Source organism: Rhinoderma darwinii, chromosome 2 (assembly GCF_050947455.1).
Source record: "Rhinoderma darwinii isolate aRhiDar2 chromosome 2, aRhiDar2.hap1, whole genome shotgun sequence".
Taxonomy (NCBI): Eukaryota; Metazoa; Chordata; class Amphibia; order Anura; family Rhinodermatidae; genus Rhinoderma; species Rhinoderma darwinii.
In genome coordinates, this window is record NC_134688.1 from 38,406,355 (window position 1) to 38,478,443 (window position 72,089).

At 44.9% G+C, this 72,089-nt stretch overlaps 1 long non-coding RNA gene across 3 annotated transcripts; it reads left to right on the forward strand.

Moving 5' to 3' along the window:
• The first annotated feature begins 1,789 nt into the window (after positions 1-1,789).
• LOC142742108 (uncharacterized) lies at positions 1,790-21,641 on the forward strand. Of its 3 annotated transcripts, none has more exons than XR_012881308.1 (16): positions 1,790-1,876; positions 4,597-4,655; positions 4,929-5,003; positions 6,480-6,738; positions 7,495-7,561; positions 7,760-8,546; positions 9,583-9,719; positions 10,749-10,815; positions 11,014-12,681; positions 13,718-13,854; positions 14,894-14,960; positions 15,159-16,826; positions 17,866-17,999; positions 19,040-19,106; positions 19,305-19,369; positions 20,999-21,641. It is a non-coding gene; the product is annotated as an uncharacterized LOC142742108 (long non-coding RNA). The 3 variants fall into 3 exon arrangements; XR_012881307.1 differs by having other exon boundaries at positions 9,586-9,719; XR_012881309.1 differs by having other exon boundaries at positions 9,586-9,719; positions 13,721-13,854.
• Positions 21,642-72,089: the final 50,448 nt, after the last annotated feature.

Consider the following 72,089-nt stretch of genomic DNA (forward strand, 5'->3'; position numbering starts at 1 on the left):
AGCCAATCCAACTTGTGGGAGTGGCTTCTGGAAGCATGGGGTGAAATTTCTCCCGATTACCTCAGCAAATTAACAGCTAGAATGCCAAAGGTCTGCAATGCTGTAATTGCTGCAAATGGAGCATTCTTTGACAAAAGCAAAGTTTGAAGGAGAAAATTATTATTTGAAATAAAAATCATTATTTCTAACCTTGTCAATGTCTTGACTATATTTTCTAGTCATTTTGCAACTCATTTGATAAATATAAGTGTGAGTTTTCATGGAAAACACAAAATTGTCTGGGTGACCCCAAACTTTTGAACGGTAGTGTATATATATATATATATATATATATATATCAAAGGGGAGAGAATAGACATGGACCGCACATCCACTGTATACTATGATCAATGCGGCTAGGCAAAAATATTTAAATATGAACGAGAGGTTCTTTGTAACATTTTGATCAAATTGTATGCAAGCCCACTTGCCACTTCACGGCGACCTCTAAAAGTGGGGGTCCCTACTCTAGCGGTTGCAGCACCGCATGGCGGCTACCGCTACCGCAGCACCGCTCCTGCAGAGGGAGCAACCCAGGGGCCCAAAAGCACCCATGCCTTCAGACCGTGCCAAGCCTCCTTGGCTCTGGGCCACGTCCCCCCACAAGTGCAGCACTACAGCAACAGACACCACCACACAGCACCACAACATGTGAACAGATGGAATGAGCTCACCTTGCTATGCGCCCCCAGTGGCCGACTGACTGAGAGTACAAGCAGGAGCAGGAACACTTATGAGGTTATTCCTAAATTAAAATCAGCTGGGCCAAAAGTGTGGAGTGCTGGTACAAAGTAAAACAAAACAACAGAGGGGATAGACTCTATCATATCAAAGGGGAGAGAATAGACATGGACCGCACATCCACTGTATACTATGATCAATGCGGCTAGGCAAAATATTTAAATATGAACGAGAGGTTCTTCGTAACATTTTGATCAAATCGTATGCAAGCCCACTTGCCACTCCACGGCGACCTCTAAAAGTGGGACCCTACTCTAGCGGTTGCAGCACCGCATGGCGGCTACCGCTACCGCAGCACCGCTCCTGCAGAGGGAGCAACCCAGGGGCCCAAAAGCACCCATCACATTGCATCTGCAGATTGTCATAGTCTTCTAATGTTGGTACATGCTGATTTACCAGGCATGAACCCACACTGGTCTTCTTAAAACAGTGCGTAGATTACCCCGGTAAACCTTATTGCAAGAATCTTAGCCAAAATCTTAGCATATGAGTTTAATAAAGAAATTGGATGATAAGATTTCTGGGTCGACTTCTCCTTTCCCGCCTTCTAAACTTAAATTATGGTTGTTTCATACATGGACTAGGGAAGGGACTTTGTCTATAGGGCCTCAAATACCTGTAACAAAAATGGTGCCACTGTATCTCCATATTTTTGATAAAATTCAAATGGAATTCCATTTATCCTGATGCTTTTGCCCTTGGGGCCTCCTTAATGGTCCTACTGATCTCCTCTACCGTAATATCCTAATCTAAATTCATACTTTATATAAGTGACACTATTGATTGTGCCACAATATGTCTGCTTCCATTTACTTGTTAATAAAACAGCTTCCCCGTGTAACATACCTATATCCAGTGTATACACAGACAATCTATCCAGGCAGTAGCAGATAATTGATGATGTAACAGATACTGCAGCCGCTTATGATGTCACTGATGATGTCATAGACAGTACTAGTCGTTAGGTTCTATGTGCAGCTGGATTACACTCACTTTGCACTTGATATTCGTTCACTGTGTATCCTACAGATCACAATTTTTTTCCTTTTTTTATAATTTATGGCAATAACATCTGGACCAGGACTGTGATTCACAGGTAAGATGCAGCATTTTATCATGTATCAGTGTTATTCAGTGTTTATCAATGTCAGTGTTATTAATGAGTCATGTCACTACTTGAGATTGGTCTTTCACCGAAAAGTCGCATATGGAATAAAAGTCCATTTTATTTGCTTCACCTAAATTGGCAGTGCAGCCTTTTTGTTGGATTTAACTACAAGAGGAACTTAGCCTAATTCCTGTTACTTGCACACCACAACCTGCCTTACTAAACGCTGCTTCTCTGGACTTTCTTGTGCATCTATCTATCTCTAACTATCTTAGACTTCTCAAAGTTTTACCTCAAATATTATAGCTTACATGGTGGCCTAGTGATGAGATAAACTCAATGCATCTGTACTGATCTGATTTCTTGCAGTACCTAGAGGAAAAACCAACCAGACAGCATCATTTCATATATCGCACTCCCCCACACATACCCTTTTCCCCTGACATTGGTTAGGGTCGAGGTTGTCGGCTGGCCCCAGGACTTAGGTGCCTCTAGCTAGTCTGATGGTTAATTTCCTGAATAACATTTAGCAGGTGGGGGAAACAGCCTAAATTAACGTAATAGGATATACAGTTTTGTATTGACAAATGTAAACGTCCCTATAAAATAACAGGAAGCTATACATGTTTTAAATATGGTCCTTTCATTCTGATTGGCTCATAAACATAATCTAGCAGTTTTCCAATAAACAATATTAATATTTGATAAATATCTGATCGGTGGGGGTTCGACTGCTGGAACCCCTACCAATCACGAGAATGGGCTTACCTTGCTGTTCCTGGGAGCCCCACTGGAATGGAGTAGTAGTGCACATGCTCCGCCACTGCTCCATTAATTTATATGAGGCCTCCAAACATAGCGCTCAGAAGCCCCATAGAAATGAATGAAGCGGTTATCGAGTATGCACACTACCGCTACATTCCTATGGGGCTCCCAGGAATGGCAAAGTAAGTCTGTTCTCGGGATCAGTTGGGATCCCCACCAATCAGATATTTATCACCTATCCTGTGGATAGGTGATAAATAATGATTATGGGAAAACCCATATAAGCATCTTTTAGGGGACCAGGTACTCTGTAAGTCCATGTATCAAAATAAATAAATTAATAAACTCTGAGTGAATATGTGATAACAAAAGTAGCCACTCCCCATAATCCCAAAATTTCTCACTTTTACATATGGCTGATTCCATTCCTTCATGTGATTTAGACATATAGGTAACTTCTAATACTAAGAGACAGTCATAATTATCATGAATATTCTTAGTCTTTTGGGGAAACCAACTATCTCACCTTTGAGGACTAAGGAAGGATGATATAGTCCTCCTATAGTCCATTCAGGTGGTTCTGTGACTGCCTGTACAAGGTAGAGAAATGCTTTAACCCTTTCACGCCGCAGCCCTTTTTCAGATTTTCATTTTCGTTTTTCCCTCCCCACCTTCCAAAGGCCATAACGCCTTTATTTTTCCGTCGATATAGTACTATGAGGGCTTGATTTTTGCGAGACAAGTTGTAGTTTTTCGTAGCACCATTTATTTTGCCGTATAATGTACTAGGAAACGGGAAAAAATTATTTGTGGGGTAGAAAATGAAAAAAACAGCGATTCCTCCATGGTTTTATGCACGCCATTTTTACGGAATTCAATGTACAATTAAAACAACATATTCATTTTATTCTATGGGTCAATATGATTACAGCGATACCAAATATGTGTAGGTTTTTCTATATTTTACTACTTTTACAAGTAAAAACCTAAGTGTAAAAAAGAAAATTAATTTTGTTTCGCCAAATTCCGAGAGCCGTAACGTCTTTATTTTTCCGTCGATTAAGTTGTGTGAGGGCTTATTTTTTGCGGGATAAGCTGTAGTTTTTAATAATACCATTTTGGTGTAAATGTGACGGTTTGATCACTTTTTATTTCATTTTTTGTGGGAGATTAGGTGAACAAAAAATAGAGATTCTGGCGTTTACAATTTTTTTTTTTACGGCGTTCACCGTGCGGGTTAAATAATGATATATTGTGATAGTTCAGACTTTTACGGACGCGGCGATACCAATTATGTTTATTTATTTAATTTTTTACTATGCTCTAGGTGGAAAATGGGAAAAGGGGGGTTTTTTGAACTTTTAATATTTAAATTTTTTTTTACACAAAAAAAAAACTTTATTTAACTCACTCTTACATTTTTCATTAGTCCCCCTAGGGGACTTCAACCAGCGATCGTTAGATCGCTTGCACGATATACTGCAATACTAATGTATTGCAGTATATCGTGATTCTGACAGTCTCCTATGAAGCCCTGCCGGAGGCAGAGCTTCATAGGAGTACCAAGATGGCGGACCTGGGGGATCTCGCCGCGGGGGGGCCGTTGAGACGTTACAGGGGGTCGCCCCCCTGTTTTTAGTAATTTAAATGCCGTGATCTCTATTGAACGCAGCATTTAACAGGCTAAAGCGCGATCCCGCTCGTAACCCGGAAGTGTCGGCTGTAACACACAGCCGACACACTCGCTCTATGGAGCGGACTCAGCCCGTGAGCCCATATTCCCCCACCCGGCGTGCGCTGTATATATACGGCAGATGTCGGGAAGGGGTTAATAAATAAATTACATTTCCACTTTGGTGTAACTTCTTGTAACGTGACAACTATTCTTGTATCTCCCCTGTGATTAGAGGTTTTATATTTTATCTTGGATTTTGTCTGAACAGATGCCTCGATTTATACCAGAACTGCTTCTGCCGGGGAAGCCTCCCGAATACAGACTCAGGTTTGATCTATCTTTACATTCATTTATATTTCTTGTATACAGATGTGTCTTTCCTTAACTTGTCTCTAAACCCAACATATCCTGAGATGTATGGCACGAGATGTTAAAGTATACCTCCGACAGATGCCACACATCAGCCTCCGTCACACATATACTCCCATGTTAAAAAAATTGTATACTTTTAATGTATACGTTTATAAGTGTAACTTCTTGTAACATGACAACTAATCTTGTATCTATCCTGTGATCAGAGGTTTTGTATTTTATTCTTAGATTTAATCTGAACAGATCCCTCGATTTATCCCAGAACTGCTGCTGCCGGGGCAGTGACCTGAATACAGTGCTCAGGTATTGATTTATCTTTTTTTTAATTTACCTTAAGTTTCACTGGTTGAATCAGTGTTAGGGTATGTTCACACGATGAGTGGCATTTACGTGTGAAAAGACAGACTGTTTACAGCTGCCTCGTTTCACACGTAAATGCTCCTCCTCGTAATTTACGAGGCGTCTGAGACGCTCTGAGACGCTCGTAAATCTTGAGCTGTGCTTCATTGAGTTCAATGAAGAACAGCTCAAATTACGTGGCAAAGAAGTGCCCTGCACTTCTATGCCGAGGCAGTCCATTTACGCGTCGTCGTTTGACAGCTGTCAACAGGTTGTCTGCACAGTACGTCGGCAAACCCATTCAAATGAATGGGTAGATGTTTGCCGACGTATTGCAGCCCTATTTTCAGACGTAAAACGAGGCATAATACGCCTCGTTTACGTCTGAAAATAGGTTGTGTGAACCCAGCCTTACTTGTTCATGAGCAGATTTCGTCACACTACACCCGGGTGCTGTACTGCGCATGTGCCAATTCAGAAGCTGAGATGCGTGCGTTCTCAGGAGAATATGGGGCCAGGCTTGATCATGTCTCCTACACTGCCTGGCCCTGTCAATCAAAGAAAGAAGGGAAAGAGGGACGGGCTGGGGAGAGAAGGTAGAGGTGTTTGGAGCAATGGTGACGCCCTCGTTGCTCCAAAAAGCTCATTTGCATATGAAGTATAAAGTTAGTATCGCTGCAACGAAGCCACGAATCTGAAGAAATTAAAACAGCCTTATATTCAGGTGAGGCTACACTCTTACTGTGCTGCTTCTTTTATAGGCGAATTTCTGGTGACAGACTCCCTCTAAGGAAATGGTAGCAGTAGTTGTCAATTTATTCACACATTTTCCGGAGGAAAGCTGTATAGGAAAAACTATACAAAATTCGTAATAAAAATCTGTTTCATTTTTTTTTCCTGGCACCACTTCTGTCTTCTTTGATTTCCTATACACAGTGCTTACTTAACAAACGCTGTTTACTCTGTAGAGGCTGCGACGCATGATCAGTAACCCGAACAGTACCGAGAGGTAACTGCTGGGTCTAACTAGATCCTGCACAACCCCAGCAGCGCCTGATAGACTCTATTGAATTATATTGGGTTCTATTAGGGTTCTGACTAAGATTCCGTCATTTTGACAGGAGGAATAGTTCTGCAAACCGCCCTATTCTTGCTTTCAAAAGTGATGTAAACCTTGACGGTACACCCAAACGGAAAGTCAAACGCAAATATAAATGTAGCAAGCGCCATGTTAAAAAATTAATTGCATCATGCATTCAAATGAAATCTATGTATTATCTATAGAAATCTTTCCCTATCTACTATATATGCCCTTTCCCCATCCTCCTCTGGGCCCCTGTGGAAGGAAGAAATTAATAAATGTATATCCAGTCCAACCTAAAACTAGATATATTGCATATCAAACATAATACTAATATATAACCACTTTATTTATTGCAGGTTATGACACAGCATCTGGAAGAAGTTAATAGTAATGTTCTTGTCAGATATAACCATCATAATCCTATATCAGAGCCATCACAGACAGCACCACATGACGAGGCCATAATCGTAGACCTGACCTGGAGATTCAGATGTATTGTCAACCAACCCACTCAGACATCTGTATCATGATCTCAGGTGCAGGTGTAGGAGGGCGACTCAAAGAATAAGGAGAGCGCTCAACTAATGCCCAGCATATAAAGTAGGAGAGTCCAAGGTAAGTGCCAAATATTTCTTGTATCTCTTCACACACGTTATATCACATATTTACTGGCTGGATGGTTTATAACAATAATGGATATTTTCTCTGGTACTGAAATCCAAGAACCCAGTTTCAGTTTTCTCACATTGTCCCTCAGAAAACAAGGTTGTTCTTACTAATATTCTCCACTTCAATGCTGGGGGTGGTAGATGGAAGAATAGAAAATGTCCCTCACAAAATGTAGTGACTGCTTATTACTGACAAGCTATAGAATGAGAAACTTGATATTTCTCCATGGTTTCCCTTTAAGGTTCGGTTCATATAGAGACATAACTTGAAGCTCCTGGTTCTTGATACTAAATCTATACCAGGGACTGCCAACTATCATATACCACATATAATCTCGACCTTCACAGACGCAATAGGCTGGTTTTATAGAAAATGGAGTTCTGGGCTACAACCACAGTAGGCTCACATCCACCCCATCCCACCACGATATCTTTTTAGACAGTTTTTTTTAATTTATCTGTGGTCTAGGGCTGTGAAAGGGTTCATTGTAAATTCACTGGTGGTCTAGGACAGTCAAGGGGGTAAATGGAAAAATCAGGATTCCTCTAGAAAATGGGGGCATAAAGAATCCACGAACATCAGGGCCTCTGTGTGACTCCAACCTTATAGTTGTGTTCCCTGGGTTTAGACGAACATTACAAAATGTGTTCAATGTCTGACTTGCCTTTATTTCATTTCATTAAACTCATTATGTATTTACAGACATTTATAACATCTGAATATGTGGCACCAGTGACAGCCGACATGCTAGGAGATCTACTGTATATATGTAAGTATTATAGCAAATAACAACCTATAGAAATTCTAGAATCTGATGTCATCAAGAATGTTCCTATAGAGACACATGACAAGACTGTGGGAATAAATTCCCCGATATTGTCAATGGGCTGAACATATATTTGTTGATATGATGAACCATACTAAGCCCATGTCATAATATCTTCACAATTTATACTTTTTGTTCCAGAAATACTTAAGATCGGCTGCCTGCTGCCAGGGGGACTCTCTGAAGTAACATTTCATCTATATACGGTATGTCCATCATTAGTTATTATATACTGTACCCACTAGTGGCTCTCTATACTGAAAAAGTGATGAGCGGGCAAAATGCCTGTAAGGAACCTTGTGGAGGGCTATGTGGCCCCCAGGAAGAGAGGGGCAGTAGTGGGGAGCCTTAGGTAGTTTGATATGAATAAAAATAGGGTAAGTAATGGGTTTGTCAAAAATGGAGCTGGCTACTTGGCTGGCGGTGCCGAGTAGTCTAGGGGGACAGGTAAGGGAACAATAGGGGGACAGTTTTGGCCTGTAGATAGATGTAAGGTAATTCAGTTAAGGGGATTAGAGGTGGAGTAGTGTAGGGGATATAAGGCAGCATTGCCCTGCCAAGAAAATTTGCAATGCATCAAGGCCTGGTAAAAGCATTTGCAAGGGCTTGGGGGAGCTAGCGTGGGAACCAGGGTGCCGGCAGCTACCTCAGATCCTGGCGGTGGATCCATTAGTGCCCTCAGTTTGAAGTTCAGTAGGTCTCATTTAGGCCCACTCTTTTAGTGCCATGCTAGTAGCGGCCGTACCACTACAATGCAATAGAAAATCAGCTGAGTCAGTTGCATTACCCAGTCATGGTCTGCAGACATGGGTGACAATGGATACTGGCAGAATGTTTTTATATTTACAGGACTCAAGCAGAAAGCAGTGGAAGGGGTCAGGATATCACCACATGTAGAGCGTCCACAAGTCATGCAGCACATGATGAGGTACGTCTATCATTAGTTACTATATGCAGCACCCGCCGGTCACTCTCTACACGGAATATCGTTTCAGATGTGTCTTCTAGTTTTCTGTTTTGGAAGCCTATGTAGGATAGGAGGTCAACCTACCTGTGACATATCTGGATGAAGATATTACTCCAAACAGGGGCGAATATAGACACCAGAGGGACTTTGTATAAGAACAGTATATGGGCCCCTAGCTCTCCAACCATATATAATCTTCCTAATCATAGAGTATCCCCCTTATGTCTCCCCTACAATCCTCCATTAATTGTGAGATATGAAATTCATTAGCTCAATCCTTTACTTGCAATCTAATAGACAGTAGGATGCTACTAGCTACTTTTAGGGTGTTAGAGGGCTCCCTACATGCTGGGTCCAAATAAAGCTCCACAGGCTTCACATACAGTATGTCCACCCCTGATTTATGTGAGAAAATCATATGGGAAAAACCCTCTGACCAGTTAAATACCTAGGCCAAATGGGCAACCATCTTTTAATAGCCGCTGGATTTCATATCATGTAACCGCTGAGGGGTTGTATTATATAATACTGTATATTGTAATGCCGCGGTGATGGAAAGATACAGGGTTCATGAATTATCTCTTCTACTTGGGGTAATAGCGCTGGGCACTTCTGCCATGTATTCCAGACTTAGCCCCAAACTTTGTTAGCAGTCAGGGGACACACAGCTTACTTAACTGTTGTCATCACTACAAGTAATAAAAGCAGGCGGCAGGGAGCGGACCTGTCCATGCTGCCTGTCACCCTGACATCCACAGCGTTTAGCTGCAGCATTGTAGGGAATCCTAATAACGTTACTCTGTGTGAATATGTATATGAACCCCCTCAGAATCCCCATATGGTAACTCACTGATAAGATACACATTGTAGAAGTATAAAAATGAGATAATACGTAATACACATAAAGCTATAAAATACAATGTTGGGGACTGGTCTCTGTTCTAGATGTTTCTATTGATTGGGATTTGTCCTAATACATTGTCTTTCTTACCCCTAGCAGTAACTCCTCATAAGAGTTGGTGACAACCACACGTCCTAGGAGGACAGATTAAAGAATAAGCAGAGCCCTCCACCTCACATCACATAACGTTCTACTGTACATTCAGCCGGACGTATTCAGTAGGAGAGTCCAAGGTCAGTGTATTTATTTTTTTTACTCCATCTCTACACGATCGTACAGGGCATATTACTGGTCAATACTGAAAGGGACACTACCACCATAGACTGCCTGAGCACCCACAACCTGCACTCCAGCTGCCCAAATCGACATTATGAAAAGGCAGAAGGATACATTCCCTAGTTTATTGACTTGGCGATGTTATTTGGGCACTGTTTGATTATATTATTTGGGCACTACATGGTGAATCATAAGGGGGAGGGCATCCATAGAAGGTACTGCACAGGGCAATAATAAACCTAAGGTCGGCCCTGGATGTGACCTAGTAGCTATAGCAGTGACATGATGTCCACACTGACATGACCGCTTTGGCCTAGTAACCAAAGACAACAGAACCACCAGCACAGGAGCCATGGGAATATGGAAGACAAGTACTATATATGTGGTTTATACTGAGGTTTTTGAAACTGTGAGAAATGAATATTTTCTCTGGTATCTGAATCCAGAAACCCAATTTCCCATTTTCTACTCTCTCTACTCCAGTGCTGGGCATGGCCACCATTGTCTGCAGTAAATAGTTGACACTTATTACTGACAAGCTGCCACCCAGTACTTCTGTAACATAGAAAGACAGGAGAACATGCTGCTCACCACAAGATCATGGAGATACGAGGCGTTCACCTCTGGCTGCCAGGCCGGATTTTAAGCCGCCACATAAATTTATTACTACTAGGAAGCCTGCTGCTTGAAAAATATATTCCTTATGGAGTCCAAAAGACTTCACATTAAATAAATAAGAAGTTTCCAATTGAGGATAAGATTATATAGGAGAATAACTATAAGCTCCTGGTCCCTCGTACAAAATCTATACCAGGGTCCTCCAACTACCACGTGCCATTATACTGCTGGTGTTATTTATGTGGCAGAGGGGCATTGGACTCGCCCTGTGATAGATAATGAAATGTGTGAAAGTAAATATATTATTATTCATTATAGATATGGCGTTATTTTATGTATATGCATTAAACCCATTATTTATTTTACAGACATTTATAACATCTGAATATGTGGCACCAGTGACAGCCGACATGCTAGAAGATCCACTGTATATATGTAAGTATTATAGCAAATAAAAACCTATAGAAATTCTATAATCTGATGTCATCCAGAATGTTCCTATAGAGACACATGACAAGACTGTGGGAACTAATTCTCCAATGTTGTCAATAGGATGAACATATATTTGTTGATATGATGAACCATACTAAGCGCACGTCATAATATCTTCACAGTTTATACTTTTTGTTACAGAAATCCTTAAGATCGGCTGCCTGCTGCCAGGGGGACTCTCTGAAGTAATATTTCATCTGTATGCGGTATGTCCATCATTAGTCACTGTATACAGTACTAACAGGGCTGGCTCCAGGTTTATGTGGGCCATTGGGTGACACAGACTTAGGCCCCATGCACACGACGGTAAAAAACCTCCTTTTTTGCTGACCGCAATTGCGGCCCGCAAAAATGAACCCATTCACTTTCATTCAACGCGGACACCTTTCCGTAGCGCTACGGATGGGTGTCCGTGCCGTAGAAATGTTCCGAAAATTATGGAACATGTCCGTTCTTTTGCATTTTGCGGGCCGTGCTCCCATACTTTGTATGGGAGTACGGCCAGAAAATGCGGGTGGCAGTCGGTGGCCGGCCGTGCCCGCAATTGCGGGCCGTGATTGCGGGCCCAGTCGTGTGCATGGGGCTTAAGTAGGCCCCTTTGCAGGGGAACTCACGGTGGCAGTAAAATGTCAGAAAACGTCTCTTTGTGCCCCCATTTAGATGTTAGGCCCTCAGTTTGTACCCCTATAAATTTAGTGCCCTCTGTAGATAGTACCACACAGCCCCCTCCTCCCAGGCACAATCTACAGGGGGCACTATCTATAAGGGGGGGCTGCGTGTGGCACCTAGGGGAGGGGTGGCCCAGTCTTTCCTAGTTATGCCCCTGGACTATGGGATTTCTGCACCATGAGGCACTTCTCTTTTTGATGTATTGCAGATTACAAGTGTCCTTAGATAGTATGGCAGGAAAAGAGATAATGTACAGTAAGTTAGGGATCTCTTTGTTCAAAATGGAGCTGGCCACTTGACTTACGGTTCCAGGTAGTTTAGGGGGAGAAGAAATGGAATAATACGGGGGGACTGTTTTGGCCTGAAGATAGGTGTAAGGTAATTGGGTGAGTTAAGGCAGGATTGTCCTGCCATAAACATTTCCGACCTGCCAAGGTTCGGTAAAAGTATCTGCAAGGACTTGGGGAAGGTAGCATGAAAATCAGGATGAAAGAGGCTGCTGCAGCTATTTATGCAGAGTCCGTTTGTGTCCTTGATTTCACGGCGCCACAGGCCAGAACTTAGATAGTTTGATATGAATAAAAATAGGGTAAGTAATGGGTTTGTCAAAAATGGAGCTGGCTACTTGGCTGGCGGTGCCGAGTAGTCTAGGGGGACAGGTAAGGGAACAATAGTGGGACAGTTTTGGCCTGTAGATAGATGTAAGGTAATTCAGTTAAGGGGATTAGAGGTGGAGTAGTGTAGGGGATATAAGGCAGCATTGCCCTGCCAAGAAAATTTGCAATGCATCAAGGCCTGGTAAAAGCATTTGCAAGGGCTTGGGGGAGCTAGCGTGGGAACCAGGGTGCCGGCAGCTGCCTCAGATCCTGGCGGTGGATCCATTAGTGCCCTCAGTTTGAAGTTCAGTAGGTCTCATTTAGGCCCACTCTTTTAGTGCCATGCTAGTAGCGGCCGTACCACTACAATGCAATAGAAAATCAGCTGAGTCAGTTGCATTACCCAGTCATGGTCTGCAGACATGGGTGACAATGGATACTGGCAGAATGTTTTTATATTTACAGGACTCAAGCAGAAAGCAGTGGAAGGGGTCAGGATATCACCACATGTAGAGCGTCCACAAGTCATGCAGCACATGATGAGGTACGTCTATCATTAGTTACTATATGCAGCACCCGCCGGTCACTCTCTACACGGAATATCGTTCCAGATGTGTCTTCTAGTTTTCTGTTTTGGAAGCCTATGTAGGATAGGAGGTCAACCTACCTGTGACATATCTGGATGAAGATATTACCCCAAACAGGGGCGAATATAGACACCAGAGGGACTTTGTATAAGAACAGTATATGGGCCCCTAGCTCTCCAACCATATATAATCTTCCTAATCATAGAGTATCCCCCTTATGTCTCCCCTACAATCCTCCATTAATTGTGAGATATGAAATTCATTAGCTCAATCCTTTACTTGCAATCTAATAGACAGTAGGATGCTACTAGCTACTTTTAGGGTGTTAGAGGGCTCCCTACATGCTGGGTCCAAATAAACCTCCACAGGCTTCACATAAAGTACGTCCACCCCTGATTTATGTGAGAAAATCATATGGGAAAAACTCTCTGACCAGTTAAATACCTAGGCCAAATGGGCAACCATCTTTTAATAGCTGCTGGATTTCATATCATGTAACCGCTGAGGGGTTGTATTATATAATACTGTATATTGTAATGCCGCGGTGATGGAAAGATACAGGGTTCATGAATTATCTCTTCTACTTGGGGTAATAGCGCTGGGCACTTCTGACATGTATTCCAGACTTAGCCCCAAACTTTGTTAGCAGTCAGTGGACACACAGCTTACCTAACTGTTGTCATCACTACAAGTAATAAAAGCAGGCGGCAGGGAGCGGACCTGTCCATGCTGCCTGTCACCCTGACATCCACAGCGTTTAGCTGCAGCATTGTAGGGAATCCTAATAACGTTACTCTGTGTGAATATGTATATGAACCCCCTCAGAATCCCCATATGGTAACTCACTGATAAGATACACATTGTAGAAGTATAAAAATAAGATAATACGTAATACACATAAAGCTATAAAATACAATGTTGGTGACTGGTCTCTGTTCTAGATGTTTCTATTGATTGGGATTTGTCCTAATACATTGTCTTTCTTACCCCTAGCAGTAACTCCTCATAAGAGTTGGTGACAACCACACGTCCTAGGAAGACAGATTAAAGAATAAGCAGATCCCTCCACCTCACATCACATAACGTTCTACTGTACATTCAGCCGGACGTATTCAGTAGGAGAGTCCAAGGTCAGTGTATTTATTTTTTTTACTCCATCTCTACACGATCGTACAGGGCATATTACTGGTCAATACTGAAAGGGACACTACCACCATAGACTGCCTGAGCACCCACAACCTGCACTCCAGCTGCCCAAATCGACATTATGAAAAGGCAGAAGGATACATTCCCTAGTTTATTGACTTGGCGATGTTATTTGGGCACTGTTTGATTATATTATTTGGGCACTACATGGTGAATCATAAGGGGGAGGGCATCCATAGAAGGTACTGCACAGGGCAACAATAAACCTAAGGTCGGCCCTGGATGTGACCTAGTAGCTATAGCAGTGACATGATGTCCACACTGACATGACCGCTGTGGCCTAGTAACCAAAGACAACAGAACCACCAGCACAGGAGCCATGGGAATATGGAAGACGAGTACTATATATGTGGTTTATACTGAGGTTTTTGAAACTGTGAGAAAACCCCCTTAATGAATATTTTCTCTGGTATCTGAATCCAGAAACCCAATTTCCCATTTTCTACTCTCTCTACTCCAGTGCTGGGCATGGCCACCATTGTCTGCAGTAAATAGTGGACACTTATTACTGACAAGCTGCCACCCAGTACTTCTGTAACATAGAAAGACAGGAGAACATGCTGCTCACCACAAGATCATGGAGATACGAGGCGTTCACCTCTGGCTGCCAGGCCGGATTTTAAGCCGCCACATAAATTTATTACTACTAGGAAGCCTGCTGCTTGAAAAATATATTCCTTATGGAGTCCAAAAGACTTCACATTAAATAAATAAGAAGTTTCCAATTGAGGATAAGATTATATAGGAGAATAACTATAAGCTCCTGGTCCCTCGTACAAAATCTATACCAGGGTCCTCCAACTACCACGTGCCATTATACTACTGGTGTTATTTATGTGGCAGAGGGGCATTGGACTCGCCCTGTGATAGATAATGAAATGTGTGAAAGTAAATATATTATTATTCATTATAGATATGGCGTTATTTTATGTATGTGCATTAAACCCATTATGTATTTTACAGACATTTATAACATCTGAATATGTGGCACCAGTGACAGCCGACATGCTAGAAGATCCACTGTATATATGTAAGTATTATAGCAAATAACAACCTATAGAAATTCTATAATGTGATGTCATCCAGAATGTTCCTATAGAGACACATGACAAGACTGTGGGAACTAATTCTCCAATGTTGTCAATAGGATGAACATATATTTGTTGATATGATGAACCATACTAAGCACACGTCATAATATCTTCACAGTTTATACTTTTTGTTACAGAAATCCTTAAGATCGGCTGCCTGCTGCCAGGGGGACTCTCTGAAGTAATATTTCATCTGTATGCGGTATGTCCATCATTAGTCACTGTATACAGTACTAACAGGGCTGGCTCCAGGTTTATGTGGGCCATTGGGTGACACAGACTTAGGCCCCATGCACACGACGGTAAAAAACCTCCTTTTTTGCGGACCGCAATTGCGGCCCGCAAAAATGAACCCATTCACTTTCATTCAACGCGGACACCTTTCCGTAGCGCTACGGATGGGTGTCCGTGCCGTAGAAATGTTCCGAAAATTATGGAACATGTCCGTTCTTTTGCATTTTGCGGGCCGTGCTCTCATACTTTGTATGGGAGTACGGCCAGAAAATGCGGGTGTCAGTCGGCGGCCGGCCATGCCCGCAATTGCGGGCCGTGATTGCGGGCCCAGTCGTGCGCATGGGGCTTAAGTAGGCCCCTTTGCAGGGGAACTCACGGTGGCAGTAAAATGTCAGAAAACTTCTCTTTGTGCCCCCATTTAGATGTTAGGCCCTCAGTTTGTACCCCTATAAATTTAGTGCCCTCTGTAGATAGTACCACACAGCCCCCTCCTCCCAGGCACAATCTACAGGGGGCACTATCTATAATTGGGGGCTGCGTGTGGCACCTAGGGGAGGGGTGGCCCAGTCTTTCCTAGTTATGCCCCTGGACTATGGGATTTCTGCACCATGAGGCACTTCTCTTTTTGATGTATTGCAGATTACAAGTGTCCTTAGATAGTATGGCAGGAATAGAGATAATGTACAGTAAGTTAGGGATCTCTTTGTTCAAAATGGAGCTGGCCACTTGACTTACGGTTCCAGGTAGTTTAGGGGGAGAGGTAATGGAATAATACGGGGGGACTGTTTTGGCCTGAAGATAGGTGTAAGGTAATTGGGTGAGTTAAGGCAGGATTGTCCTGCCATAAACATTTCCGACCTGCCAAGGTTCGGTAAAAGTATCTGCAAGGACTTGGGGAAGGTAGCATGAAAATCAGGATGAAAGAGGCTGCTGCAGCTATTTATGCAGAGTCCGTTTGTGTCCTTGATTTCACGGCGCCACAGGCCAGAACTTAGGTAGTTTGATATGAATAAAAATAGGGTAAGTAATGGGTTTGTCAAAAATGGAGCTGGCTACTTGGCTGGCGGTGCCGAGTAGTCTAGGGGGACAGGTAAGGGAACAATAGGGGGACAGTTTTGGCCTGTAGATAGATGTAAGGTAATTCAGTTAAGGGGATTAGAGGTGGAGTAGTGTAGGGGATATAAGGCAGCATTGCCCTGCCAAGAAAATTTGCAATGCATCAAGGCCTGGTAAAAGCATTTGCAAGGGCTTGGGGGAGCTAGCGTGGGAACCAGGGTGCCGGCAGCTGCCTCAGATCCTGGCGGTGGATCCATTAGTGCCCTCAGTTTGAAGTTCAGTAGGTCTCATTTAGGCCCACTCTTTTAGTGCCATGCTAGTAGCGGCCGTACCACTACAATGCAATAGAAAATCAGCTGAGTCAGTTGCATTACCCAGTCATGGTCTGCAGACATGGGTGACAATGGATACTGGCAGAATGTTTTTATATTTACAGGACTCAAGCAGAAAGCAGTGGAAAGGGTCAGGATATCACCACATGTAGAGCGTCCACAAGTCATGCAGCACATGATGAGGTACGTCTATCATTAGTTACTATATGCAGCACCCGCCGGTCACTCTCTACACGGAATATCGTTCCAGATGTGTCTTCTAGTTTTCTGTTTTGGAAGCCTATGTAGGATAGGAGGTCAACCTACCTGTGACATATCTGGATGAAGATATTACCCCAAACAGGGGCGAATATAGACACCAGAGGGACTTTGTATAAGAACAGTATATGGGCCCCTAGCTCTCCAACCATATATAATCTTCCTAATCATAGAGTATCCCCCTTATGTCTCCCCTAGAATCCTACATTAATTGTGAGATATGAAATTCATTAGCTCAATCCTTTACTTGCAATCTAATAGACAGTAGGATGCTACTAGCTACTTTTAGGGTGTTAGAGGGCTCCCTACATGCTGGGTCCAAATAAAGCTCCACAGGCTTCACATACAGTATGTCCACCCCTGATTTATGTGAGAAAATCATATGGGAAAAACTCTCTGACCAGTTAAATACCTAGGCCAAATGGGCAACCATCTTTTAATAGCCGCTGGATTTCATATCATGTAACCGCTGAGGGGTTGTATTATATAATACTGTATATTGTAATGCCGCGGTGATGGAAAGATACAGGGTTCATGAATTATCTCTTCTACTTGGGGTAATAGCGCTGGGCACTTCTGCCATGTATTCCAGACTTAGCCCCAAACTTTGTTAGCAGTCAGGGGACACACAGCTTACCTAACTGTTGTCATCACTACAAGTAATAAAAGCAGGCGGCAGGGAGCGGACCTGTCCATGCTGCCTGTCACCCTGACATCCACAGCGTTTAGCTGCAGCATTGTAGGGAATCCTAATAACGTTACTCTGTGTGAATATGTATATGAACCCCCTCAGAATCCCCATATGGTAACTCACTGATAAGATACACATTGTAGAAGTATAAAAATGAGATAATACGTAATACACATAAAGCTATAAAATACAATGTTGGGGACTGGTCTCTGTTCTAGATGTTTCTATTGATTGGGATTTGTCCTAATACATTGTCTTTCTTACCCCTAGCAGTAACGCCTCATAAGAGTTGGTGACAACCACACGTCCTAGGAGGACAGATTAAAGAATAAGCAGATCCCTCCACCTCACATCACATAACGTTCTACTGTACATTCAGCCGGACGTATTCAGTAGGAGAGTCCAAGGTCAGTGTATTTTTTTTTTTTTACTCCATCTCTACACGATCGTACAGGGCATATTACTGGTCAATACTGAAAGGGACACTACCACCATAGACTGCCTGAGCACCCACAACCTGCACTCCAGCTGCCCAAATCGACATTATGAAAAGGCAGAAGGATACATTCCCTAGTTTATTGACTTGGCGATGTTATTTGGGCACTGTTTGATTATATTATTTGGGCACTACATGGTGAATCATAAGGGGGAGGGCATCCATAGAAGGTACTGCACAGGGCAACAATAAACCTAAGGTCGGCCCTGGATGTGACCTAGTAGCTATAGCAGTGACATGATGTCCACACTGACATGACCGCTTTGGCCTAGTAACCAAAGACAACAGAACCACCAGCACAGGAGCCATGGGAATATGGAAGACGAGTACTATATATGTGGTTTATACTGAGGTTTTTGAAACTGTGAGAAAACCCCCTTAATGAATATTTTCTCTGGTATCTGAATCCAGAAACCCAATTTCCCATTTTCTACTCTCTCTACTCCAGTGCTGGGCATGGCCACCATTGTCTGCAGTAAATAGTGGACACTTATTACTGACAAGCTGCCACCCAGTACTTCTGTAACATAGAAAGACAGGAGAACATGCTGCTCACCACAAGATCATGGAGATACGAGGCGTTCACCTCTGGCTGCCAGGCCGGATTTTAAGCCGCCACATAAATTTATTACTACTAGGAAGCCTGCTGCTTGAAAAATATATTCCTTATGGAGTCCAAAAGACTTCACATTAAATAAATAAGAAGTTTCCAATTGAGGATAAGATTATATAGGAGAATAACTATAAGCTCCTGGTCCCTCGTACAAAATCTATACCAGGGTCCTCCAACTACCACGTGCCATTATACTGCTGGTGTTATTTATGTGGCAGAGGGGCATTGGACTCGCCCTGTGATAGATAATGAAATGTGTGAAAGTAAATATATTATTATTCATTATAGATATGGCGTTATTTTATGTATATGCATTAAACCCATTATGTATTTTACAGACATTTATAACATCTGAATATGTGGCACCAGTGACAGCCGACATGCTAGAAGATCCACTGTATATATGTAAGTATTATAGCAAATAACAACCTATAGAAATTCTATAATGTGATGTCATCCAGAATGTTCCTATAGAGACACATGACAAGACTGTGGGAACTAATTCTCCAATGTTGTCAATAGGATGAACATATATTTGTTGATATGATGAACCATACTAAGCGCACGTCATAATATCTTCACAGTTTATACTTTTTGTTACAGAAATCCTTAAGATCGGCTGCCTGCTGCCAGGGGGACTCTCTGAAGTAATATTTCATCTGTATGCGGTATGTCCATCATTAGTCACTATATACAGTACTAACAGGGCTGGCTCCAGGTTTATGTGGGCCATTGGGTGACACAGACTTAGGCCCCATGCACACGACGGTAAAAAACCTCCTTTTTTGCGGACCGCAATTGCGGCCCGCAAAAATGAACCCATTCACTTTCATTCAACGCGGACACCTTTCCGTAGCGCTACGGATGGGTGTCCGTGCCGTAGAAATGTTCCGAAAATTATGGAACATGTCCGTTCTTTTGCATTTTGCGGGCCGTGCTCCCATACTTTGTATGGGAGTACGGCCAGAAAATGCGGGTGGCAGTCGGCGGCCGGCCGTGCCCGCAATTGCGGGCCGTGATTGCGGGCCCAGTCGTGCGCATGGGGCTTAAGTAGGCCCCTTTGCAGGGGAACTCACGGTGGCAGTAAAATGTCAGAAAACGTCTCTTTGTGCCCCCATTTAGATGTTAGGCCCTCAGTTTGTACCCCTATAAATTTAGTGCCCTCTGTAGATAGTACCACACAGCCCCCTCCTCCCAGGCACAATCTACAGGGGGCACTATCTATAAGGGGGGGCTGCGTGTGGCACCTAGGGGAGGGGTGGCCCAGTCTTTCCTAGTTATGCCCCTGGACTATGGGATTTCTGCACCATGAGGCACTTCTCTTTTTGATGTATTGCAGATTACAAGTGTCCTTAGATAGTATGGCAGGAATAGAGATAATGTACAGTAAGTTAGGCATCTCTTTGTTCAAAATGGAGCTGGCCACTTGACTTACGGTTCCAGGTAGTTTAGGGGGAGAGGAAATGGAATAATACGGGGGGGACTGTTTTGGCCTGAAGATAGGTGTAAGGTAATTGGGTGAGTTAAGGCAGGATTGTCCTGCCATAAACATTTCCGACCTGCCAAGGTTCAGTAAAAGTATCTGCAAGGACTTGGGGAAGGTAGCATGAAAATCAGGATGAAAGAGGCTGCTGCAGCTATTTATGCAGAGTCCGTTTGTGTCCTTGATTTCATGGCGCCACAGGCCAGAACTTGAGGTAGACCTCATTTAGGCCATTTCTTCCGGTGCAACGCTGGAGATGGCTGTACCACATGGCGGCCATATACCATCAACGTTACTTCCCTTCAAGGCTGGTACACTTCCGGCAGGTACCAGAAATAACTGCTGTGGCATCATGGAAGGCAGCACAAGCTGAATCGATATCCGTAGAAGAAACTGCCCCCTACCTACTCGGTATTGCCCCAGGAAATGTTGTAAAAGATAAGGGAGGAACCATTTGTCAATGTTTTTGAGATGTCTTGAAAAGCAGTTGTGACAAAGTAGTGGGGTAGCAATCAGGAGCAAAGGCAGAGCAGGTCATTATGGATAAAATAAAGAGATTTTTTATGTATTGCAGTGTGGTGGTGATGGAACAGGGCCCCCCTTTTTCATCAGGCACCAATAGAAGGGTTGGTAGCATCGTCATTGGGGGTGGTGCCCGGTAAGGAGGCTGGTAAATTAAGAATGATACATTGCTTACAAAAGGGGCATCAGTAAATGATACAATAGACAAGGAGTTGAGTGAAAAGCATTATCCAGGCAGGAGCTGCAGTCATGGGTGACATTGGATACAGACAGAATGTTTTTGTGCCTACAGGACTTCGGGAAGCAGTGGAAGGAGTCATAATATCGCCATGGATAGAGCGTCTACAAGTCATGCAGCATAAGCACCTGGACCAGGACAAGGACAAGGATGGTGTACATTTGTTGGACAGTGGGGGTGAGGTAGTCACGAAAGTTGGTCAGGGTGATCAACGACTACCTGGGTAGGAGGACAGCTGGGTGCAGGCAGACATGACTGGCCCTAGAAGCTGTCTTGCTGGTCTTGTGGTGCAGCACAAGGACTTTGGCTAAAATGGACTGTTCAGAAAAAGATGTTGTACATTGTGTGGATATCGGGCTTGATCGGTTAAGAAACAACTTGCAAGCACAGTAGAAGATGATTTGAAAAGTTGGTAAGTGGTGGGGGAAAAGTAAGGCAGTTGGGTGAGCCTACTTTTTGTGGTGTGGTTGCAGTACTTTACACAAATGGAGTCGGTAGCTATGGGCCGGGGCAGTATAACCGTGAGATGTGCGGCAGGGTTTGTCATCTTTATGGGGCATAAAGTATATGGCTGGTTCAGACGAACTCGGGCAATCACAAAGGTTTGTCAGGGTTGACCAGCGGTTGCTCACATGGAGCAACTACACTGCGGACACCTAATTTGTGGGAGTATTAAAGTCAATAAAAACCTTTGAAAGTGAATTATTTTTTTAAATAAAAATATCAGTGTGTTTTGTGCAATTTGTTTTTTAAAAAAATTATTTTTACTTTTTGAGATACAGCTGCTCTGTATACTCTATACAGAGCAGCTGCATCGTTCGCTGAAACCTGTACCCGTCAGGTCCACGGGACTGACGGGTTCAGTGAAAGCGAGTCTCTGACACACAGGATCCACCTGCTATCCATCACATCTAAGTTCATAACTTAGATGTGATAGATTACAGGGACCTGCTGACACAGAACTCGTCAGGTCTGTGGAACTGACCGATTCAGGTCTTAGATACAGCTGCTCTCCATAGAGAATACAGTGCAGTGGAACTCAAAAACCTAAAATTATTTTTAATAATAAAAGCTAATTTGAAAGTAACACTCTGTTTGACATTTTTTTAATTATTTTTTTTAAATCACTTTCAAAAGTTTACATAGCCTTTAACGCAGGCATGCCCTGGCCCATCATATTGGTTTCACCCAACTGAGCTGTATAGTGTTTTAAATAAGGAGTAGCTATCACCACAACTTTGTTTACCACAATACTGTTGTTGTGTGGTTATTTGTGTTGGATGAGTGGGGATTTAACCCCTTAAAGACCAGGCCAATTTGAGTTTTTTCATTTTAGTTTTTTTCCTCCCCGCCTTCTAAAAGCCATAACTTTTCTATTTTTCTGTCAACATAGCCATATGAGGGCTTGGCTTTTGCGGGACAAGTTGTAGTTTTTCATGGCACCATTTATTGCACCGCATAATACTGAGAATCTGAAAAAAAAAAATGTGTGGGGTGTAATGGGCAAAAAACAGCGATTACAGAGTTTATACGATTACAGCGATACCAAATTTATAGGTTTTATTTTATGTTTTACCACTTTTAAAAAAATAAAACTATTTGCTAAAAAAAAAAATGTTTTGTGTCGCCTTATTCTGACAGCCGTAACTTTTTTATTTTTCCATCAATTTAGAGGTGAGAGGGCTTAAATTTTGCTGGGCGAGCTGTAGTTTTTTACCAATACCATTTTGGGGTACATTTCACTTTTTGATTACTTTTTATTACATTTTTTTGGAGAGCTAAGGTGATCAGGAAACAGCTATTTGCCTGTTTTATATATTTATTATTTTACGTCGTTCACTGAGCGGGTTAAGCAACACTATATTGTGATAGTTTGGACTTTTACGGATGCGGCGATACCAGTTATGTTAACTTTTATTATTTTTTAACATTGCTTTAGGGAAAAAATTGGAAAAGTGTTTTTTTTTTACTTTTAAAATTATAATTTTTTTGAAACATTATAAAAATCTTTATTTAACTGTTTTTTCGTTTTTTTATTAGTCCCCCTCGGGGACTTGAAGCAGTGATCATTGGATCACTTGCATGATATACTGCAATACCAATGTATTGCAGTATATGGTGATTCTGACAGTCTCCTTTGAAGCCGAGCCAGAGGCAGGGCTTCAAAGGAGTACAAAGATGACAAACCTGGGGGCCTTCTTTAGGCCCCAAGGCTGCCATAACAACTGTCGTCACCGACTAATTTTGTCGCGCGGCGGCGCGATGCCGTGTTCGAGGGGGCGCCCCCTGATTTTAACAATTTAAATGCCGCAGTCGCGATTGACCGCGGCATTTAAGGCGTTAAACGGGCGGAATCAAAGGGATCTTTGATTCCGCCCGTTGCAGTGAGGTGTCGGCTGTATAACACAGCCATCACCCACTAAGTATGGAGCAAGCTCAGCCCGTGAGCCTGCTCCATGCTTCACCTTAACGGCTACCACGTACCAGTACGTGACATGTCGTTAAGGGGTTAACACGTGCACTTCTTATAGTTTGATTTGTGTATTGCACTGATTCCAGTTGAGCAGAGAAGGCAGTGTAGTAACGGGGTACGCAGCACTGGGCCCGCAGCATGAGGGGTGCCCCGTGCCCAGTGGTGGTGCCGCTAGCAGTCGCTATGGCTGCTACAGCGGTAGTGATGACACATTCAATAGTATCTGCATCCTAAGGACGCAGATACTATTGAACACTATGGCAAGAATCCCTATGGTCAGGATCCCTGCGCAGGCCGGCGTGATGACGTCACTGGGTCACGCCGGTCTACGCAAGGATCCCATCGGCGTTGATTCTTTGGAATAGCTCAGTTCGTCACGGGGACGGGGCCTAGGTGAGTATAACGCTTTATTTGTTTGGGGGCGCTATCTACAAGGCGGGATGCTATCTACAAGGGAGAGGTGGGGGCGCTATCTACAGGGGGGCTGTATGGCACTATCTACAAGGGGGAGGTGGGGGTGCTTTCTGCAGAGGGGGCCGTATGGCACTATCTACAGGGGGCTGTATGGCACTATCTACAAGGGTGAGGAGGGCACTGTCTACAGGAGGGCTGTATGGCACTTTCTACAAGGGGGTGCTGTATGGCACTGTCTATAAGGGGGAGGAGGCACTATTTACAAGGGGGTGCTGTATGGCACTGTCTACAGGAGGGAGGGGGTACTATATACAGGGGGAAGGGTGGCACTATCTACCGGGAGGGCTGTATAGCACTGTCTACAGTGGGGGCTGTAGGTCCCAATCTACAGGGGGGCACCATCTACAAGGGTGGGGGTTGTGTGTGGCAGCCCAGTGAAAAGTTTGCTATGGGGCCCAGTCTTTCCTAGTTACGCCCCTGAAAGAAGGGGCAACCTACCTGTGATATACCTGGCTAAACATATTGTCCCAAATGTACATGTGAGCTAATCATATCTGACTAGTTATGTAGATCACCCAAATGGGCAAGAATAAAAAAAAGGCATTTTTTCCTGGGGCAACATTTTTAATGCCCACTAGGTTCTATCTCATTTAACTACTGACCTTAGTAATAATAGCCTTACATAATATATTGTGATGCCGTTTATATGTAGAGTTAATATGTAATACACCAAATGTGATAAAATACAATGTTGATGGCTAGTCTATGTTCTAAAAGAAATCTCTATTTTTTGTTATTTGTCCTAATATTTTTATATTGTTGAGAGAATCCATTGTACACTTTATAATGTTTGATGAATGGATAGCACTACAAGAATGAGACCATGCAGACTTCAGTCATCTGTGCTAGCACTCACATATGATATGCCATGCACTTCACCTTTATTGTTTCTTTGTTCCTAATATCATCAGTGCAATTCTACAAATCTGATATGAGAAGTTTGCGCTTATGTTTTATTAGTTATAAGAAGTTATAAGAAGAAATTAGCGAATTTCCTGAAATTAATTTCGGTGCCAATTCTATTGAATCGTCTGTCCAATTAAATTCAGTCCAAATAAATTTGCCGCAAATCGCAAGTGCCCCTATTGCCCCATCTGACTCTTTGATGTATTCTAGTAGTGTATCCAAGTTGTATATAATCCTATAAGATATCAGAGAGTCAAGCAGAGGAATCGGGGCACTTGCGATTCCACCCCATTAATAAAAAAATTACCATACTGAACTCCCCTAGTCTCACGTAGTAACGTGTCCCTGCTGGCCTCCTGAGATTACGTTGTTTAATCCCATTTGAGCGCTGCTGCAACTTGTCCCTGTCAGCCTCCTGTGATTACGTCATTTGTCCCATGTGACTGCTGCAGCCTGTGATTGTCTGAAGCGGTTACATGGGACAAAACAACGTCATTGCAGGAGGCCACCAGGGACGCGTCACAGCAGCGGTCACCTAAGGCAAAATTATGTCAACTCAGGAGACCAGCGGGGACGTCTCACTACTGGAGAGCAGGTGAGTATGGTATTATTTTTTATCTCCTTATCTCCCCTCTTTCTTTTTCTAATCTGTAAATTGGCGGTCAGCAACCCCCATTTTGCCGATTTGTGCGCCGTGAAGCTCAAGAGTTTCAGATTTCGCTAAATCCAATACTTTTCATTCGCTCATCTCTAGTTATAAGGTATAACACATCTCTTAATGCAGTACTCAGTGATATACAGTTACTTGGTTGGTGGAATTTCCTAATCCATATACAAATAAAAACTGAAATAACCCTTTCAGAATGCCTATTAGTTGGTCAGTTTGTGACTGTTCTGGGAGTATGAAGAAGAGTTGGAATGAGAGTACTCCCGTGTGCCTAATGTAAAGGTTTGAATGGTTACAAGTTGTTAAAGAGCTTAAATATCTGAACCTGAAGGAGGGGCCCTCTACTGTGCTAACTGCTGCCTGGAAGTAAGAGACTGCGCCTATAGATATGTAATCAATCCTCAGGTACAGAACAGTATTGCGCATTCTTGTGGTGAACCTTTCACCAGCCGAGGAAAACCAGTCATCCGTGAAGATGGCGGTACACTACTCTCTTAACCCGAGAAGATGCTACGTTGGAATATTAAGGACATGCGGTGCAGTTCCTTTGGAAAGGTAACTTTCTAGTGGAATAGACTGTGCTGTAATCTATAATTAAAGATGATTATTATTATTATTATTATTATTATTATTGCTGTTGTGGGTGGCTCCCACCAGGACAACACTTTCCTTCGCACCACCGGACAGTGGGACTTCTGCTTTGTTAGAGGTCACCAGCCTTGGGTAATGGAGCCATTCAGGAATCCACCAACTATTGTCAAAGCAGTGATTCTCCATGCAGTAAAGATGTTGTTACCGAGCACTATCATCTCCATTTACAAACAGGCTTTTTTTTGGCCCTCAATGAGCACCTGGGTTGTTGAAAGCGGCACAGACGCTCCCAGTATTATAAATGGTGGTCGCACTGTCTCTGCCTACACAATTTTACCATACAGCCGGCTTACAGGTTTTTTTTCTTCTGGGTTCTTCAGAGGAGTTGGGGGGTGATGGGGTTTGGATGGCGGTTACTGGGGTGGGGGTCCTCTTGATCGCTGCTGAGGGGCAGAAAGGGATACTGAGATGGTCCCTCCGTGCGGACGCACTGTGATCCCATGATGTGGTCACATGACCCTAAGATAATTATCACTGCAGGATTAAAATACACACAGTAGTAGTAGTTTGTAACCGTGAAGACACCTAAATCTACCTAGGAGCTGTATGCACAAAACCATAAGATATTGTACATTTTGCCAACATATTTATACTATGAATCCTGAATATAGCCTGTACTATAACTCAGAATGTTTAGAATCGGTTGGTTTGACTTTCAAGTCAGACTTCTTTCATCATCCCTCCTTACCCATTGTATGGGTTTGACTTGCTAGTTGGCTGTGCCCACCCATTTGGCGGCACGTAGTGACATGACAGGAGTAATTGAGGCAGATTCTGTTTTCTGATTTTCAAGTTCAGTTTAAAGTTGTGTGACAGAATGACAGAGAAAAGATTCAAGAGGCTCCTTCTTAGTAACAAAGGCTTGCCTGGTTTCTCTCTTATTTCATGGTTATTCACCTTTATACTGTCTGGTGTGATGGAGAAAATCTGCCGCTGCCAGTTTCCATTTATGTTGAATAGTCAGCACTATCTTTATCTTACACATAATAAATCTACTGTATTAGTCTAATTAAGCAGTGATAATATTGGGGGTGGGGAGGGGGTGTACATTCACTGTAGAAAGAAATTAGACTGGAACCCATGGCATGGCAGCCAGATAAAACATTCAAGATCATACCTGTAATACTAGGAGCTCAGCTTTTTATTTTAGGCAGGCAGAAGCTTATTACCAGTTTTTAATTAGAGCTGCAGGTACGGGTGCATTTTCATGTGCCGAATGGCACCAGTAGTGGCGCTAAACCCTACGTATTTGTAGAGGAGTGACAAGTACTTTCCACGTGTTTCACCTGTAGAAACCATGCGGCCAAAAAATGCAAATCATATTTGGCCTTGCAGCATTTTGGTGGCGTTCGGCATGTGAGAATGCACCCTAAGGCTGGGTTCACACAGAGTTTTTCGACGAGTTACTTTACGCGGAAACCACGCCGCAAAACACGCCAAAAAACGGCCGAACATGCCTCCCATTGATTTCAATGGGAGACGGAGGCTTTTTTTCCCATGAGTGGAAAAACCGGCTCGCGGGAAAAAGAAGGGACAATCCCTATCTTTGGGCGTTAACACCTCTGACCTCCCATTGACATCAATGGGAGGCAGAGAAAGCGTATTTCGCTGCGTTTTAGGCCCATGGTGCTCAATGGCCGGGGGTGAAAAACACAGCGAAAAACGCAGCGAAAATCGACGTGCAGGCAGAGGAAAATCTGCCTCGAAATTCCAAACTGAATTTTGAGGCAGGTTTTTCTCCTGCAAAAAACTGTGTGAACCCAGCCTATACCAACTACATTAACAAATGGGGTTGGAATTGGGACTTGTTTTGTATGCCTAAAATTTTGATGACCACATGTAAACCACAAACATGTAACAAGATCCGATATGAATATGAAAAGTCCTTTCATTTTCAAGTGCATTGTTGCTCTGGTCAGGAGTCCAGGTAGTGGCATACATCGAAGTGACAGGCCCCATATCATATCTCAAAATGAGCTGCCATTATGGTGCCTTGTTTTGTGCCTAGGATAGAAAAGCCTAATTTTTTTTTCCCCCTCCACTGTGTTTCCATGAGCCTTTGCCCAGATATGGATGGGTTTGAATCTGTAGGCTTTCATGGGACTGATCTAGTGGATGAAGTTGTGCTACTATTGGGCTAAATATATAGTGGCTCCTATGTAGCTCCAATTGCGAGTACTGTATCCCCTGATGGACAATTGAAGCCCATCATTGTGTGGGAGTCTCCGCCCACCAAGGACCTCTTGGCCCTCTTGCAAGCCAGTCTGACCCTGGAATAGATATCCTACAGTATGACTCATCAGGTTGAAAATGCTAAACAAAATCTTAATATAATTACCTTTTAAATTTGGGTCAGTTTACACTGTGCTGGTACCGTGGTCCCCACTGTGATTCTTGCCATTGCAGAGTGATAATCTATCACCCACATCCATATGACAGTGGCAGTCAAGCGCTGGCATTCATAGTGACATCACTGCTGCAGACGCTATGAGCCGTATTTTTAGGGTTTGACAACTTTTATTTCACATCAGATATACTGTCCAGTGGCTCAGTGGTTAACACTATTGTCTTGGAGTTCTGACTTTAAATCCAACCAATGGTCGCATCTTAAAGTGCACCATGTAATAGGCAGGGCTTCACAAATCTTGTCTCCCTTTAATTTTTTTTTTCTATCCTTAGATATCGGTGCCGTTATATTTGGCTCCCGATATGTAAATAACCCCCTGAGCTGTCAATGGGGCGTTTATTTATTTCTAAATGGCATGGGGGTGTGTTACTTATCTTTAGCGTCCATGGCCGCGGGCTGTCGGGTTTACTCACCTCCCGACGCCCGCAGCCATGGATCTGTGAGCGCTGGTCTCCGTCTCCCTCCTAGGAGACGCCAGCGCTCACTTCCGCTCCGTTCGGCTGTGTCCCGTAGGGTGCGCGCGCACGCTCGCGCTCGTCCTTAAAGGGACAGCACGCGCAAATAGGAAATCGTCATCATCATCAACTGCCACGATTTCCTGGTCTATAAGAAGGCCCCTGGCCTTCTAATCCTTGCCTGAGCGTTGTTAGTTTTCCCAGTCTGTCTTGCAAATGGTCCCTTAGTGTTTCCCGTTCCTGTTGTTACCCGTGCCTTGTTCCCCGTTCCTGTTTCCCGTGCTTTGCCTTAGTATCAAGTCGTGCCACATCCAGAGGAATCTGCCACGTCTAGAGGAATCTGCCACGTCCTGTGTCATCTGCCACGTCCAGAGGAATCTGCCACGTCCTGTGTCATCCGCCACGTCCTGTGTCATCTGCCACATCCGGAGGGATCCGCCACGTCCTGTGTCATCTGCCACGTCCGGAAGAATCCGCCACGTCCTGTGTCATCTGCCACGTCCGTAGGAATCCGCCACGTCTGGCGCAACTTGCGGCTCCGGTGTCATCCGCCACGTTTGGCGCCATCTGCTGCACCCATCTCATCTGTGCCAGAGCTGCGGCCACCGTCTGGACTATTCAGGTACCCTTGTGCGGGACATTGTATTTCTGGGGTTTCCTGTGGTTTGGCCAGCTGCCTTCCTGCTACGGCAGTACGGCCTAGTGGGTCCACTAACCCGCTTCGTGACATTATCGCTTTGACACTGTTCAATCAGCTACGGACAGTGTAAGAGCGGCTTGTGCTGTGTGATCTCTCTCGCGAGATCACACAGTCTTGATGTTCTTCAGAATGCGCGCCCGCACGCTCTCTGTATAGCACTGCAGAATACATGTTGGCGGTATATAAGCAATAGGAAATAAAATAATATATAAGTTAATCCATATCATAAGTGAAGCAGGATTTTCCTTTACATTACAAAGTTCTTTTATACACGGCTTCTCTATTGTGCCTTTCTTCTATGATCTATGTGGTTGTATTGTTTTATTAATCAGGGAACATTCACATTATTTCACTTGGTGATTAGGAAATGAGCATAATGAGCTCGAAATAATTTTGACTGATGTTGATTAGATCTGAATACATTGTGTCTGACTTACCCCAGTTGTTTTGAAAATCCATCCTTCTTATCTCTAATCTAAGAATATTTTAGATTTGATATGGAAATATGTAAGGCATCATGTAAAATAGAACCTAATATAAGCCAAAAGAGATGGATGATGAGTCTGGTCTTTTGTAACTATGGCACTCTGTAAACTCAAACTGTAGGGGTGTTGAAAGACTAATTTTGTTAAAGGGGTATTCCCAGAATCAAAAATTATCACTGCAAAGTACGATACTTCTATATGTAAGAATCTACGCCTAAATAACTCTAGTGGTCATCATCTCTTGTCTAATATTTACTCATTTTTGGTCTCTCCATCGGACAAGTTGTCATATATGTCTATGTGGGAGAGGGACTTACACACATCCTTCTAGATCCTGCGTTGCACATTGTTAGTGACCAGTACATGACATGTATCTATATCCAATATTGTAAGTATTATGTATTCTGGATACATAGACATAGTCATTACTGGCTCAGTGAAATACAATACACTCTAGGAATGAACACCTGTAATTTTAGAAATCTGTGTTTATGTTTCACACAACATTGCATTTCATCACAATCGTCAGCCGTACAATATAGAGAAGTAGATGATAATCGTTTCATTTACTATAATTACCAACCCTAGCACAAGGTTCACCTGTCTTTATTCAAGTAGATTTATGACTGTCGCTGAATTTAAGTATGCGCTTTGACAAGCTATAGCCAAGGTAAATTAGGAAAACAAATACAGTAAAATCCCTTTAGTTTACACCTGATGGTCCAGACAAATAGTTAATCTGGTATTGAGCAAAAATTGTCCCCCTGTCTGTAAATTACCTGACAGTCCGCCACTACTGCAGCAGTGGGTCCTCTCTATAGGTCAGATCATTGTAAATAATTGTGGGTAACTTTATAATATACTATATGTATATAGGCCCCATGGGACTACTTCAATGCCCAGGTACTTCATTATGCCAATGCTAGTGTGCGGTGCCGGCTTCCCTGCGATAAGTGGGGAGTGTATGAACTAACTAGCACCCAGCCGTAATCTATGCGCTAGTGGGATCAATACAAGGCCGTAGTAGTGTAAGAACCAGTATGGAGGACCCATCACTGACCTACTGAGGACTCACTACAGTGGCTGACCCCCTGAAAAGACACCAGTGGGATATATATATATATAAAAAAAAATATATATATATATATATATGTAAAGGGAAGTGTTTTATACATTTATATCTATATACATGTGAGTGTAGATATATATAGATTTGTCCCTCCAGAAAGGTGTATACCCATCCCCCTATTAGATAATGGTATTCCATGTGGCCCAGGCCCCTCCCTTTCACGTGCATGAGCCTGTGAGGTCACACAGGTGTGCACGGGGAGGTTTAAAAGGACAATCTTTCCCAAAGCTCACTCTCTTGTTCCTGCTCCCCAACTCCACTAAGGGTCTCCTCTTCCCTCCTGGCCTGCTCATGGCCCTTGCTGAGAGACCACACCAACTTGTACCACATGGACTGCTAAGTCCTCCTGCTGTCCCTGGTAACCCTTGCTATTAACCCTTAGAGTATAGGGAAAGTTATGTTAGGAGGGAGCGAGCAGAAATAGTGAGCGTGTATTGTATTGTATTTTAACGTAACTATATTCATATGTATGTTTAGGTATGTGGGTGGAGGCATAACATAGGATACCGTGTTTATACTGTACTACGTATAGTGTGAGTATACTCAGTATATATTAACGTGTTATGTGTATTGGGGTATACTGATACTATACTGTGATCAGTTACTGTGTTCTGTGTTTAGTTTGGTGTATTTTATATGTAAGTGTGATTATTGTTAGTAATAAATATTACCCTTTATTTACTATACAATTGTATTTATTGTACGGTCCTATTCCCTTGAGTAGCCGCTAAAGCAATTAGATCGACGTTAGTATAAGGAAAAGGTAGGGGAACTAGGCATAACCCTAGTGACCCTGATTATAAGGCGGTAGTAATAGTGGGCGACCAAGTAGGTGAAACCCAGCTATTATACCAGCCCTTGTACACACGTGGATGAGTGTGTAGTAAGTGAGCATATATAGATATATTATTATATTTATAGTTATATATTGTATATAGAGCCATTTTACATTTGGCGAGCCAAGGCCCAAACTGTTTTCAATTTATTTCTGTATTTTGTACAATAAAATTGTGTTAAAACGTGAACTAAGATAGGCAGAGAGGCGTGGACAGGTAACGTACGTACACGGTGTAGTGTTGTGTTATGCTGTGCGCCTAGTCCTTTTTGAAGTTCAGACGAGTAACACAATTTTATTTAAGGCTTAATACAGGATACAACTGAGAACAGCGAACCTATTGTTTTTTGTTTTGTTTTTCTAAGGTATTAACGTTTTTATTTTGCTTTGCGGTGTGCTGATTGAGCTTCTGCAGTAACCAAGAGGACTTCTGATAGAGTAAGTATGGATTTCTCCACACTTAAAAAACTTTCTAAACAAAGTTCATTCAATCCTGTACCCCCCACTACATACAAGTCAGCAGGAATGCTGTGGTCCACTCTGCTGGATGAGGCTTATGCGCATGATAAGATGTGCATAAGCAAGAGGAGCGTTTTTAACAAAACCTCCAAAAGGCTCCACATGCTCGCTAAACTGATATGTGTTTATGAAGAGACGTGGAAGCCTGATCACTCAGAAACGAAGAGTGATTCCCCAAATCTTCCCTGCCAATGTTGTGTCAACAATGTGAAGCAGGTTTCTGCTTTGCAGACACAACTGGCAGAGAATGCTCAATGTAACATTGATAGAGATAAGCAAATTTGCATGCTGGAATCGCAGGTGATAGTTTTGAAAAATCGTGGTGATGATATTGATGCACAGCTGACTGGGTCTTATGCTGTGATCAATGCGTTTAAGGATAAGGCGGCATCTACGGATGCGATCATTGCCAAGTTAAATGATGAGCTTGCTGCTAGGTCACAATTGGTTGCCAGTATGCAAAACATCATAAAAGATTTCTCAAAAATGTTACCGGCCTTGTCTTTTTCAAGGCCTGATTCTGCTGTAAGTTTGCCCTCTACAGGGCAAAAAGGGGGGAGTAGAAAGAGTGATGGATCAGATGTCCCGAATCGTGATCCCATCCGGAATCCTAAAGGTAACATTGTTACGAAAGTGTTACACAAATGTAAGCGTACGATAGTCAGAAGTGCGGCCCTAGCCATGCAGAACTTTAAGAGATCATGCACTGGTGACTGCCCTAAGTCCAGCAGAGCATGTACTGTTAAATGTTTTGCATGTGCCGGCTCAGGCCATATTGCAAAGTACTGCAAGTCTTTGGGTACTAAGCAATGTGGTCCTGTTAAATGTTTTAAATGTGGTCAGATGGGACATATTGCTAGAAACTGCCATGGTATGAGCAACCGTGGAAAGCCTAGTAATGAAACAATAGAAAATGGCCACATTACATCAAATTGTGACTATAGGAAAGGACAAAATGGCTACATGAGTATCTCCCCCACACATTTGCTAAACCATGTGTTCAAAGAACTGAATAACGAACCACAACTGGTTTGGAATTCAGCTGTGAATTTTAAGTAGGCCGTAATTGACAGAGCCTCTTTAAGTGTTATCTCTTTGTCTGTAAGGTGTGTTTATGGTCTCCCTTTTCCTGTATGCCCTCTTGTTTGTTCACAGTTCTTTTGTTGTCGTTGTGTTTTCTTTTGTGGCTCCTTCACAGATTCTATTGTGGTATATTCCTTGTTATCAGTAATATGTATTTATACTATATGGGTGTTGCCTGTATTTATAATGCATAATTAGAAAACCACTCCAGGAATACAACTGAAGAACCAGCCAATGAATAGTGATGTATTTGCTTGTTCTGTGAACTTATATTAGGTATAGAGGTATGGACAGGTAACTTAAGTTCACTTATAGTGTTATGTTATGCTGCGCACCTAGACCTTGAAATTCAAGATGATAATACATTTACATCTATAATCGCAAAATGTTTTAATTGCTCTCTATTAGGATAACGTTGAAGTTGTTATTATACTGTGAACTCAGGTTGAGCAGTGTGAACAGATAACATAAATTCACAGTGTAGTGTTGTATGTTATTCTGTGCACCTAGACCTGGGGGGTTCAGACAGGTATCACAACTCCATCTGAGGCCTAATGCGAGTGCAATTAAAAACAGCGAACAAATGGCTGATTCCTTTGTGTTTAACTGCAGTGGTCCTTTAGGAAAGGTTGACAGGGGGAGGTTACCCTGGCAATACACCCATATCTTGATTTTAAGATAATGGGTTTGGTAAGATGGGAATATAGTTCCACAAATATGAGAATTGTGAAGATCCACAAAATGGTACATCATCTACAGCTCCCCTCAGATATCCTAACCTGTAAGGGCAGCCATCCATATCTGTCTGTACAGATGGATGTTGGAAGGAGGGGATACGATCCTCTGCCAAGGTAGTTAGGACCGGGTGCTTAGACACCAGTGTTGAGATACTGAGGGGACCTGTGAGATGAAGGTCAACCCAATACCCTCTTCAAGCTTAAGATACATGGGTCAAGGGTATTGGGGTTGGTACCGAGTGCAATATGTTTACCACATCATCTGTGCGACTAATTGCACCGGAAGAGGAATACTCCTCCAAGGAGCATTGTACCTTTTTGATTTATCACAGGTATCGATGTAGCAGAACAGAAGAACTCCAGTCACCCCTGAGTAGAGGCTCGATATCCGCTCAGATGCTCCTATAAGACTCCAGATGATCCTGAGTTCAGTGAGGAAGAGGATATCGTGGAGGAGCTTAAAGAGTCTGAGAATCGAGCCTCCATCCCATTCCCTGAAAAGAGACTCAGAGGTGTCCTGATGGGAGAGCCTGTTTGGCTACAACCCCAAAGCAATTTTCTTCTTCAACCTGCTCATCCACCCTGTGATAGTACTGATGGGTGAAAGGACTTGCCGACCAAGTAAATTAGGTCAGGCGTAAAAGCATGAACTTGGACTAAGGACATAACAGCAATACTGTCCTGCGACCCGTAATCGTGAAGTTTATGTATATATATATATTTTTGTAATGTAATATGTATCAATGTGTCGTACAAAAACTTTCAAGGTGTACATATAGACATTCTAGGTGTAGATATGTGTCCGCAACATAGGTATACTCAGTGAGGACGTGCCCATCCCACAGCGAGTGAGTATGTACATGTAGGCGGACATATATTTACAGCCTGTAGTCACCCCATTTACATGTGTACCTTTCACGTGTTTATAGAGGAGTAGTGAGAGATGCTAGTTGAGCATGAATCTCTATATGTACATATACCTATGGTTTAGGGCGGAATATTTTTGTATGTTTGATTATTTTACATTTTGTATGTATGAGTGGGTAGTGTGTAGGAACCCTTAGGGACAGGTAAGGTACACACACACCCTGGTAGGTATTTGCTACCTCAACCTGAGAACTGGTATGGTCAATACGATGATGGATTGAATGTTAGAGGGGAAATGGAAGGCGATGCTCCACCCCACAGTAGATTCCTGGGTACTAAGACATCATCTCCTCCTCGGGGATGTTAACCTGCCATGATAGAGACATGGATATCGGCCCACAAAGATTGTTTCGTCTTCAATCAAGATACTGAAAAGTTTTGGAAAGATAACGGACTGCGTACAAAGGTTGTCGGAAGGCGGGCTAAGCCATTCCAAGGCTGACCGTGTGAGGGCACAAGTAGCCTTACACGGGTTGGCATGCTCAAATGGGATCGGCCGCTAAAAGACCTGCTGACGCCGCTAAAGTGGAAAAGATTTATAAGAAAGATCAAGATCCAAGAAAGAAGAAGATCAAGGATAGAGACTTGGAGTTTCAATCGACTTTGAGACTGAGTTGTATGGACTGTGAAGGTTTTGTTTCAACCTCGTTCCGCCACTAAAGAGGAAAAGATTTATAAGACAGATCAAGATCCAAGAAAGAAGATCAAGGATAGAGACTTGGAGTTTCAATCGACTTTGAGACTGAGTTCTATGGACTTTGAAGCTTTTGTTTCAACCTCGTTCTATGGACCTTGAGGCTTCGTTCTATGGACTAAGAGATTTCATTTCAACTTCATTCTATGAACTGTGAGGTTTCTTTTATATTTGACACTAGACTCCAGAGTCGGAGGACTGGCGGGAAGGTGTCCTTGAGGAGATAGCTGATGTCACGTATCTAGGTCCAATAGTATACTTCATTCCATCTCCGACCATTACCAGTAACAAGGTTGAGGGGGTAATACAGAACAAACACTTCCACAAATTTCATTGTCGTGTTCCCGACAACAGGGGGATTGTAAAGGGAAGTGTTTTATACATTTATATCTATATACATGTGAGTGTAGATATATATAGATTTGTCCCTCCAGAAAGGTGTATACCCATCCCCCTATTAGATAATGGTATTCCATGTGGCCCAGGCCCCTCCCTTTCACGTGCATGAGCCTGTGAGGTCACACAGGTGTGCACGGGGAGGTTTAAAAGGACAATCTTTCCCAAAGCTCACTCTCTTGTTCCTGCTCCCCAACTCCACTAAGGGTCTCCTCTTCCCTCCTGGCCTGCTCATGGCCCTTGCTGAGAGACCACACCAACTTGTACCACATGGACTGCTAAGTCCTCCTGCTGTCCCTGGTAACCCTTGCTATTAACCCTTAGAGTATAGGGAAAGTTATGTTAGGAGGGAGCGAGCAGAAATAGTGAGCGTGTATTGTATTGTATTTTAACGTAACTATATTCATATGTATGTTTAGGTATGTGGGTGGAGGCATAACATAGGATACCGTGTTTATACTGTACTACGTATAGTGTGAGTATACTCAGTATATATTAACGTGTTATGTGTATTGGGGTATACTGATACTATACTGTGATCAGTTACTGTGTTCTGTGTTTAGTTTGGTGTATTTTATATGTAAGTGTGATTATTGTTAGTAATAAATATTACCCTTTATTTACTATACAATTGTATTTATTGTACGGTCCTATTCCCTTGAGTAGCCGCTAAAGCAATTAGATCGACGTCAGTATAAGGAAAAGGTAGGGGAACTAGGCATAACCCTAGTGACCCTGATTATAAGGCGGTAGTAATAGTGGGCGACCAAGTAGGTGAAACCCAGCTATTATACCAGCCCTTGTACACACGTGGATGAGTGTGTAGTAAGTGAGCATATATAGATATATTATTATATTTATAGTTATATATTATATATAGCCCTTTTACAATATATATATATATATATACTTATACATATACACGTCTGTGTGTATGTATATATAAATGTGTGTATATTTATGTACCAATTCTATTTGTATGCAAATGTCAATTAATCCAGAATTTCCAAAAATTCAGCACCTCAGTGGTCTGAGCACTGAGACCCCTACTTATTGCCAAAACGAAGCGGAAAAAGTGCTCGGGTGAGCGATGTGCCGCTTCGTCTCATTGTCTTTCTTCGGCTTTCCTCTAAGCGGTGTACGTGCTCAAAAGAAAGTCTATGAGTCAGTACTCACCTAAGTGCTTCTGCCGCTTTGTTTAAGAGATCGTTAGGGGTCTGAGCACTGAGACCACCACTGATAATTTCAAACGACATTTCAATCGTTTTCAAAAGTTTAGCTAAACTTTAAGAAAATTTAATGGGAATGGGAAAGAAAAAAGTATAGGAATGGAAAGTAAAAAAAATATAAACAAACAATGAGAAAGAAATGGAACTTAATATGGAAATAGAAGGAATGTAGGAAAACAAAGTGAGGAAAGGGGAAGGATAAGGGATGGGATAGCTACTTCACCACTTCCTTTCCTCACCCTTCTACTTTCCTACACAATGTGTAAAGGGTTTGCCAGACACAGGTTCTGTGTCAACGCCCGGGGTTAATCAACCTTCATCAGCTCCAAGGCCTGCTAGAGTGACGCGATCTGTTACCACTAATGCTGGCAGGCTGAGTAGAGGGAGAACCTATCACAGCCTGGCCTGACGGTTCTAGCTCCCGCCCTTGGTCTATTTATACCCTCACTTGCAGCATGTTCCTTGCCTGTGATTGTCTTGTTTTCCTTGCTCTGCGTTTTCTGCTATTTTCCTGATTGACCTCTGTTTCATATTGACCCTGACTTGACTGACGATTCTCCTGCTCTGATTTTGCTACTACGTACTCTCGTGGTTTGATACAGCTCATTCACTACTGCCTGTTGCTCACGGTGTTGCCGTGGGCAACTGCCCCAACTTCCCCCTTTGCTTCTGTGTGCCCTTGTCTTGTGTTGTGTGTTTTGCACTTTGAGCGTATGGACCGTCGCCCAGTTGTATGCCGTCGTTTAGGACGGACCGTGCAAGTAGGCAGGGACTGAGTTGCGGGTAGACTAGGGCTCACCTGTCCGTCTCCCTACCCCGATTCATTACACAATGTTTTCTGTTATCTTCACCTATAATCCACCTAACCCATTGCTTCACAATTAAAATGTTGACCCTTTTCCTTCACCTTGGCTTACTTCCAGCAAAGGTGAAGGGAAAGGGACAATATATAATAGCTTAGTTGAATTATAGGCTAAATCTGGCCATACATTTTGGGCAGCTGTCGGGCGAATTATCGTGCTGTCGATAGCTACTCCTCCCGTTTCCCCTAGACACGTGCATGATTAGGTTCAGCTAACATGCATCTAATGTGCGCGGCCTGCTTAAGAAAAGGGAAAAAGAAGGAAGTTCAATTGGGGAAAGTGCTAAAAGGGAAAACTGAAATAGGAAAAGAATAGATAGCAAGATGCAAGACAGAGTAGGTGTGAAAAGGAAGCATAACGGAAAAGGAAGAGAATATTTAAGGAGAAAGGGAAAGTACACCGTGTACCAAATTATTATGCACATTGGATTTAAGTGTCATAAACATTTAATTATTAGTTTTTCAATTAAACTCATGGATGGTATTGTGTCTTAGGGCTCTTTGGATCATTGTAATCAATCTCAGACACCTGTGATTAATTAATTTTATATAGACCCCCCGGTAGATATAGCCGACCCCTGTATATAGTGCTCCATAGATAGCGCACACCAGTATATAGCCCCCCCTGTAGATAGACACCCCCCCGTAGATAAAGCCCCCCGCGTGTATATAAAGCCCCCCGTAGATAAAGTCACCCTTGTAGATAAAGCCCACCCCTGTATATTGTGCTCGATAGATCACCCCCCCCTGTATATAGCCCCCCTGTATATAGCCCACCCCTGTATATAGCCCACCCCTGTATATAGTCCCCCTGTAGATATAGCCCACCCCTGTAGATATAGCCCACCCCTGTATATAGTCCCCCTGTAGATATAGCCCACCCCTGTATATAGTATCCAACAAATAGCTCCCCCTATAGTGATCCACAGAAAGCCCACCCCTGTATATAGCCCCCATGTACATATAGTCCACCCCTGTATATAGTGCTCCACAGATAGCCCACCCCTGTGGGCTATCTGTGGAGCACTATATACAGGGGTGGACTATATGTACAGGGGGGCTATATACAGGGGTGGGCTATCTGTGAAAAACTATATACAGGGGTGGACTATATGTGGAGCACTATATACAGGGGTGGGCTATATCTACAGGGGGGCTATATAGAGGGGTGGGCTATCTGTGGAGCACTATATACAGCGTTGGGCTATATCTACAGGGGGCTATATACAGGGGTGGACTCTATGTACAGGGGGGGCTATATACAGGGGTAGGCTATCTGTGAAACACTATATAAAGGGGTGGACTATATGTGGAGCACTATATACAGGGGTGGACTATATGTGGAGCACTATATACAGGGGTGGGCTATATCTACAGGGGGGCTACATACAGGGTTGGACTATATCTACAGGGGTGGGCTATCTGTGGAGCACTAGATAAAGAGGTGGGCTATATCTACAAGGGGCTATATACAGAGTTGGGCTTTACATGGAGCACTATATACAGGGCTGGGCTATATCTATAGGGGCTATATACAGGGGTGGGCTATCTGTAGAGCACTATAGGGGGAGTTATTTGTGGGACACTATATACAGGGGTCACGGTGTGTGTGGGACACGGTGTATGGTGCTATTATAATTAGAGGTGCAGTGTTTGGCGCTATTATATTTAGGGGTGTAGTGTGTGGTATAATGAGAACTTTATCTTTATTTATAGGTGCAGAAATGTTGGAAAAGTGAGAAGTTGAAGACATGTGAGCGGCAAACTGCAGAAATGGGCTGTGACTGGGAGAAGTTATCATAGAGGTCTGGACCGGATGCAGAAAAAGAACTAGAATCTGACTTGTCACCGGTGAGTCACTTAATGTAAATGTTTATTCTGCCTCTAATCAGTATTGTAGTCACTTTATGATCTGCAGCGAGATGATTGTGATAGGATTTATTTTTTGTGAAACAGCAACTCCCAGCATATCCTTATCATTGTTCGGGCCATGCTGGAAGCTGTAGTTTTACACCGTACAAACCTGTACAGCAGGGGTTGCACTAAATTGAGCTGTATTTGTGCTGGTGTAGTATATATGTAGTGAGCTTGCTTCTGGGGCTGTATATATGTACTGAGCTTGGTTCTGGTGTTGTGTATAGAACCATATTGCTTGTAAAATGTACAAATGTTTTTATGCTCGCGTTACATAAAAAGAAATGACACGTCGATTGGTAGAGAAAACAAACACGGCGAGGGGGAAGGAGATGTCGGGAAAGAGGTTGGGGGGGGGGGGGGGCGCCAAACTGAATCTTTGCCCCGGGTGCTGGAGAACCTAGCTACGCCTCTGTCCTATGTTAACATGTAACTTGGCCTGTTAAGTTTTTTTTAGATTGAAAGAGCTTTTGATTTCTGTAAATATGACCTCCTGATGCTGCAAATTCAACAAATTACCATTTTAGTTCTCTTTACAACCTTTAAAATGTTTTGATCTCTGTCATGCATAATAATTTGAAACAGTGCATTTTGAGTTTTTTACTTCTAAAAAAAAATCTGTTATCATTAGGAGATTTGTTCAATAAAATTCACATTATACTCCAACGGTTGATGGCTTGAAGATTATACTGACTGTCATTTGCATCGACTATTTAGGAAAATCAGCGAAAAATAACATTTGCATAATTATTTGGAATGCGGTGTATGAAAGAATTAGGGTATGTGCACACACACTAATTACGTCCTTAATTGACGGACGTATTTCGGCCGCAAGTCCCGGACCGAAGACAGTGCAGGGAGCCGGGCTCCTAGCATCATACTTATGTACGATGCTAGAAGTCCCTGCCTCGCTGCAGGACAACTGTCCCGTACTGTAAACATGATTACACTACGGGACAGTTGTCCTGCAGCGAGGCAGGGACTCCTAGCATCGTACATAAGTATGATGCTAGGAGCCCGGCTCCTTGCACTGTGTTCGGTCCGGGACTTGCGGCCGAAATACGTCCGTCAATTACGGACGTAATTAGTGTGTGTGCACATACCCTTAAAGGGGTTGTCGAGGATTTGGAAAACATGGCTGCTTTGTTTTAAACAGTGCCACACCTAACCACAGGTTGAGTGTGGTATTGTAGCTCAGTACAATTCACTTTAGTGGAGCTGAACTGCAATAACAGAAACAAACCATGGAAAGGTGTGGCACTTGGTGTGGGAAAAATGCAGCCATGTTTTTGTAATCCTAGGCAAGCCATGTAAATAGTTATTTGCTATGTATGGAGGATAAGAGGGATACAAGTAGACAAAGGAATAATGCATTGACTGATTTTTATAAAATGTATCCAGGTCCATTACTCATAATGCTTAGACTTTGTCAGCCCAAGGCGGTATTCCCTTTGCTTATGTCATACAGTTTCTAGTTGTGCCCTTTAGGGTTTCTTATTCTCGCTGAGTATTTTATTATTAGCAGCTGTTCCCCTGTACTGTATTATATAACATCATGTTTTCCTCCCAGGACACATTTTATACTGTGGTCAGTATTTTTCTAGACTCCACTAATTAACAGGCAGCATTTATAAGAAATAACTGTTTAGCATAATAATGAGCTGCACTTTTAGGGCTTTCATTTGCTATGAGTTCACATATTGACCTTTTCAAATCCCACTGCTTTTTTAAGTGATAATATTGAATGTACCAGTCTGCGCTAAATGCGTTCATTTTTTTCCCAATACACAGCAGTATAAAGATGAAAAGACAAGTCTTGTTCCTGCCATGTTAATGGGCAACTAGAGAACAAACAGAGCTTAAATCTCTAAGAAATATCCGCCTCTGTGTCCAAGTTTGAGGTAAATCTCTTTTTTTTTTGTAATGTTTTATCTAACTGAGGAAAAAACAATCTTAAGATTTAACGTTTTCTGTATTTTTTTTCCTTTGCTGAACATACATGCCTCCAATGGTAGGCCATGTCTTCTATCAGTACTAGTCAGTGGCATCACTAGCACTGGGCATTCGGGGCCCAATTACCGTATTTTCGGTAAGTTCCCCGGAACCCCGGACGACTGCCACATTCAATTGTATCTGTGTAGTCAGGACGCAGATACAATTGAATACGATGGCAGAGCAGGCAGCTATCAGCTTCCTGCTCCATTCACTCGACTATAGGCCACGATAGGCCTGCAGCCTATAAGATGATGGGACAGGATCACTGCGCAGGTCAGTGCGATGACGTCACTGGATCGCGCCGGCATACCCTAGGTTTCTGTCTCGGCGCCTCATAAACTACAGGATTGAGGAGATTGGGACAATTCAGCTCAGTCTGTAATGGGAAAGGGGTTAGGGGTTAGGTTAGTATACATCTACAGGGGGACTGTGTGGCATTGTCTACAGGGGTTCTGTGTGTGGCACCTTACAGAGGGTGTGACACTATATACAGGGGACACTGTGTGGGGCACTCTCTACAGGTGACTTTGATTAGAGTCCCCAGACATAACTTTGCTTAGGGCTCCAGAAATGCCAAGTTTTTTCCTGAGGGTAAGTACAAAGATACTTACTGCTGGGGCCCTGTGTGTGTCATGTGTGATACAGTCTGCTGGGGCCATGTATCTAAGTATATCATGTATGATACTCAACTGTTGGGACCCTGTATCTAAGCCTATCATGTGTGATACTGACTCCTGGGACCCTGTATCTCAGCCTCCCATGTCTGATATTGTCTGCTGAGCTGATGTATCCAATTCTATCCATTGTTGTAGCTTTGGGGTCATAGTCTTATAGATATGCTGTCTCCGATAGATAGAGATATATACAGTGGCAGTGTAAAGGATCTGCCAGGCACAGCTTCTGTGTCAACGCCCATAGGTAATCAGTCTGCACCTGCTTCTATGTCTGTGAGACTGACTCCATCTTCCACCACTCAGGATGGCAGGCTTAGGAGTGGGAGAGCCTATCACAGCCTGGCCAGACGGAGCTAGCTCCCGCCCTCTGTCTATTTATACCTGCCTTTCCTGTTCCTCCTTGCTTGTGATTCTTCTCGTTTGGTTTCCTGGCCCTGCTGCAGCTTCTTGAACTATTTGTCCCTGCTTCATACTGACCCTGACTTACTAACTACTCTCCTGCTCTGCATTTGGTACCTCGTACACTCCTGGTTTGACTCAGCTCGTTCACCACTCTTGTTGCTCACGGTGTTGCTGTGGGCAACTGCCCCATTTCCCTTAGCTTCTTTGTACCCTTGTCTGTTTGTCTGTCGTGCACTTATTGAGCGTAGGGACCGTCGCCCAGTAGTACCCCGTCGCCTAGGGCGGGTCGTTGCAAGTAGGCAGGGACTGAGTGGCGGGTAGATTAGGGCTCACTTGTCTGTTTCCCTACCCCCATCATTACATAATCACAAGCCCATATACCTAGTCTACCCTGGTCCCTGACACTACTATGGACCCCCTTGAGACCCTGGCTCAGCAAATGCAGGGTCTCTACCTACAGGTCCAGGCCCTGGCTCAGAGGGTCAACCAGCCTGATGCTACCATGGTAGGGCCCCTCACCTCACCTCTTGAACCCCACCTAAAGTTGCCTGACCGGTTCTCAGGGGTCCGGAAGACTTTTCTCTCCTTTCGGGAGAGTTGTAGGCTCTATTTTCGCTTAAAGCCCCACTCCTCAGGTTCTGAGAGCCAGTGGGTGGGTATAATTATGTCCCGGCTCCAGGAAGGGCCCCAAGAATGGGCCTTCTCCTTGGCTCCTGACGCCCCTGAACTTTCCTCCGTTGATCTTTTCTTTTCTGCTCTCGGACTCATTTATGACGAGACTGACAAGACTGCCTTTGCCGAGAGTCAGATGGTGACCTTACGTCAGGGTAAGAGACCTGTTGAGGAGTATTGCTCTGACTTTAGGAAGTGGTGCGTAGCTTCTCGGTGGAATGACCCTGCCTTAAGGTGCCAGTTTAGGTTGGGTCTGTTGAACACCCTGAAAGACCTGCTAGTTAGCTATCCCTCTTCTGAATCCCTAGACCAGGTTATGGCTTTAGCGGTACGACTTGACCGACGTCTCAGGGAACGACAACTTGAACGTTTATGTGTTTTCTCCTCTGACTCCCCCATGATGCCTCCCGAGGTTCCGTTGCTTCGTTCTTCCACGGAAGACTCGGAGGTACCTATGCAACTCGGGGCCTCCGTGTCCCCCCAACAACGTAGAGAGTTCCGCAGGAAGAATGGTCTCTGCTTCTATTGTGGGGATGACAAGCATCAAGTGAACAACTGTCCTAGGCATAGGAATAAGCAGCCAGAAAAACTCCGCGCCTAAGTGATCATCGGGGAGGTCACTTGGGCGCACAGGTATTTCCCGTAAATCTGAAACGTAATAGAATCTTGCTTCCCTTTCAGGTCTCTTTTGGTGGTAGGTCTGCTACCGGCAGTGCCTTCGTGGATTCAGGGTCTTCTGCTAATATCATGTCTGTGGAATTTGCTATGTCTCTAGCTATGCCTTTGATTGATTTGCCTAAACCTGTCCCGGTAGTGGGTATCGACTCCACTCCTCTTGCTAATGGTTATTTTGCACAGCATACACCTGTTTTTGAACTCCTTGTTGGCTCCATGCATTTGGAGCAGTGCTCTGTACTGTTGATGCAGGGATTATCGTCCGATTTGGTTTTAGGCCTTCCCTGGTTGCAGTTGCATAATCCCACGTTTGACTGGAATACTGGGGATCTTACCAAATGGGGTAATGAATGCTTGACGTCATGTTTTTCTGTGAAATCTATTTCTCCCCCTGAGGAGGTGAACACGCTACCTGAGTTTGTTCAGGACTTCGCTGATGTTTTCTCTAAGGAGGACTCCGAAGTGTTACCTCCTCATAGAGAATACGATTGCGCTATCGATTTGGTACCAGGAGCTAAGCTCCCTAAGGGTAGGATATCTAATCTCTCTTGTCCCGAGCGTGAAGCCATGAGAGAGTATATCCAAGAATGCCTGGCCAAGTGTTACATTCGCCCCTCTACTTCTCCGGTAGGTGCTGGCTTCTTCTTCGTAGGGAAGAAGGATGGTGGTCTTAGGCCATGCATTGACTACCGTAACTTAAATAAGGTCACTGTAAGGAACCAGTATCCCCTTCCTTTGATTCCTGATCTCTTTAATCAAGTTCAAGGGGCCCAATGGTTCTCTAAGTTTGATCTACGGGGGGCGTATAACCATATCCGCATCAAAGAGGGGGATGAGTGGAAGACTGCGTTTAACACGCCCGAAGGTCATTTCGAATACCTCGTCATGCCCTTTGGGTTGTGTAATGCTCCCGCGGTCTTCCAGAATTTCATAAATGAGATTTTAAGAGATTACCTGGGGGTATTTCTTGTAGTGTACCTTGATGACATACTTGTGTTTTCTAAGGACTGGTCCTCCCACATTGAGCATGTCAGGAAGGTGCTCCAGGTCCTTCGGGAAAACAAACTGTTTGCGAAGACCGAAAAATGTGTGTTTGGGGTGCAGGAGATACCATTTTTGGGTCAAATCCTCACTCCTCATGAATTCCGCATGGACCCCGCCAAGGTCCAGGCTGTGGCAGAATGGGTCCAACCTGCCTCCCTGAAGGCGTTACAGTGCTTCCTGGGGTTCGCTAATTATTACAGGAGATTTATTGCTAACTTCTCGGTCATCGCTAAGCCTCTTACGGATCTCACTCGCAAAGGTGCTGATCTCCTCCACTGGCCTCCTAAGGCTGTCCAGGCTTTTGAGATCCTTAAAAAGTGCTTTATCTCGGCCCCGGTGCTGGTTCAGCCCAACCAAATGGAGCCATTTATCATGGAGGTTGACGCGTCCAAGGTGGGAGTGGGGGCTGTCTTGTCCCAGGGTACCAGGTCCCTCACCCATCTCCGTCCCTGTGCCTACTTCTCCAGGAAGTTTTCGCCCACTGAGAGTAACTATGATATTGGCAACCGCGAACTCTTAGCCATTAAATGGGCATTTGAAAAGTGGCGCCACTTTCTGGAGGGGGCTAGGCACCAGGTAACGGTCCTTACCGACCACAAGAATCTGGTTTTCCTAGAATCTGCCCGGAGGTTAAACCCGAGACAAGCTCGATGGGCGTTATTTTTTACCAGATTCAACTTTTTGGTTACCTATAGGGCTGGGTCTAAAAATATTAAGGCTGATGCACTGTAGCGTAGCTTCATGGCCAGCCCTCCTTCGGAGGAAGATCCTGCTTGTATTTTGCCTCCAGGTATAATAATTTCCTTTATTGAGTCTGATTTAGTCTCTGAAATTGCGGCTGATCAAGGTTCAGCTCCCGGGAACCTTCCTGAGAACAAGCTGTTTGTTCCCCTGCAATTCCGGCTAGGGTACTTAGGGAAAATCATGACTCCGCATTATCTGGTCATCCAGGCATCCTTGGTACCAAGCACCTCATTGCCAGAAACTATTGGTGGCCTGGGTTGCCTAAAGACGTTAAGGCCTACGTCGCCACTTGTGAAGTTTGTGCTAGGTCCAAGATTCCCAGGTCCCGACCAGCGGGCTTACTACGTTCTTTGCCCATTCCCCAGAGACCTTGGACCCATATCTCCATGAATTTTATCACCGATTTGCCTCCATCTCAAGGCAAGTCGGTGGTGTGGGTTGTAGTAGACCGCTTCAGTAAGATGTGCCACTTTGTGCCCCTCAAGAAACTACCCAATGCTAAGACGTTAGCTACCTTGTTTGTCAAACACATCCTGCGTCTCCATGGGGTCCCTGTCAATATTGTTTCTGACAGAGGGGTACAATTTGTTTCATTGTTTTGGAGAGCCTTCTGTAAAAAGTTGGAGATTGATCTGTCCTTCTCCTCTGCCTTCCATCCTGAAACTAATGGCCAAACTGAGAGGACTAATCAGTCTCTAGAACAATATTTAAGGTGTTTTATCTCTGACTGTCAATATGATTGGGTCTCCTTCATTCCCCTCGCCGAATTTTCCCTTAATAACCGGGTCAGTAACTCATCAGGGGTCTCCCCCTTTTTCTGTAATTTTGGGTTTAATCCACGGTTCTCCTCCGTTTCACCTGGTAGTTCCAACAATCCCGAGGTAGAGGTCGTTCATCGGGAATTGTGCACAGTCTGGGCCCAGGTTCAGAAGAACCTAGAGGCGTCCCAGAGCATACAAAAAACTCAGGCAGATAGAAGACGTTCTGCTAACCCCTTGTTTATTGTCGGGGATCTGGTGTGGCTATCGTCAAAGAACTTGCACCTTAAAGTCCCGTCCAAGAAGTTTGCTCCCCGGTTTATAGAGCCGTACAAGGTCATTGAAGTCCTCAATCCTGTCTCCTTCCGACTGGAGTTGCCCCCATCTTTTCGAGTACACGACGTGTTTCATGCCTCCCTCCTTAAACGCTGCTCCCCGTCCTTGGCTCCCTCGAGGAAACCTCCTGTCCCCGTTCTCACCCCTGAGGGGGTAGAATTCGAGGTGGCCAAGATTGTGGACAGCAAGATGGTCCAAGGCTCCCTCCAGTACCTGGTCCATTGGAGAGGATACGGGCCTGAGGAGAGGACTTGGGTACCCGCCCGGGATGTTCACGCTGGGGTATTGGTCAGAGGTTCCACCTTCGTTTCCCCAATAAACCAGGTCCACCTAGAAAGGGTCCGGTGGCCCCTCATAAAAGGGGGGGTACTGTAAAGGATCTGCCAGGCACAGCTTCTGTGTCAACGCCCATAGGTAATCAGTCTGCAGCTGCTTCTATGTCTGTGAGACTGACTCCATCTTCCACCACTCAGGATGGCAGGCTTAGGAGTGGGAGAGCCTATCACAGCCTGGCCAGACGGAGCTAGCTCCCGCCCTCTGTCTATTTATACCTGCCTTTCCTGTTCCTCCTTGCTTGTGATTCTTCTCTGTTGGTTTCCTGGCCCTGCTGCAGCTTCTTGAACTGTTTGTCCCTGCTTCATACTGACCCTGATTTACTGACTACTCTCCTGCTCTGCGTTTGGTACCTCGTACACTCCTGGTTTGACTCGGCTCGTTCACCACTCTTGTTACTCACGGTGTTGCCGTGGGCAACTGCCCCATTTCCCTTAGCTTCTTTGTACCCTTGCCTGTTTGTCTGTCGTGCACTTATTGAGCGTAGGGACCGTCGCCCAGTTGTACCCAGTCGCCTAGGGCGGGTCGTTGCAAGTAGGCAGGGACTGAGTGGCGGGTAGATTAGGGCTCACATGTCTGTTTCCCTACCCCAATCATTACAGGCGGATTATCATTAGGGCGATTCGGGCGGCCGCCCGGGGCCCAAGGCTCCCAGGAGGCCCATGGCCGCTCGAACCGCACAAGACCACACGCGCCCTCTCATGCCTGGTGACGTCGCTAGCACCGGAGGTGGCACCGGTGCTAGCGGCAGCCACATTCATTTGTATCTGAGTCCTCAGATACAAACGAATATTATAGGCTGAGACCACATTAGGCTTGCAGCCTATCAGGCGCTGGGAAGACTCCCTGCACAGGCCGGCGTGATGAGGTACTGTATCACGCCGGTCTGCGCATGCGTCTAGTCCGAAGGCTTCACATGCGTCCAGCTTGAGCGGCCGCCACGAGAACGCAGCAAGGTATGTAAAATATATATAAATTTTTTTAGGTGGGGGTAGCGCTGTGCATATATTCAAGGGGGGGAGTGCTTCGTGACACTAGGGGGGGAGTTCTCCGTGACACTATATACAAGGGGGGAGTGCTTTGTGGGCCTATATACAAGGGGGAGGGGAGCGCTGTGTGACACTATATAAAAAGGGGGGGGGAGTGCTCTGTGACACTATATACGAGGGGGGGAGTTCTCTGTTACACTATATACATGGGGAGGGGAGCGCTGTGTGGCACTATATACAAAGGGGGAAGCACTATGTGAACTATATACAAGGGGGGAGCGCTATATGGCCCTATATACAAGGGGGAGCGCTATGTGGCCCTATATACAAGGGGGAGCGCTAAGTGGCCCTATATGCAAGGGGGAGCACACTGTGGCCCTATATACTACGGGGAAGCGCTGTGTAACACTATATACAAGGGGGGCTGCGTGGCGCTATCCACAGCAGTATGTGTGTGGCGCTCTTTACAGGGGGGGCTCTGTGGCGCTATTTACAAGAGGGTAGGGTTGTATGGCGCTATCTACGGGGGGGGGGTGGTGCTAGCTATCGGGGTGTGTGTAATATCTACAGGGGCTGTGTGTGGCGCTATCTGTGCGGGGGTGTAATATCTACAGGGCCTGTTTGTGGCACTATGTACAGGCGGCTGTGTGTGGTACTATGTACAGGGGTCTGTGTATATGTGGTGTTTTACAGCGTTTGGTATTATTATATTCAGGCGCGCAGTCTTTGGTGCTATTATATTTAGGGGCACAGTATGTGGCACCATGATAATTTTATTTTCGTTTATAGGTGTGGAAATGTTGAAAAAGTGAGGAGCCGCAGACATCTGAGTGGCAAATTCTGCAGAAATGGGTCATGGCCGGGAGAAGTCGTCATGAGCTCTGGACCGGATGGATAAGAAAAGAGGAAAAAAAACGACTAGAATCTGAGACGTCGTCACCTGTGAGTCAATAGATATATAGAGAATCTGTCACCTCTGCTGACATGTTTATTATAGGAAATCCTTGTATTAAAAAGTCTTTCTGCAGGACTGATAGACAATTCCCCTTGTCAGGAGGATGTGTCCCTGCACAGTGTGATGGGCCAATCAATGTTCTACTCTGGCTCCCAAGACCTCTCCTCTGGACCAAATCCCCTCCAATCTACCAAATAAAACATCCTTCCTCCTACTTTCTTGGTGGCCAGGATCTCCCTTACTTCGAAAGTTCCAGACGAACCGCAAGGAGCCACTGCGGAACTAGGAGTCTTGGAGTAGCGGTTCAGGACCACGGGCTTCAGCAAGGAGACATGGAAGGAGTTAGGGATCTTGAGGGTAGGAGGCAGTCGAAGCTTGTATGACACAGGATTGATCTGTAGCAGAATCTCGAAGGGTCCGAGGAACCTGGGAGCAAACTTGCAAGACGCCACCCTCAGCCGGATATTCATGGAAGACAGCCAGACCTTTGTACCTGGAAGAAACTGGGGAGGTTCTCATCTTCTGGTGTCTGCCTTTCTCTTCATGCGATCCACCGCCAGCAGAATAGAAGATCATGTCTGTTGCCATATCTGCAGAAAGTCCCTGAGGGTAGAGTCAGCTGCAGGCACCTGGGACATAGTAGAGACAGGCAGAGGTATTCGAGGATGTTGGCCGTAGACTATGAAGAATGGACTGGAGGTGGTGGACTCACTGGTATGGTTATTATAAGAGAACAGCCCACGACAGCAGCTGCACCCAGTCATCATGCCGCATGGAGACAAAGTGCCGCAGATAGTTCTCCATAATTTGGTTAACCCTTTCGATTTGTCCATTAGACTGTGGATGATAAGCCGAGGAGAAGTCCAACCTTACACCGAGGAGGCTGCAGAGCGATCTCCAGAACTTCGAGGTGAACTGGACCCCTCGATCCGAGACAATATGCAGAGGCAAGCCGTGCAGACGGAAGATGTGTTGGATGAAGAGGCCGGCCAGTCGAGCAGCAGAAGGCAGGCCAGTCAGGGGAACAAAATAGTCCATAGCAACATGCCGCTGGGGGGCATCAGGCAAAGGCAGTGGTTGGAGCAGACTGGCTGGTCTGGAGTGGGCAACTTTGTTTGCTGCACACACTGTACGGGAGGAGACAAAGTCCATGACGTCTTTGGGCAGTGTGGGCCACCATAACTGACGAGCGTTTAATTCTCGGGTTTTATGGGCACCCGCGTGACTTGCCAGCTTGGAACTGTGACCCCAGCGAAGGATTCTTCCTCTGTCTGCCAGACGTACAAAAGTCCTTCCCGGATGAATGTCTCTAACTTGCAGAGGGTTAACCGGATAGATGCAGGAAGGATCGATAATATTCTGTGGGGGACTCCACAGTGTCCTCTGTTTCAAATGACCTAGACAAGGCATCGGCCCTCACATTCTTGTCGGCAGGTCGGTAGTGGAGTACGAACCGGAACCGAGCAAAAAACAACGACCACCCGGCTTGACGAGGATTCAACCGCTGGGCCGTCTGTAGGTCGGTCAGGTTCTTGTGGTCCATGAACACCAGGATAGGATGAGCTGCGCCTTCAGTAGGGGTCTCCACTCCTGCAAGCCTAGCTTGATGGCCAGTAACACCCGAAACCCAATCGAGCAGTTGCGCTCTGCGGGAGAAAACAGCTTGGAGTAGTAACCACATACCACCGTCTTGCCTTTCGAACCTCTCTGGAACAAAAGTGCACCAGTACCAACAGAGGAGGCGTCCACCTCTAACGAAAACTGTATGGATACATCAGGAGGATGAAGAATAGAGGCTGACGTGAAGGCCTTTTTTAAGGTTTTAAATGCGACTTCCGCCTCTGGAGTCCATACCTTAGCATTCATACCCTTTTTAGTGAGGGTGGAGATGGGAGCTGTCAAAAAAGAGAAGTTGGGAATGACCAGTCTGTAGAAGTTGGCGAATCCCAGGAAGCGCTGTATGGCCCTTAAGCCTTGGGGGCGTGGCCACTTCAGGACAGCCTTTACCTTCTCAGGGTCCATCTTGAGACCCTGATCGGAGATGATATAGCCCAGGAAGGGAAGAGACTTCTTTTCAAATACGCACTTCTTCAGCTTGGCATAAAGATGATTCTCTCTTAAACGAAGTAACACCTGGTGGACATGACTCTGATGAGTTACTGGATATTGGGGAAAAAAATCAAAATGTCATCTAGATAAACCACAACACAAACATAAAGGAGATCACGAAAAATTTCATTGACAAATGTAAAGGATTTGCCTGACACAGCTTCTGTGTCGACGCCCGTGGTTAATCAGCCTGCATCTGTTCCTAGGTCTGCTAGAGTGACTCGATCTGCTACCACTCAGGCTGGTAGGCTGAGGAGTGGGAGAGCCTATCGCAGCCTGGTCAGACGGTTCTAGCTCCCGCCCTTGGTCTACTTATACGTTCATTTGCTGCTTGTCCTTTGCCTGTGATTCTCCTGTTTCCTGGCTCTGCTGTTTATGCTGTTACCATTGACCTCTGCTTTATATTGACCCTGGCTTGACTGACTATTCTCCTTTGCATTTGTTACCACGTACACTCCTGGTTTGACTCGGCTCGTCCACCACTCTGTTGCTCACGGTCTTGCCGTAGGCAACTGCCCTATTTCCCTTAGCTTCTGTGTACCCTTGTCTGTTTGTCTGTCGTGCACATATTGAGTGTAGGGACCGTCGCCCAGTTGTACGCCGTCGCCTAGGACGGGCTGTGCAAGTAGGCAGGGACTGAGTGGCGGGTAGATTAGGGCTCACCTGTCTGTTTCCCTACCCCGTCATTACACAATGTTACTGTTTTTATTTGTCCTTGTTTCTATAATTTGCTCCCACTCTTGTGATACCTAGATGTCATCATAAAAAAGACACATAGGCCCACGTTTACTCAAGTTTTTGGTGTAAAATGCTTTCAAAAAGTTGGATTATGATGTGCATTAAATTTGCACAAATTGGACTTTTCCTGCCACTTGTCAAATTTTAAAATTACAAGAAAAGTGGGTGTGGTCTCAAGAGAGGTGTATGTTAGGCCACATTTATTAAGTAAATTAAAGAGGACCTGTCACTAGGTCATATAAGTTGAACTGGTTTATAGACCTGAATAGCGCTGTCTCCATGAATACAACGCCGTTTTTCTTCTTTTTCCTGGACCCCCCCACCATTTCACAGATATAGCCCAACGTTGTGTTAGCTCCCTAGTGGCAAATTTGCTGTAGTTAGCCAACGGGTTCGAGCTAGCTTCCCTGCCTCTAATTCTGACCAATCAGTGTGAGGAAGCTTGAGGGTAGTTCACACCCTGTTGGCTAACTACAGCAAATTAGCATATAGGGAGTCAACACATTAGTGGGTCATATCTCTGGTACAAGGGGAGCCAGAAAAAAACAAAAACACGCTGGAATCAGGTCAGGGAGACAGCGCTATTCAAGTCAGTAAACCAGTTCAACTTATTGTATATGACCTAGTGACAGGTCCTCCTTAAGTAAAAATGGGGCACATTTTTGCAGCAAATCTATGCGCTCTCATAGCAGGTGTAGACTTTTGGAAGTTTTATTTTTTATTTTTATTCCGGCAGTCTTAGTAAATGGGAGCCATAAAGTTTTATAGTTCCAAACAAAACTTTGCAATGTTCAATTTTATAACGTAGAGAACATTTCAATTAAATTCTTATTTATAGTATCTGAAACAGCAAATCAGTTTGACTCTATGTGTTTAAATGAAATTGCTGTAAGATCAATACTGTATAGTGATATTACCAGGTTTCTTTTACTCTGCCTGTGGCTCAGTAAGGAGTCTATTGATCTTGGAGCGTACGTGCCTGTACTTGTGATGTCACATGCAGAGCTCTGTGCTTCTTATGGTAAATGTGACAGATTTAGCATGTTCTCCAGCCGTGCTTGGCACATGTCTTGAACAATCAATGTGCTCCTAGAACAATGTTAAGAATTAATAAGTCTCATTCATCAAAATCTGCTGTGTTTTTCTTCTAAAATTCATATTTGTGAAGTGGATTTATTACTGTCATAAAAATGTTTATGCATTTGTCATTAATGACACGAGCTGACGTGCGAAAGGGAGCAAACCGCATCCATTCTAGCTGGTGTTAGGTCTATGGTGGGAACAGACACAACATAAATCATAGGAGGATAATTAATGTCTGGAGAGGAGGGCTCTATCTATCTTCCTTTAGTAAACATGAAACTCTGTGTCTCTTTAGGGTAACGTCACGGCCCAATGCACAATCCTGCCCCAAGTCCACGTATACCTCCATTATTGTGGTATGAACTGGTGGGGAGAAAAGGGGGCTATAAAGGAACATGGCATATTCTTAAAACGAAGATGCCGCTGGCTAGATTATATTATAGACAGGCATGATGGAGGAACTGCAAAGTGAACATTAATTGAAAATTAATTTCCTTTTGCCTTAAAGGATGAGTATAAAATTAGTCATAGCCAACTGTTCACAATGCAATGATACCCAAGAGCCAAAACGCTGGCTACATAGCAGTCAGATCAAAAACCAAGCGTATGTACGTCTGTAAGATTCATGACAGTTTTACTCTGAAGTAATGTTGTATTATTCATTAATTATTAGGTCTGAGAATGGGGATGTACTATATATTGAATAATAACATTAATTCAGCCAATAAAAATGTTGATTGCTGATGAGTGGCGCAACATCTGTGAGGTGAGAAAGTCATCCAGGTGGCACCCTTTCCTGACACGAAGGGGCATCATTTTGGCAGGGGCAGCATTATAGGGTTGGCAAATGGGGCACTTGCTTTAGTCCTCAAACACCTGGGGGTTGAGGGGGGGGGGATCCACCATCCCCCTTCATTACCGTGGTCCATATTATTTTTGTTCTGCACCATGACCATGAGTGTAACAAACATAGCCAACATCAGAAATTTTTGGGCCTCATACAGTGAAGGCATTGGGGCTCCCCCCCATTACTGTGGGATGGGGTAGCAGGGTAGTGAGATGCAAATTGGCAGTGTCTCTGTAGAAGGGTAAGGTGGAGACAGTAAGTGGGCAGATGAACTGTCAGGGGGCAAGGAAAGAGATTAGGTTGCAGGACTCTGTGGGGGAAGAGGGCTAAGATAGCGGAAAGCGGCAGTGGCATGAGCGGGGCAAGAGGGGATATGCATTCTGACAGGGGCTCTATGGAGGGGTAGGGGTGAGAGACAGTTGGGCAGGTGCTTTGTGGGAGGTCAAGGGGAACACATAAGGTGTGCAGGTGGGGGGGCAACATAAAAAAAAAACATTTAACTGAAGCTGCAGCCTGTACACAGCAGAGTCACTCACCAATATGCAGTGCTGGTTGCTGCTTCTGGCTCCTGCAGGCTATACGATCTTCCACCGCCGCAGCACTCCTGGATGAAGTCTCCACCTCCTTGTCCCACATGGCACCCATGTCACCTGCATGAACAGCAGATGTCAAAATTTATTCAGACCCCCAACCAGATCCTTAAATTATTCAAACTGCTGACCAGACCTCTAAAGTAAATCAGACTCCCAGCCAGATTCCTAACAGACCCCAGACCCTTAAATAAATACACACCTCAATCAGACCCCCAAATAAAATCAGACCCCTGACCAAACCCCTAAATTAATTCAGACTCATGACTAGAACCTTAGAGTAAATCACACCCCAGACCAGACCCCTACATTTTTTAAGGTCCTCGACCAGACCCCTAAATTATTTAAGAACCCGCGCCCAGACCTCTAAATTAATTGGGACTCCAAACCAGACCCCTAATTTAAGTTACACCCTCAATCAGACCCCATAATTAAAGTCAGACCCCAGACCAGATCCTAAATTAAATGACACCCCCAATCAGACCCCCAAATTCATTCAGACCCCAGATCAGATTGCTAAATAAATTTACATACAAGACCAGACCCTCCAAAAAATTCAAACCCCAGAACAAATACCTATGTACTTACCGCTCTCGGGTCCTCTTGCCTCCACTTTTGGCTGGGCGTCTCTCCTCTGGGTGCCTCCTCACTTCTGGGTGCCTCTTTTCCTTTTCACTTCTTGGTGCCCTCACCTCACGATCCTGACGTTGGGACACTGCTTCCCAGGGTCCTGTTTATCGGCATAGTTACCAGGACGTTGTGTGCAGCGGCACGTACAATGCATCAGGATGTTGTATGCGCTGCAGTACACAACATCCTGATGCTGTCCAGGGACAAGAACTTGTGAAACAGGGCCCCTACGGTAGTTACTTTGGAGAAGGGAATTGGCCCTGTCAAGTAATGGCGTTTTTTTGGCAGCGGTGGGCCGCAGCATACGGGCCTCCTTTTTTATTTTTGTGACCGGGCCCCTGACGAGAGTACCAAACGTACTGCCCTGATGGCGGTCCTGGTAACAGGCCTGCAATGTCATGTATCGATGTTCATGGCATAATGATATGAAGATGTAAAAATCCACCACCATCATCATGACATGAATAGAAGTTAATAAATATAAATCTTTATATTGCAGTATTATTTAGACATTGTATAGCACTGTTATTAGATTATTTTATGCGCGATCACTATATGTTAGTATTAGGGTATGTGCACACGATAACTGCAATTACATCTGAAATTACGGAGCTGTTTTCAGGAGAAATGTACTTGCGTTTTGCGGCCCATTACGGACGTAATTTGGAGCTGTTCTTCATTGGAGTCAATGAAAAACGGCTCCAATTACGTCCCAAGAAGTGTCCTGCACTTCTTTTGATGAGGCTGTGATTTTATGCGCCGTCTTTTGACAGCGACGCGTAAAATGACAGGTCTTCGGCACAGTACATCGTAAGACCCATTAAAAGTAATGGGCAGATGTTTGCCGACGTAAAACGCCTCCATTACGTCTGAAAATAGGTTGTGTGAACCCAGCCTTATTTGTGCACTGCATGTTAGTATTTATGGATTATGTGGCACAGCTACTTAGGCACTGTGCAGTACTTTTTCAGTAGCCAATGTATAGTACTGTTGTTTAGACACTATATGACTAGAACTGAAAGGTATAGTTATTTGTATGACAGGTGGGGCGACCAATAAATGGTACCACACAGCGCACTGTGCAACCTTAGGCCCGCCCTGCCCAAGGGCATCTGATATCAGGCCCTGTTTTTATGGAATTTGTTAAAGAAGCAAAATGTGGTGCATTCTATTGTATCAATATTACTTTTCTTTCAAAGTGAAGCAAAGTTTAAAAATGTTGCGCCCAATATTAGTCTGTAGGCCATATTCCTAAATTCTTTATTTTTTAGGAATATTGTAGACGGACCACCAATGCATGCAATACTTTTCAAGCCTATTCCAATTAATTAGAACCACTATACGGACACTTATGCTTCCTTAAGCGCTTATTCAGAAAAACGGAATATACGTCTGTCCAACGCGCGTGATTTTCACGCGCGTCGCACGGACCTATATTAGTCTATGGGGCCGTGCAGACAGTTGCATGATTTTTGCGCAGCGTGAATCCGCTGCGAAAAACTCACGACATGTCCGTTCTTTGTGCGTATTTCGCGCATCACGCACCCATTGAAGTCAATGGGTGCGTGAAAATCACGCGCACCACATGGAAGCACTTCCGTGGGACGAGCGTGATTTGCGCCACAGCTGTAAAACTATGAATGAGAACAGAAAAGCACCACGTGCTTTTCTGTTTACAAACATCAAAACGTTGTGTCATAATGATGGCGGCTGCGCGAAAATCACGCAGCCGCGCATCATACGGGGCTGACACACAGAACTATTAAGTACCTTTTGCGCCCGCAAAACGCCACGTTTTTTGCGCACGCAAAACGCACACGCTCGTGTGAATCCGGCCTAAGGCTTATTCACACAAATGGGATAATCTGCCATGTGACGATGTTTTTTAACAGACTGTGTGAACGGCACGTGAAAAAATAGGACTATTTTTGCCCGTTTTCACGGATCCCTCAAAAGACTAAAGTCTATGATGGATTTGTGAAATCGAATCCCACACGGATGCAAATCGGCAAAGAAAAACTGCCATTTTTCACAGCCAATTTGACACCCGTTGGTGTGAATAAGCCCTACTCCATTTTTAAATGCCTATAAAACTGCAGTTGACTCCTCTGTCCAGTAGAGGGATTTTGGTCTATGCAGTTTGTTCTGATGTCATAGCAGATGAAATGACAACCAATACACTAACCAGTATTTGCTGGGATCTACAGTATATACTAAATCTGCAATACGAAAATAAACACACATCCGTCTTAGACATTTATTGACTACCGTTTTTTTTTTAAGTTCATAAATCATAATCATTGCTAATTTACTTTTGTGTTTGTCTTAAATGCTTGCAATTGCATTTTGCTGTCCGCTTTAATGATCATTAAGTCAACACACTAGTCACTAATGCAGCCCCCTCAAGTTAATTATTATATCTAATAACTTTCATGCTGGAACCGCCTGCTGATTAATTGCTCCCATAAATCTCTCTAAAGAGGTTTGAGCCACCCATTCCCTCATTGATAAACAAGCATTTTCTTTCCGTCTCCCAGGACACTTCCATTATACAAACAACTGGCTGTGAAACCATGTTCTTCCTAGGAACAAATCCCCTTTTCCTGCCGGATAGTCACCGATAAAAAGCAGCCAATTCTTGTAGTTAAGTAAATATTCTGCTTTTAACTTTACAATAAATGTTCTTGGGTCAAACACATAGAACTTCAAAGTGCGCCGGTTCCACTCCAGGCTCTCATTCATAAACAGGATTATATCCGGCGCAAAAAGGACGATTTTCCCCTGCATCAAGTAAATGCTGGACTGCGTTGTGGTTGTGTGTGTTGTAAAATATCATTTTATATCAGCGCTTCTCAAACTGTGAGCCTTACAGGGGAGGCTCTACCAGTTCTTGATGAGGTGCCGCATGCCAATAGTTACGGATTTAGCAGTATGGTCCCCCTGTCCCAGGACAAAACTATACTAAAAGTGATTCATTACAGAAATTCTCTTGTGCAGAGTTTCACAGGAACAGGAAATTACAAGTTTGTGTCGGGGCAAGTCTTTACAAGCATACCTTCTTTCAGCAGAAGTGTGGAGAAGGTATTTGTTGCGCGGACACATTGGCTATTACTGGAGGCAGAGTGGCTGGTACTGAACACGATAATTACGGGCCCATAGACTTCTATGGGGCTCTCGTAATTACGGGTGGCTACGTGTGTGCACCTGTAATTACGGGAGCGACGTCAAGGGATAGTCACTGTCCAGGGTGCTGAAAGAGTTAATTGATCGGCAGTAACTCTTTCAGCACCCGGGACAGTGACTACCGCTGGAGTTAATAGTATTAAATTTAACTTACCTAGAACTCCCTGCTTCTTCCTCCAGTCCGGCCTCCCGGGATGATGTTTCAACCCCTGTGACCGCTGCAGCCAATCACAGGCCAATCACAGGCTGCAGCAGTCACATGGACTGCCACGTCATCCAGGGAGGTCGGACTGGATGTCAAAAGAGGGACGCGTCACCAAGACAACGGCCGGGGTACGTATGAACTTCTTTTACTTTCAATCGCTAAGGGAACTCTGCCCGAAAGGACTGCCCTTCGCTCTATCCAGCACTGATAGAGAGAAGGGGCTGCCGATTAGTGCAGAGAAAACGGGTCTGTAAATGCGGGTGGAATACTGGTGACAATGGACCCGTATTTACGGGCACGGGTCCGTAAATACTGGTGGAATATGGGTCGAAAACGTGTGACAAAGGACCCGTATTTACGCCAGGATTTACGGGAGGAAAAAAATAAGTTTGTGTGCATGGGGCCTCAGACTGCTAGTAATGCCCAGGTGTCACAGGGTTTGGATGATGAGGCCCCACATCAAAAGTTTTAGAAGCCCTGTTTTATATGTGAAAGATAAAATTTGCACCAATGAATGACCATCTGGTATATTTAAAGGACCACTGTGCCCTGTTGCTCCATTCAATGTCTATGTGGCCAATGAAAACAGTGGAGCATTGTACTGTTCCTGTCAGCTTCATAAACATTGGATGGAGCGGCAGGACAGATGTCTGACCACAACTGCATTCAATCTCCTCCTCACTGCTTGGGACCTCCGTTCTAGTGATCAACTTTCCTGTGAACAAGTGATAAATATCCTTCGAGGGACAAACCCTTTAAAGGGGAATTTAAAAAAAGTATATAAAAATGAATGACAATTGGTGAGGGTCACTTTTTTGGAATCATTACCATTGTCCAGATGGTCTCCAAACCACTGTACCCTTTGATGCCACATTTATATTTCCATAAATGAAAAAATCTGAAACGAGATCTTTATGAATATTGCACACTGGTATTTCGGCAGGTTAATCTGACTTGTATATAGACTTGCAGGAGAGCAAGGACAAAAACGGTCCAGTTTTTCACGGTATTGGTCCCCACTTCAATTAGTACAATAATGAGGGTCACAGTTACATATAAAGTATATATACTGTATGTAATATATATACTGTATATACACACCATACATATATATATATACAGTGAAGGAAATAAGTATTTGATCCCTTGCTGATTTTGTAAGTTTGCCCACTGTCAAAGACATGAACAGTCTAGAATTTTTAGGCTAGGTTAATTTTACCAGTGAGAGATAGATTATCTAAAAAAAAAAACCTGAAAATCACATTGTCAAAATTATATATATTTATTTGCATTGTGCACAGAGAAATAAGTATTTGATCCCCTACCAACCATTAAGAGTTCAGCCTCCTCCAGACCAGTTACACGCTCCAAATCAACTTGGTGCCTGCATTAAAGACAGCTGTCTTAAATGGTCACCTGTATAAAAGACTCCTGTCCACAGACTCAATTAATCAGTCGGACTCTAATCTCGACAACATGGGCAAGACCAAAGAGCTTTCTAACGATGTCAGGGACAAGATCATAGACCTGCACAAGGCTAGAATGGGCTACAAAACCATAAGTAAGACGCTGGGTGAGAAGGAGACAACTGTTGGTGCAATAGTAAGAAAATGGAAGACATACAAAATGACTGTCAATCGACATCGATCTGGGGCTCAATGCAAAATCTCACCTCGTGGGGTATCCTTAATCCTGAGGAAGGTGAGAGCTCAGCCGAAAACTACACGGGGGGAACTTGTTAATGATCTCAAGGCAGCTGGGACCACAGTCACCAAGAAAACCATTGTTAACACATTACGCCGTAATGGATTAAAATCCTGCAGTGCCCGCAAGGTCCCCCTGCTCAAGAAGGCACATGTACAGGCCCGTCTGAAGTTTGCAAATGAACATCTGGATGATTCTGAGAGTGATTGGGAGAAGGTGCTGTGGTCAAATGAGAATAAAATTGAGCTCTTTGGCATTAACTCAACTCGCCGTGTTTGGAGGAAGAGAAATGCTGCCTATGACCCAAAGAACACCGTCCCCACTGTCAAGCATGGAGGTGGAAACATTATGTTTTGGGGGTGTTTCTCTGCTAAGGGCACAGGACTACTTCACCGCATCAATGGGAGAATGGATGGAGCCATGTACCATCAAATCCTGAGTGACAACCTCCTTCCCTCCACCAGGACATTAAAAATGGCTCGTGGCTGGGTCTTCCAGCACGACAATGACCCGAAACATACAGCCAAGGCAACAAAGGAGTGGCTCAAAAAGAAGCACATTAAGGTCATGGAGTGGCCTAGCCAGTCTCCAGACCTTAATCCCATCGAAAACTTATGGAGGGAGCTGAAGATCCGAGTTGCCAAGCGACAGCCTCGAAATCTTCATGATTTACAGATGATCTGCAAAGAGGAGTGGGCCAAAATGCCATCTAACATGTGTGCAAATCTCATCATCAACTACAAAAAAACGTCTGACTGCTGTGCTTGCCAACAAGGGTTTTGCCACCAAGTATTAAGTCTTGTTTGCCAAAGGGATCAAATACTTATTTCTCTGTGCACAATGCAAATAAATATATATAATTTTGACAATGTGATTTTCAGTTTTTTTTTTTATATAATCTATCTCTCACTGGTAAAATTAACCTAGCCTAAAAATTCTAGACTGTTCATGTCTTTGACAGTGGGCAAACTTACAAAATCAGCAAGGGATCAAATACTTATTTCCTTCACTGTATATATATATATATATATATATATATATATATATATGTATATATATATATACACATATATATATATATATATATATATATATATATATATACACAGGGTGGGCCATTTATATGGATACACCTAAATAAAATGGGAATGGTGGGTGATATTAACTTCCTGTTTGTGGCACATTAGTATATGGGAGGGGGGAAACTTTTCAAGCTGGGTGTTGACCATGGCGGCCATTTTGAAGTTGGCCATTTTGTATCCAACTTTAGTTTTTTCAATGGGAAGAGGGTCATGTGACACATCAAACTTATCTAGAATTTCACAAGAAAAACAATGGTGTGCTTGGTTTTAATGTTACTTTATTCTTTCATGAGTTATTTACATGTTTCTGACCACTTATAAAATGTGTTCAAAGTGCTGCCCATTGTGTTGGATTGTCAATGCAACCCTCTTCTCCCACTCTTCACACGCTGATAGCAACACCGCAGAAGAAATGCTAGCACAGGCTTCCAGTATCCGTAGTTTCAGTTGCTGCACATCTCGTATCTTCACAGCATAGACAATTGCCTTCAGATGACCCCAAAGATAAAAGTCTAAGGGTGTCAGATCGGGAGACCTAGGGGGCCATTCAACTGGTCCACGACGACCAATCCACTTTCCAGGAAACTGTTCATCTAGGAATGCTCGGACCTAACACCGATAATGTGGTGGTGCACCATCTTGCTGGAAAAACTCAGGGAACGTGCCAGCTTCAGTGCATAATGAGGGAAACACATCATCATGTAGCAATTTCAGATATCCCGTGGCCTTGAGGTTTCCATTGATGAAGAATGGCCCCACTATCTTTGTACCCCATATACCACACCATACCATCAATTTTTGTGTTCCAACAGTCTTGGAGGGATCTATCCAATGTGGGTTAGTGTCAGACCAATAGCGGTGGTTTTGTTTGTTAACTTCACCATTCACATAAACGTTTGCCTCATCACTGAACAAAATGTTCTGTGTAAACTGAGGGTCCTGTTCCAATTTTTGTTTTGCCCATTCTGCAAATTCAGTGCGCCGATCTGGGTCATCCTCGTTGAGATGCTGCAGCAGCTGGAGTTTGTAAGGGTGCCATTTGTGAGTAGCTAATATCCGCCGAAGGGATGTTCGACTGATGCCACTCTCCAGTGACATGCGGCGAGTGCTACGCTGTGGGCTCTTGCTGAATGAAGCTAGGACAGCCACTGATGTTTCTTCATTAGTGACAGTTTTCATGCGTCCACATTTGGGCAAATCCAACACTGGACCAGTTTCACGAAACTTGGCAAGCAGTTTGCAAACTGTAGCATGGGAGATGGGTGGTCTCGTAGGGTTTCTTGCATTGAAATCTGCTGCAATGACCCGGGTACTGCGTTCACCAGACATCAACACAATTTCTATCCGCTCCTCACGTGTTAACCTCTGCGACATGTCAATGGCTATAAACAGAGAGAAGCTTGTAAATAACTCATGAAAGAATAAAGTAACGTTAAAACCAAGCACACCACATTGTTTTTCTTGTGAAATTCTTGATAAGTTTGATGTGTCACATGACTCTCTTCCCATTGAAAAAACTAAAGTTGGATACAAAATGGTCGACTTCAAAATGGCCGCCATGGTCAACACCCAGATTGAAAAGTTTCCCCCCTTCCATATACTAATGTGCCACAAACAGGAAGTTAATATCACCAACCATTCCCATTTTATTTAGGTGTATCCATATAAATGGCCCACCCTGTATATATATATATATTTATATTAAACTAACTGGAACTTTTTGCAGCTTCTTTTTTAAATTATATTTTGTATTTTTATAATTCTTAAAGGAAGTATTTTTTTATAGCTTTTCCAGACTTTTGAATGGTACTGTAAATGTCTAAATTACATTGTGATACACCTCACAGTCCGTATCTGTATCTTTGGGGCCCAGATTCTAATTTCCCAATTACAAGACTAATTGTATCGCACGTTAAATAACCTAACCAGTGTCATGTCTGTGGCTGCGGGCTGTCAGCTCCGTTCCTCCCCTGACAGCCGCAGCCATGAGTCGGCGAGCGCTGGCCCCAGCCTCCTCCTCAGGAGAAGCCAGACCTCGTTCCTGACCTCTGACCTGTGAGTACTCTGGACTATAAGAGGGGTCCAGCCCCCTGGTTCTATGCCTGAGTTTTGTTGTTGTATCCCTAGTTTGTCTTGCAAATGGCCCCCTAGTGTTTCCTGCTCCCAGTGTTTTCCTGTTCCTATTTCCTGTTCCTGTATCCTGAATCTAGTGTTGTACTTGCTGTAGCCGTGCTGTGCTGTATTCTACGCCTGACCTGCCTCTCCACACCTGTCGTCCACCTGCTGCCAAGTTCCTGCCTAGCCTGCCTCGCTACTATCTGAGCTGCCACAGGTACCCTATACGAACTATAGACTTTGACCTGCGTTCTGTTGCCCAGCTGCCTTACCGCCAAGTGGGTCCACGAACCCTTCGCGACAGTAAGCTCAGGCCATGGACCCCGCTGGTCAATCCAAGACCATGACGACTTCACAAGAGATGCGGGCGGATTTGCTGGATCTCCAGTCTCGACAGGACCAACTCCTCCAAGCTTTGAACGCTCTCGTTCGTCAGCAGGAAGCAAGAGCTGCCGTTCCTCCTACTATACCTCCTGGCAGTGTTGATCCTCAGACTACACCTCCAGGCAGTGTCTACCCGCGTTTTTCTTTGCCACAACTTGTGGATTTTTGAACCAGTGCCAGATCCATTTCAGCCTGTGTCCCAGGACATTTTCATCTGACGGCGTAAGGGTCGCATTCATCATTTCTCTCCTTACCGGAAAGGCTCTTGCATGGGCGAACCCTATCTGGGAGAGACAAGGACTTGAGACCCGTGACTTCCAAGCCTTTCTCCGGACCTTTCGCATGGTATTTGAGGAGCCTGGATGGCCTCATCTGCAGCGGCTGCCTTGATTAAACTACGCCAAGGAGACACCTCCGTGAGTGAGTACGCCATCCACTTCCGCACCCTGGCGGGAGAACTGTTGTGGAACAATGAGGCTCTGGTGGCGGCATTCTGGAATGGACTGTCCCCTAAGATTAAGGACAAACTTGTCGCTCGAGACCTGCCATCTACCCTGGATGACCTCATCCTTCTGTCCACCCGGATTGACATACGGATCCGAGAACGCCTCCAAGAGGTTCGTCGGGAGGGAGACCCTCCTAGTCTGGGACCTACTTTGCAGCAACCCCTGCTGTCCTCAGATCTCGCTCCTCCTAAGGAATCTGTGATGATGGACCGGGGTAAGCTCACCACCCAGGAGAGACAACGCAGGCACACTTCGGGACTTAGTCTCTATTGCGGCCTCGGTGGCCATCTTGTGCGCCTGTGTACCCTAAAGCCCCAAAGCCTAGGGTTGCTAGGAGTGACAACCCTGGGTAAAGAAGGACTTTCATCCAAATTGTCCATACCAGCGACCATAGTGTCCGGCAAGAGAATGCATCAGGTCTCTGCATATCTGGACTCGGGATCCGCGGCTAATTTCATCCGTAGAGACCTGGTGGACCTTCTTTAGTTGCCTACCAACCCTATGGAGAGCCCGTTGACAATTGCTTCGGTAGATGGTCTACCCCTGCCTAACCCAGTTGTTGCTGTGACCAAACCACTGAGGTTCCAAGTAGGGGCCCTCCACTCTGAACTGCTGTCGTTCTATGTCCTACCCAGAGCCGTTGATCCTGTGTTGCTGGGCCTGCCTTGGCTCCGATTGCATGCCCCAGTCTTGGACTGGAACTCTGGAGAGGTTCTCCAGTGGGGCCCCGAGTGTCACAATCGTTGCCTGGGACAGATTCGTTTGGCTCAGTCTCCTCTGCCACAGTCACTAGCAAGATTGCCTAGTCATTTTGCTTCATTTGCGGACGTCTTCAGCAAGAAAGAGGTGGAGACACTGCCCCCACATCGGGCGTATGCTGTCCTATCGAGCTGGTTCCTTGTGCTTCCCTTCCCCTTGGCAGGGTATATCCTCTCTCTCTGCCAGAGACTCTGTCTATGTCCGCCTATGTTAGAGAGAACTTGGAGCGTGGCTTCATACGCAAGTCTTCCTCCCTGGCAGGAGCCGGGTTCTTCTTCGTCAAAAAGAAGGATGGTTCTCTTCGTCCCTGTATAGACTACTGGGGACTCAACCAGATCACGGTGAAAAATAAGTATGCATTGCCATTGATCTCAGAATTATTTGACCGTATACGTGGTGCCAAGATCTTTTCCAAGTTAGACCTGCGGGGGGCTTACAACCTAATCCGGATTTGCCAGGGTGATGAATGGAAGACGGTATTTAACACCCGGGACGGACACTATGAATATCTAGTAATGCCCTTCGGCCTGTGTAATGCTTCCGCGGTCTTCCAGGAGTTTGTGAATGACATTTTCCGTGACCTCCTATATGTTTGTGTAGTAGTCTATCTTGATGACATCTTAATTTTTTCTCCAGATCCTATGACGCATTGGAAACATGTCCGTCAAGTCTTGCTGCGATTAAGGGAGAATCAACTGTACGCCAAATTGGAGAAGTGCGTATTTGAGAGAGATGCTCTACCCTTCCTGGGCTACATCATTTCGAATAGAGGCCTCAAGATGGATCCTGAAAAGGTAAAGTCCGTACTGGAATTGCCACGTCCTCAGGGCTTGAGGGCCATACAGCGTTTTCTGGCATTCGCCAATTTTTACAGACAGTTCATCCCAAAATTCTCTTCACTAACATCTCCTATCTCTAACCTCACCAAGAAGGGCATGAACGCCAAGGTATGGACACCTGAGGAAGAGTCCGCATTCAATACCCTGAAGAGTGCTATCATGTCAGCCTCTATCCTCCATCATCCAGACTTTTCCCTACAGTTCTCGTTGGAGGTGGACGCGTCCTCTGTCGGTGCTGGTGCACTCCTGTTCCAGAGAGGTTCCAAGGGCAAGTCTAGGGTATGTGGATATTTCTCTAAGCTCTTTTTTCCGCAGAACGCAACTACTCGATTGGGGATCGAGAGTTACTGGCCATCAAGTTGGCCCTGGAGGAGTGGAAACATCTACTAGCGGGCGCAGCTTGCTCCATCCTGATTTTTACGGACCACAAGAACCTCACCTACCTCCAGACAGCCCAACGGCTGAATCCTCGTCAGGCCAGGTGGTCACTGTTCTTTGCCAGGTTCCAGTTTGAGCTCCATTATCGCCCGACTGACAAGAATGTGAGGGCCGATGCCTTATCCAGGTCTTTTGAGACGGAGGACACTATGGAGATGCCCCAGAACATTATCGACCCGTCCTGTATTGTTTCAGTCAATCCACTGCAAGTTGGGGACATCCCTCCAGGGAAAACTTTTGTGCACATGGCTGACCGAAGGAGAGTCCTCCGCTGGGGACATGCTTCAAGACTGGCAGGTCACGCTGGGATCCGTAAGACCCGGGATTTGATTGCCCGTCATTTCTGGTGGCCCACGCTGCCCAAAGATGTTATGGACTTTGTTTCCTCCTGCTCTGTGTGTGCAACTAACAAGGTCGCTCACTCCAGACCCGCTGGTCTGCTCCAGCCATTGCCTGTGCCCGATGCTCCCTGGCAGCATATAGCTATGGACTTTATTACAGACCTGCCTCTCTCTGCCAGATGCAGCACTGTCTGGGTGGTCGTTGATCGATTTTCAAAAATGGCCCACTTCGTTCCTCTGACCGGTCTTCCATCTGCTCCTCAACTGGCCAAACTGTTTATCCAACACATCTTCCGCCTGCACGGCTTGCCGCAGCATATTGTGTCTGATCGGGGGGTTCAGTTCACCTCGAGGTTCTGGAGAGCCCTCTGTGAACTTCTAGGTGTACTTCTACCATCCTCAGTCCAATGGACAGGTCGAGAGGATCAATCAAATCTTGGAGAACTACCTGCGTCACTTCATCTCTAGGCAACATGATGACTGGGTACAGTTGCTCCCGTGGGCTGAATTCTCCTACAACAATCATACCAACGAGTCCACAAGGAACACTCCATTCTTCATAGTCCTTGGCCAACACCCACGAATACTTCTCCCTGTAAAGGATCTGCCAGGCACAGCTTCGGGGTTAACTCCCTTAATTAATCAGTCTGCACCTGAATCTACATCCCTGAGACTGACTCCAGCTTCCACCACTCAGGCTGGCAGGCTTAGGAGTGGGAGAGCCTATCGCAACCTGGCCAGACTCAGCTAGCTCCCGCCCTCGGTCTATTTAAGCCTGCCTTTCCTGTTCCTCCAGTGCTTGTGATTCTTTTTCGTGTGGTTTCCTGGCCCAGCTACAGCTCCTTCTATTTTGTTCCTGCTCCATACAGACCCTGGCTTACTGACTACTCTTCTGCTCTTCGTTTGGTACCTCGCACACTCCTGGCTTGACTCGGCTCATTCACCACTCTGGTTGCTCACGGTGTTGCCGTGGGCAACTGCCCCTTTCCCTTGCTTGTATTCCCTTGTATGTTTGTCGTGTTTGTCATGCACTTACTGAGTGCAGGGACCGCCGCCCAGTTGTACCCCGTCGCCTAGGGCGGGTCGTTGCAAGTAGGCAGGGACAGAGTGGCGGGTAGATTAGGGCTCACTTGTCCGTTTCCCTACCCCCCGGTCATTACATAATCACAAGCCCATACCTAGTCTACCCTGGTCCCTGACACCACTATGGACCCCCGAGAGACCCTGGCTCAGCAAATGCAGGGTCTCTCCCTACAGGTCCAGGCCCTGGCTCAGAGGGTCAACCAGCCTGATGCTACCTTGGTAGTTCCCCCCACCGCACCTCTTGAACCCCACCTCAAGTTGCCCGACCGGTTCTCAGGGGACCGGAGGGCTTTTCTCTCCTTTTCGGGAGAGTTGTAGGCTTTACTTTCGTTTAAAGCCTCATTCCTCAGGTTCTGAGAGCCAGCGGGTGGGTATAATTATGTCCCGGCTCCAGGAAGGGCCCCAAGAGTGGGCCTTCTCCTTGGCTCCTGACGCCCCTGAACTTTCCTCCGTTGATTGTTTCTTTTCTGCTCTTGGACTTATTTATGACGAGACTGACAGGACTGCCTTTGCCGAGAGTCAGCTGGTGACCTTACGTCAGGGTAAGAGACCTGTTGAGGAGTATTGCTCTGACTTTAGGAAGTGGTGTGTAGCTTCTCGGTGGAATGACCCTGCCTTAAGGTGCCAGTTTACGTTGGGTCTGTCGAATGCCCTGAAAGACCTGCTAGTTAGCTATCCCTCTTCTGACTCCCTAGACCAGGCTATGGCTTTAGCGGTACGACTTGACCGACGTCTCAGGGAACGACAACATGAACGTTTATGTGTTTTCTCCTCTGACTCCCCCATGATGCCTCCCGAAGTTCCGTTGCTTCGTTCCTCCCCGAAAGTCTCAGGGATGTAGATTCAGGTGCAGACTGATTAATTAAGGGCGTTAACCCCGAAGCTGTGCCTGGCAGATCCTTTACACTCCCGGTTCCTGATTCATCCAAGGTACCAGCTGCTGACGCAGCCTTCAAGGACTTTCTACAAATTTGGCGGCAAACTCGATCCTCCATCCTGCTGGCAGTGGATCGTATGAAATGGGGGGCGGATACAAGGAGAAGAGAACCCCCTCAGTTTCTTCCTGGCACAAAGGTCTGGCTGTCCTCCAGGAACATTCGACTAAGAGTACCATCATGCAAGTTTTCTCCCAGATTCCTCGGACCATTCGAGATCCTAAGACAAATCAACCCTGTCGCCTATAAACTTCGGCTGCCTCCTACCCTCAAGATCCCCAACTCCTTCCACGTATCCCTCCTGAAGCCAGTGGTCCTGAACCGCTACACCAAGACTCCTAGCCCTGTGGTTGTCGCCAGCGGTCCTTCAGACACCTTTGAGGTTCAAGAGATCCTGGACACCAAAAAAGTGAGAGGAAAGACCTTTTATTTGGTGGATTGGAAGGGATTTGGTCCTGAAGAGAGGTCTTGGGAGCCAGAAGAGAACCTTAATGCTCTTGTTCTTCTTAAAAAATTTCTCTCTCGCTGTGGTCCCAAGAAGAGGGGGCGTAAGAGGGGGGATACTGTCATGTCCGTGGCTGCGGGCTGTCAGCTCCGTTCCTCCCCTGACAGCCGCAGCCACGAGTCAGCGAGCGCTGGCCCCAGCCTCCTCCTCAGGAGAAGCCAGCATCTACTCACCAATGCCGGATCCCGTAGGGTGCGCGCGCGCACGCTCGTGCCCGCTCTTAAAGGGGCAGCACGCGCACCGGACCTCGTTCCTGACCTCTGACCTGTGAGTACTCTGGACTATAAGAGGGGTCCAGCCCCCTGGTTCTATGCCTGAGCTTTGTTGTTGTATCCCTAGTCTGTCTTGCAAATGGCCCCCTAGTGTTTCCTGCTCCCAGTGTTTTCCTGTTCCTGTTTCCTGTTCCTGTATCCTGAATCTAGTGTTGTGCTGTATTCTACGCCTGACCTGCTTCTCCACACCTGTCGTCCACCTGCTGCCAAGTTCCTGCCTAGCATGCCTCGCTACTATCTGAGCTGCCACAGGTACCCTAAACAAACTATAGACTTTGACCTGCGTCCTGTTGGCCAGCTGCCTTACCGCCAAGACGGTACGGCCCAGTGGGTCCACGAACCCTTCACGACAACCAGGTTTTTGAAGCGTGGGAAGAAAATGGACTAATAAGTGGATACCCAAATGGAACATACAAACTCAATATAATATGCTCTGCTTGGATCTAAACCAATGTCTTTAGTTTTGCAAGGTACAGTATTATTGAAGAGTTGTTACTTCAGGCTCCTGTGACCCAATGCAAAATCTGTAACAGGGTCCCCCACCACCATGTGCCATTTATAAGGCCCCATTCACACGACTGTAAAAAACCTCAGTTTTTGCGGTACGCAATTGCGTCAAAAATGGACCTATTCACTTCCATTGAATGCAGATACCTTTCCGTATCGCTACGGATGGGTGTCCGTGCCGTAGAAATGTTCAGAAAATTATGGAGCATGTCAGTTCTTTTGCATTTTGTGAGCCGTGCTCCCATACTTTGCACGTCCCGAAAATGTGGATGTCAGACGGCGGCTGGCCATGCCAGCAATTGTGGGCCGTGTGCATGGGGCCTAATACTGGGGTTTTCTTTTGTGGCAGATTGGCCTTTAGGTCTCCTCAGGCACCGACTTCTACCTCTGCACCTCCATAGCTATGCCCCTGTATTAGTGTTAACTTCTATAACACCATGAATTGCGTAAAAAATGTAAGGTGAAATTCACAGTGAACTGAAAAGCGTTTTAAAAGGGGTTATGATCTTGCTGTGACCTCCTGCTGGGAAAGGGGGAAATAGAGCTGATTTATTCAGCCTGGCAAATTAATTCTTAACATGACTATTGTAGAGATCACACTGAAAAATATTGCCATAATAAAAAAATAAACTGATGAATTCTTCATAAGATGGAAATAAGTTCCCAAATACACCGTTCAGACATAACAATAAAAGCACTGACAGGTAAAGTGAATGACATTGATGATCTAATTGCAATGGCGCCTGACAAGGGGTGGGATATATTAGGCAGCAAGAGAATAGTCAGTACTTTTGGGCAAGTGTAAAAATCAGAGCAAATTTGACAATGGTCAAATTGTGATCGTTAGATTATTGGGTCAGAGCATTTCCGAAACAGCAGGTCTTGTGGGGTGTTCCCGGGATACAGTGGTTAGTACCTACCAAAAGTGGTCCAAGGATGGACAACCGGTGTCAGGGACAGCAATGGGGATGTGGGGCCCAACGCTCATGGATGCGGGTGGTCCAATCTCACAGAAGAGCTACTATAGGACAAATTGCTGTAAAGTTAATGCTCGTATGATAGAAAGGTGTCACAACAAACAGTGCATCGCAGATTGCTGTGTTTGGGGCTGCATTCTCGTGGATCGGTCAGAGTGCCCATGCTGACCCCTCTCGACCGCCAAAAGTGCCT